The following is a 70,490-nucleotide window of genomic DNA, read 5'->3' on the forward strand; positions in this document are numbered from 1 at the left end:
CCAGCCCTTTTTTTTTTGGAATGGATTGTTTTCAAGAGAGGATCTTGCAAATTATTTGCCTGGGGCTGGCTTTGAGCCATAATCCTCCTGAGTAGCTAGGATTACGGGAGTGAGCCTCCCGGTTTTTTTCTCTTTACTTATTCTTTTCACTTTACCTATCTCTCACTTAAAATCTATTCTACTGGTGGTTTATTCTACCTCCTTTTATTATTCTTAACCTTCTATCCTCTTGCAATCCCTGACAATAGCACCCTTCTCCACAATAATTGAATTATATACCTATACTGGAGTGTTTTGTTTACCTGCAGTCCTCATACCTCACTCCCCATTGCCCCATCTTCCTTCATCCTTATTTCTATCCTCACCTCCCTCCCCTTAGTTTTACTATCCAATTTTTAACTCCTGGGCAAATAAGTTTTATTGTTCCAACTCCCTACTGTAACATGTAAGAATGCTAGTTCCCTTCATATAAAACGTGATTGGTTATATAGATAATGTTGACATGTGATTCTATTTACTCCCTGTAAATCTCTAGTTTGGTATTGAGTTGATGAATTTGTTATTGCTGAGTGACACCCTCAAAAGAGAAGGCAGGTGCAGCTAGCCACTTTAGGGCTCCCTGTTCTTGTAACTTAATATCTAAAAAGAGTTGATGGGAGGAGAGCCCTTACTCTGATTTTTCAGTTTACTTTCGAGTTCTAATTTTGAGTCTGGCCCTTTTTAACATTTTTTATTTTAATTGCCCTGTCCTGCCTCACTTTGATCATCGTATGACTCTTTGTCATACTCAGGATGTTCTGCTCAAAGATCATGTGATCATCTTACGCTCCACCTCCCTAGAGTGTCCAGAATTGCTCTGCGGGGTGGTCTCCAGTCAAGGAGCTTAAAGAATCAAACTCCCAGTCCAACTGCTGAGAAGGGAGCTGGGGAGGAGCCAGCACTCCTGACACTTGGTAGAATGTTAGGGACACCCCAAACTTCCCTCCACCCCCACTACCACCTCCAGCCCAGCTAGACAGGTCATCAGGTGGCCGATCCTAGAGCCCTCACTGGGGTGTCACGTCCCCTCCTCCGGAATCCCCATCACTGTCTCTCACATACACAGACTCCTGGGAGCCTACTGTTCCCACACTGTCCGGCAGAGGGAGCATCCTCCACGCTCATAAGAAGAGCAGGCCCCACTGTGACTTATGACAGCACGAGGCCTGCCAGTTTTGAGACTTACACAGGCAGGTGTGGCAGAGTCTCCAGGACTCACGGACCCACATTCCCACTCCCTCTCCATTCATTCACCACTGTGATCCTTGGTGGAATCGCAAAGCCTGTTTGGAGTGGGAAAGGAGACACTGAACACCCTAGTAGATGGCTCTGTGGAGCGTTTTGCTCCATCCTGAAGCAAATTATGGAGCATCAACAGGTGAGAAAGTGAGATGAAGGAAAGGATTGTTGTGAGTGAGGTAATATCACTATGGTGATCCAGTGGAACAGATACCTACCTACCTGGTGACTACACAAAATCAGTTCACTTTCTGAAGTTCATGAAATTGCTTTGTATAATTAATATACACATAGTCAGGAAGCCATGGTCTATGGACTAAATCAGACCTGTGGCCTGAGGAGGAGAGGAGGAGAAGGAGGAGGGGGAGGAAGAGGAGAAATAGGAAAAGGAAAGTCAGATGAAGCACACAAGGCTTAAAATATTTACTATGACTCTTTAAAGAAAATATTACTCCAGAACTAAGGATATAGCTCAGTGCTAGAGTGCTTGCCTAGCATGCTGGGTTCGATTCCCCAGCAACTCAAGAAAACAAAACGAAAAACTAAAAGTCTATTCCAGTTCCTGCTATTTATAGCAACAAACATTTGGTAAATTTATGTTTTAAAAAGTGGTTTTTTTTAATTAACGTACACCAGAAAAAGTAAAAATTTAACAAAATATATGCAGGATCCCTGTGAAAACTTCAACACACTTATGAAAGAAATCCAAGAAGATCCAAATAAATGCAGACATATACAATGCTCATGGATAAGAAAGCTCAATATTGTTAAGATGTTAATTCTTCTTAAATTAACCTATAGATTTAAAGAAAACTCAATCAAATTCCCATCAGGACCCTCAAGAGAAACAGACATGCTGATTATGAAATGTATGAAAATGCAAAGGTCATAAAGGAGCCAAGAATTATTTTAAAATAAAAATGGATGCAACTGGTGGAATGACAAGTGATAGAGCACCTGCCTAGAAAGCATAAGGCCCTGAGTTCAAACCCCAGTACTGCCAAATAAATAAATTAAAATGTCGAAGGATTCCCGTCATCCCTTTCAAGATATACTATAAAACTGCAGTAACCATGACAATGTGGTATTGGTCAAAAATTGGACAATTTAGCAACCATAAACACATTCCAACCCAGTGACTACGAAAATATTCGCTCAGCATCTTCCCAAGTAAAGAGCATACTCACAACACACCCAAAGAAGTCACACTCATGGCTTATCTGTCCCCTCTGATGGGTGCTAGGTAGGGAGGTAGGAAACCTGATGACCTTGGCTTGAATGTTGGTAAGGAATCAACATTCTAGATTTCTGATATTAACAGATTGACTTGCTACACACAGTATGATTTTACTGGCTTCCAAGCCTTGGAGCCCACAAAAATAACAGCCCTAGTCTGATTATCCAAGGCCATCCCTTCTCACCTTGTGAGAGGAGGGACGACACATAGTCCAGTTTTCCAGGACTGATCACCCCCATCTCTACAGACCCCAATAAAAACTTAACGTCTTGAGAGCTACAATGCAGTGCTCCTTCCTGAGTCTGCCCACCCTTCCGCTAAAGGGTGCGCTCTTGCTTTGATTTCACTTTTTAAAAAAAATATCATATTATTACTGAACCGGGGGTACATTGTGATATTTACAAAAGTGCTTACAATATATCTTAGTTAAATTCACTCCTTTCCATCATTCTCCTTTATCCCCCCGCTGCTTTCCCATTCTTAGAGTAGTTTCAACAAGTCTCAGTTTTTTCCATTTTCATACGAGTACACAATATTTCCACCATATTCACCTTGATCTCACTTTGCTTTGCATAAATGAACCCGCCCAACCCTCATAACAGCGTGGCACTCCCTGTGCTCAGCTGGCCCCTGCTCCTCTATGTCATAATAAACCTCTTGTTTCAACTACAATAAATTCTTTTACTGTCCCATGGCACCCAAATCCTCAACACCCGCTAAGATCTTTAGGTGATGTATAAGACATGGTGCTCCCCCTGAAGTTTTGAAGGGGGTATTATGGTCTGGAAATTTATAAAAGTCAAAGTCAATTATTACCCCTAATACTTCCAAGAGTGGATTAATTACTGGGTCATGCCATTTCAAATCTCACTTGAGCTGAAGGTGTGGCTCAAGGGGCAAAGCGCCATGAATTCAAATGCAGATAGTACCAAAAAACAAACAAAAAAATTAAAATCTTGTAAGAGGTGCTTACACTGCTTTTTCTGAAAAGCTCTGACTCCTTACTTGGGCCCATGAATTAACTAAAAGCAGGAGAAAAGTTTAGCATCCCTGTCTACATTTTGTATCTGTTTTTCTCTGAGCCATTCTCTCCTATAGTCAGTCACCTTGGGTTCTAGAAAGGACAGAGCTGATGGATACCATCTTTGCGACAAAGAACTGAAACTACCCCTAAGGAATGGTGGAAGCCAGACCTTCAACCTCTTCCCCAATAAGGACAAATTACCTATAATAATGAGGCTGCATACCGAAGCAAAGGTAATCATCTCATGGAACCAGATCGCCCCCTCAAGTGAAGATAGCGAGAACTTCTGTAACCCAACAGAACCAGAACTGAGATAAAAATCAATCAGGCCACACTTTGACCAGGTCTGCTTGACTATACATTCCTTTCTCCTCCTGCCCCAATTTTTTGTCTATTTTCATCTGTAGCTCATGTCTGCACCCTGAAGATGGCTGTTGTGGTTACTTTGCCTCTTCCCATGGTATGACCCAGGCTGTGTGATAAATCTTTCTCTACCTTCACCAGGTCTCTTTATTTGTCATATACAGGCAAGTTACTGAACCTGGCATATGAAACCAAGAGTTTGATCCTGGTGTCTAAAACTCCTGTTTTGATCTCACTGTTAAGTTATTTGGATTAAACATCCAGATGTTTTAAACAACTGGATTGGATGTTTTTCCAATTCTTTAATTGAATAAATAACACAAAAAAGACAGTAAAGGAATACAGAGAGCTGGGAGGTGTAGCTCAGTGGCAAAGCATTTGCCTAGCATGGGTGAAGCCCTGGATTCCAATCCCCAGAGCTGGGGGGAAAAAAATACAAAAGACACTATACTCTGTATACTCTGAAGCCATTTCACAAGTCAGGAAAATATGAAACTGTTTCAATAGCATATGATGGGGGTTGGGTGGGAGACCAAAGCCCAGAAGAAAGGAAAATTAAAAAGAAGAAAGGAAATTTAAAAGAAAATCCTCCTTGCAATGAGTGGGAACTTCAAAGCACTACACCCCTAATGGGCAAGAGTAAAAGAAAGTGAAGGAGCCTACAAGTTTAAATTCATTTTGAATTTAAAGAGGCTTAGTGACCTTGAGCACGCAAGTCTTGTAGCTCATAAACATATTTCTCAAGCAGCAGGGGTCCAAAGATTCCTCTCTCTTGAGAAAATGGCCTTCTTCAAATTCTACAAATACTCCTTCATCTATAACAGGGAGGGTGGGGGCATGGTGGTGCATGCCTGTAATTCCAACACTCTGGAGGCTGAGGCAGGAAGATAAGGAGTTGAAGGCCAGCCTGGGCTACATAGTCAGATTATGTTTCAATATACATGCAAGCAAAGACAACTAGGCATGCAAAAAAACAACTGTGACTTCATGAGCCAACAATAAGCAAAAATACCAAGCAATATAATAGATGCAGGTATGGGATGATCAGAAACATTGCAAAACAATCAAGCTTGTTAGCTATAATAAACATAGAAATTTAGTAACCGTAGAAACAGTGAAGTATTCTGATGTTACAAAAAGACAGGTCTGTGAGATCAGATTTGAAGTGCAGGTGGTGGAAAATGTAGTGCATCCAAGGGTTTGCCTATCAGACAAAGAGTCTCAGCCCTGCTCCTAATCCTGGTCCCTCTGTGCACAAACACCTCTCATGCTGCCTGTCGCACACAGGATAAAGTCCATGCTTGTGATGGGGGGAGGGGACTCATCATCAGCGTGGGGCGCTGTGGTCAGCCGGAAACTGTCAAGCTCTTGAGCTCGGAGACACCAATCCTATCCTCCGTCCCCCCAACCACTCTCACCTAGAATCCCTGAAGACCCCCCAGCGCCCCTCCTGGCCCTAAGTGAGACTCAGACACAGGTGACAGCAGTCATCCCTGGGAATCTTTTTTTTTTTGAGGGGAGGGGGTGTCTTTTTTTTTTTTTTCTTTTTGGTGCTGGGATCAAACAAGGGCCTCAACGCATGCTAGGCAAGCGCTCTACCATTGAGCTACATCCCAGCATTCCCTGGAAATCTTTATCGTGGGTGAATGGGCGAGAGGTCCCAGGGCAGACACGGTGACAGCACAGTCTTACCCTTGGGAATTTGCATGGTAGGAAGGTGGGGGCGGGGCGGGGGGGGTGTTCCAGGGCAGACACAGGTGACAGCACTGTCTTATCCCAGGGAATCTGCATGGTGGGTGGGTGGGTGGAGTCAGGGTCCCAGGGCAGGCACAGGTGAGAGTGCACTATTATCCCTGGGAAGCTGCATGGTGGGTGGGTGTCCACGGTCGGGTCCCGCAGGCTGTGGTCACCGAGCGCCCGCGCGCAGCGGCTCCACCCGCAGCCACAGCCCGCCCTCTGCGCGCAGGATCAGCTCAGGCTTCCTGCGCGGCTCCGCGTGGTCGGGCAGCACGCGGAAGCGCAGCAGCGTCAGCGCCAGCGCCACCTTCATCTCGCTCATGGCGAACGTCTGTCCGATGCAGTTCCTAAGGGCGGGTGGGGAGATGACTGCTTGGAACCCCACACGGGCCCCAGGGTACCGACCCTGGCCAGGGAACGCGCCCCATCTGGCCAGCCGGAGGGGCAGCAAGGACCTAATGTGCTGGGATCCGGTGTTGGCGCCCATGTCCCCATGGACCCAGACCCCAGACCCCAATTCAGAGCAGGAGGCTAGGAGGGACTCTGAGCGCCCCACGGACCGCTCTGGTCTTATCCAGCCCCATCCTCCAAACCTATACCGGAACCTGCGCTGGTAAGGCAGGAAGGACACCGGGGACACTGACCATCCCATCCCCCACCCCCCCTTGTCTGGGTCAGCCCAGACCCCCGCCCCATCACTGCACCCTTTCCTCACCTGGGCCCTGCCGAGAAGGGTATAAAAGCCAGAGGTGACCTCTTCTGGGGGTTTTCTGGGTCGAAGCGGAAGGGGTCATAGACCTGGAGCAAGGCAAGGACGTTGGATGGGGTCTCAACACACCCAGCCACCACCACCACCAGCAGAAAAGATAGAAGTGGCTGCAGTAGAGGGACAGCGTCTGATTTCCCTCCCCCCCTACCCCACCCGGGAGGTCCTTGGGAAAGAGAAGGAGCGGGCAGCACCTCAGGTTGCGGCCAGACTGAAGGGTTATGATGAATCCCGAAGATGCTGATGGCACAGATGTTCCCTGTTGGATAGGAAGAAACAGAACAAGATCTGCACTGCCCTATGCGACCACCGTCCTGCCCAGGAGTCTCCTCCCGCTGACACTCAGGCACCTTTGGGGATGACCCGGCCATCTGGGAGCATCACGTCCTGCGTGCAGCAGCGGGAGATGACGGTGACCGGCGGATGCAGCCGCAGACTCTCCTTGATGCACATGGTCAGGAAGGGCAACTGGGCCAGGTCGTCCCTAAGGAAACCCCCAGCCCTTAACAAATATGCAGGGAGCAAAAGCTGATTCTCCTGCCTCACTGTCACCCCATGAGGCTCTCTGATCCTTACACCTATAGCAAAATTAATTCCATATAGACCAAAGCTTCAAGCATTAGAAAACAAATTACAAAAAAAACTAGAAGAAAATCTGGCATTTTTTTAGAAATATTTCTGAGCAAAACACAACTCTCAAAAGGCATCACTGGGCTGGACGTGTAGCTCAGGTGGTAGAGCACCTGCCCAGCAAGTTGAGGCCTTGAGTTCAAACTCCAGTACTACCAATAACAACAAAAAAGTATCATTACAAGTGTTCATATGTTTGCATGGAAAAGCTTTAAAATTATAAAAATGAGCTAAAAAGGCAGAAACAAATATAGTTAATGGCTTATAAGGTTATTTGAGTAAATAAGATACACTGTAGGGTGGGATGATCTATTATTATAAAAGTATCAATTCATAAGGTTCCAAGGGGCTCATGCCTGTAATCCTAGCTACTCAGGAGACAGAGATCAGGATGATCACTAGTTGAAGCCAGGCCAGACAAATAGTTTGGAGACCTTACCTCGAAAAAACCCATTACAAGTTGGGGGGAGAGGGAGGGGGTGGAGTGGGTGGTAAGGGAGGGGGTGGGGGCAGGGGGGAGAAATGAACCAAGCCTTGTATGCACATATGAATAAGAAAAGAAAAAAAAAACCCATCACAAAAAATGGGAGTTGGTGGAGTGGCTTAAGGCGTAGGCCCTGAGTTCAAATCCCAGTATTAAAAAAAAAAAACCTAGAAAGAATTGATGGTACTGGGATTTGAACCCAGGGCCCCCCTTCAAATCCCAGCACCATCAATTTTTTTTCCTTTGGTGGTAGTGGTGTTGGGGGTGGATCCCATGGCCTTGCACATGCTAGGCAAGCACCCTACCACTGAGCTACACCTCAAGCCTCAATTCTTTCTCAGTTAATCAACATATTCAATGCAACCCCCCCAAAAAAAGAAAGAAAATCTAGCTGATTTTTGTTTTGGTTGTTGATGGTGGTTGTTTTGGATTTTGTGGGGTTTTTTGTGCTCAGGAGAGAACCCAAGGCCTTAAACATTCTAGGCAAGTATTCTACCACTGAGCTGCACCTCTACTCTGAGAACCTTATTCTAACTGGACCAATTAAAGTTAGCTAAAAGCTAGATCAATTTAAAAAATAAAATACTGAAGCAGTGGAACCGAATTTACCAGTTATTAAGAGCTATTAAAGGACTGGAAAAACCGGTAGAGTGGCTCAAGTGGTGGGATGCCTGCCTAACAATCATAAGGTAAGGTCAAACCCCAGTACCGCCAAAAAAAAAAAAGACCCCCCCCCAAAAAAAATCTATGATACTGCACAGATAGGACAGGAAAGCAGACACACAGAACAGATTAAGAGTCTTCAGAGTCAGGCACACAAACAGGTGAACACACACTTCTGTACAGAGGCTCCACATATTCTTGGGAAATGGATGGATGGTTCTGTGGAAGGTAACATGAAATTGGCAATGTGAAAACAAAAAAGAACTGAATGCTTGTCTACTCAATAGATAAGGCAGAGTGTCCCCGAATATCTGAAAGCTTAAAAGTATAAATTTGGGCTGGGCCCTGGTGGCTCACACTTGTAATCCTAGCTACTTGGGAGACTAAAATAGGGAGAAATGAGGTTGGAGGCTAGCCCAGGAAATAATTCGAGACCCCCCCCCATCTTCAAAATAACCAGAGCAAAAATAGACTGGAGGTGTGGCTCAAGCAGTAGAGCACCAGCTTTGCAAATACAACTCCTCCCTTCAGCAGCCTGATTAAGAAAAAAAGAAACTATTAAGCTCAAAGAAGAGAACATAAAGAGATATTTTTGTGACCTAGCCGTAGAAATATTTTCGTGTGTGGGAGTGGGGTTTGAGCTCAAGGGTTCATGCTTACAAAGCAGGAGCTCTACTGCTTGAGCCACACCTCCAGTCCATTTTGCTCTGGTTATTTGGGAGGTGGGTCTCCAGAACTATTTGTCCAGGTTAGCCTTGAACCACCATCCTCCTGACTTCAGCATCCCACATAGTTAGGATTACAGGTGTGAGCCACCGGCACCTGGCAAGCAATGAGAATTCTTAAAACTTAAAAAGTAAAAATTGTAAGACAGGAGAAAAAGGTAAATATGCATGAGAATGAAGAGTTTCTATGTAATCAGATACCATGGATCAAATTAATATTCAGATGAGAGGTTTGGAGATATCTAAAATTAATATATAGATCTAGAACAATATCTAGAATATATAAGGAATTCCTGAAAATCAACACACGGAAGGACAGGTGACAAGAGAAGAGCAGACAAAGGATACAATCCAGGAATTCACAGAAGTCAAACACAAAAGATTTAAGAAGAAACACCTAGGGCTGGAGGTGTAGATCAAGTGGTAGAGCGCTTGCCTGGCAAGTGTGAGGCCCTGAATTCAGACCCCATATGGCAGAGAGAGAGGGAGAGAGAGAGAGAGAAAGAGAGAGAGAGAGGTGAGGTGTAGAGACAAGGTTATCAGGGATATGGAAATTTTTTAGCAGCAGGATGTCATATCTATTTGAGGCAAGAATTAACAAATTGAAGAGGACTAAAGGTTAGCTGAGGTGTGACGAGGTAGAGGGGACTCATGGGTTGCTAGTGGGGATATAGACAGGTTGCTATTTTGGGGGACAACTTCCAGGACATGGTCAAGGAAAAAGGATGTGTGTTTATAGCCCAGCAAGCTGACACCCACATACAAATCTCAAAGAGGGACTAGTGGAGTGGCTCAAGTGGTAAAATGCCTAATTAGTAAGTGTAAGGCCCTGAGTTCAAATCCCAGAGAGAGAGAGACAGGGAGACAGAAAGAGAGGGAGAGAGAGAATGTTTTCAATCTGGTCAACCTGATTGTAGAACTCAAATGGAAAAATAAGGACTCAAGAAAAATTGTAGCCAGGCACCAGTAGCTCATGGCTGTAATCCTAGCTACTCAGGAGGCAGAGATCAGGAGGATAGCGGTTCGAAGCCAGCCCCAGGCAATTAATTCCGCGAGACCCTATCTCAAAAATACCTAACACAAAAAAGGGGCTGGTGGAATGGCTCAAGGTGTAGGCCCTGAGTTCAAATCCCAGTACCACAAAAAAAATTATAAAAAAAAAAGACAAATACAAAATATTAAATTCTGTTGGGACCATTTGGGTAAAAAGTAGATTCCTACCTTAGTACTTATAGCAACATAAATTTCAAAGAATTAAATAAAATATTAAATAAATACAATATTTAAAAAATAAACTCACTAGAGTAAAACAAAAGGAAGGTTTTACATTTTAATATTAGACTATGAAAGACTATTCTAAATATTAATTTAAATAAACAAAAACAGGAGCTATAAAACAATTAGCTAGGCACAATGGCTCACACCTGTCATCTTAGCTACATGGGAAGCATAAAGGGGAAGACCACAGTCCAGGCTGGCCTAGTCATAAATGTGAGACCCTGTTCAAAAAATAACTGAAGCAAAAGGACTTGGGGGCATTGGTCAAGTGGCACCTGCCTGGCAAGTGCAAGGCCCTGAGTTCAAACTCCAATACCTCAAAAAGGAAGGAAGGAGGGAAAGAAGGAAGGAAGGAAGGAAGGAAGAAACAATAGATGTGACTAAAAATAGATGAACCAAGCTGAACAATAAAGTCAAGGACAACTTGGAGAGGAATACTGCATGACAGAAAAAAAACTAATTTTTATCATAAGTAAACAGTTCTTGTAAATCAATAAGGAAAAAACCTAGATGATCTCAAGGTAGAAAAGACTAACGCAAACTGAGATGTCACAGAAAAAGAACTCTGCAAGCCTGATCAACAGATGAACACAGTGTTCAAAATCATCAGTGATGTTCATTAACATAGTACACCTATCAGACTGGCAAGAGTTTTAAAGTTCCTTAATGCCCACTCTTGGTGAAGATGCAAGGAATCAGGCGCTCCCAAATTCTGTGCATAGGTGGGGATTTTCCAAGAGCTATTAAATTGTAAATCTCAAATGGCCTTTGATTCAGCCATCTGAGCTTCATGTGGGAGAGGGAGGCCACTTGAGCCATTCAGCTTAATATGACCAGTCCACATTGAATTAAAATGTTTTAATATCACTTTATATTCATAAATATATACAAGCGTAACTAACTGGTATATAATTTAATTTTTTTTGTTGGGCTTTGCACCTGCAAAGCAGACTCTCTACCACTTGAGCCACACCTCCAGTCCATTTTGCTCTGGTTAGTTTGGAGATGGGGTCTTGAGAACTATTTCCCTGGGCTGGCCTCAAACTGCCATCCTCCCTATCTCAGTCTCCCAAGTAGCTAGGATTACAGGTGTGAGCCAGCAGGACCCAGCAAAATTTTTTAATTTAAAAAAAATTTAGAGGAGAAATCTAATTTACTCCTGTTTCATTGTGTGAAAAAGAAAAAAGAAACTCCTTCCTATGATTGATTTTACAATTCAAAGTTAATTTTCCAAAGCCTTATTAAAAACAAAAAAAACTACAGGGCAGTGGCAGAGCACTTGCCTAGCATCCACTAAGTCCTGGGTTCCATCCCCATCAACACACACACACACACACACACACACACACAGCAAAGACCAACGTTCTGATGTCAGTGTGGAGACCTCAGTATCTACTCCTGGTTGTACAAAGACTGAAAGAGAGAAAAGCAAGGGAATAGAGTATGAACAGAGAACATAAGCAGAGATTGAATACTTCCTGAAAGGACACAGGAAGTCACCAAAAGGCAGAGGGGAATTGGCACTCTTTGGTTACAAATTCATCATAACCCTTTCATATTGTTCAAATTTGTAACAAGCGCATACTTTTCTGAAGGTGGGGGAATCACAAAAACATTTCTCCAATTCACAGAACTGTGTTGTGCTAAACCTTCAAGTTGAGGGTGTTACCTCTGACATTTTTCTTCAATCCAACATGTCCTCTCTACCCCTCAGTCTAGCCAGGACTTTGTCCCTTGGACACACCAGGTCCCCAGCTCACCCGCTCCAGTCTATCCCTATAGCCACAGAGAGACATTTCTGATTTTTTTTTTGGTGGTACTGGGGTTTGAACTTAGTGCCTACACTTTGAGCCACTTCACTAGCCCTTTTTTGTGAAGGGTTTTTTTTTCAGATGGGATCTCTTGAACTATTAGCCTGGGCTGGCTTCCAACCGAGATCCTCCTGATCTCTGCCTCCTTAGTAGCTAGGATTACAGGTGTGAGCCACAAGCACCCAGCTTGATTTTTTTTTTTTTGCAGTGCTGGGGATGGAATCCAGGGTCTCACACATGCTAGGCAAGTGCATTACCACTGAGCTACAATCCCAGTCCCAACAAAGAGATATTTCTCACACCTAGATCTGACCTCTCCCTCCCCATGCTCACACTTCTCCCTCTATCTTGTTATGAATCTTTCTTTAAGAAAGCACTTGCTACTGGGTGCAGTAGACTACATCTGTAACCCCATCTACTTGGGAGGCAAAGGTTGGGCTGATTGCAGGTCAAGGCCAGCCAGGGCAAAAAGTTAGTGAGATCCCACAAACTGGGTGTGGTAGTTCCCATCTATAATCCCAGTTGCACAGAAGGCATAGGTAGGAGGATCACAATCCAAGGCAGGCCCAAGTAAAAAACAAAAGACCCTATCTGAAAAATAACCTAAAAAAGCAAAAAGGGCTGGGGACATGGCTCAAGTGGTAGAGCACCTGCCTAGAAAGTGGAAGGCCCTGAGTTCAAACCCCAATACCGCCAAAAAAAAGAAGAAGGAAAGAAAGAGCTTGCTGTCTAACCCAAGGAGTGTAGTTAGCTGCCAGTCTCCAGCTATAGAGTTTTCACTGCAGCACTCAAACCATATTTTCCCAGACAGCACCAGCTAATAACTAAGCATGGTTATCCACAAGTTTCTGACCATCTCTGCCCAATGTCTGGCTCTGTATGACAGCATCCCTGCCCACTTTTATCTTTCATCTAACATCAGTTTTCAAAGGACTTGAACTGTTACACCTTTGGTTAAAACCCAAAAGCTTAACATGGTTTCCTAAGCTTTGCAAACAGGGCTTCCATTACTAGCTCCAGCCTCACTGGAGCCTCTCTGTTCATAGTGTGCTTTTTTTTGTAGTGGTGGTGGCACTGGGGTTTGAACTCAGGGCCTTGTACTTGCTAGTCACTTAGGCCATGACCCCAGTCCCACACTGTGCATTTTGCAAGGATTCAGACAATATTACATCACCTGCCCTTAAACATACCAGGCTGTCTCATTCTTACTTTCATCCTGGCCTTTGTGTAGCTGTCTTCTTGACCTGAAATGCTCTTGTAACTCTCATTCACTGTTCCACTACCCATCCCTGCCTCCTTTTCCTTCTGCCCCAGCTTTGCCCAAGTAGGATTAAAATGAAATGGAAACTCATGCATGTGCTAAGCACCTATAATCCTAGCTACTCAGGAGGCAGAGATCAGGAGGATCGCGGTACAAAGCCAGCCCAGGCAAATAGTTCAAGAGACCCTATCTCAAAAAACTCTTCACAAAAAAAGAGCTAGTGGAGTGGCTCAAGGTGTAGGTCCTTAGTTCAAGCCCCAGTACCTCAAAAACAAAAAAGAAAGAAAGGAAAGAAGGAAGGAAGGAAGGAAGGAAGGAAGGAAGGAAGGAAGGAAGGAAGGAAGGAAGGAAGGAAGGAAAGAAAGAAAGAAAGAAAGAAAGAAAGAAAGAAAGAAAGAAAGAAAGAAAGAAAGAAAGAAAGAAAGAAAGAAAGAAAGAAAGAAAATAAGTCATGCATGATGGCACATGCCTGTAATCCTAGCTACTCTGAAGGCTGAGGCAGGAGGATTGCTTAAGCCTGGGAGTTCAGTACCTGTTTGGGAGATATACAGAGACACTGTTTCTAGTTAATTGATTAATTAACTTTGCAATGGAACCAGAATGGAAAAATGAGACCTGCTGAAACTATTCCAGGAATGAGAGGAAAGGAGTAAAGGAGAGTGATGGAGGGCATGACTCAACTTTTGTAAATGTCACAATATACCCCCAGCACAACAATAATGTGATAATTAAAACATAAAATGGAACCAGATATGAAGTTGGGAAAAGGGAGGTGGTGTGGATGTGTTTCCCAAATGAAGAGCTAGGTGATTTCTGCTTTCTGAGGTCTTTGTGAATCCTTGAATAGATTACAAGATGGGATTTAAAGGGAAAGGTAAAAATTAAGGAAACTGAAGTTTGGTTGGTTGGTTGGTTGGTTGGGGTGTGATGCAACTTTAAGCAGAAAGGAAAAGTAGAGGCTGGAGGTGTGGCTCAGTGGTACAGTGCTTGCTTAGCCTGCACAATGCCCTGAGTTCCATCCCCCAGCTCTGCAAAGAGGGGAGGATCGTTGATTTACTGAATCCTTGCGGGGCGGTTTCTGCTCTACTTATATTGTCCATTTCTCCAAGCAGCCCTATGGGGTAGAGAATCCTTCTAATTCACAAGTGAAAAAAGATTCAGAGGTCTGATGAGGTGGTTCAAGCACTAGAGTGTCTGCCTAGCAATGAGTTGAAACCCCAGTACCACCAAAAGAGAAGGGATGGAGGGGTAGAGGAGAGAGACAGGTGGGTAGCAGGCCCTCCCTCTGACCTTCACTCCTATTGCCACCCAGCAATAATGGAAGAATCAGGTAAAAACAGTTCCCCTTTCTCCACCTAGGAGCAGAGCCAACAAGAGGGACTAGGGAACAAGTCACATGGACCTGCACTCACCATTCGATCTCTTTAGGGTCCCGGTCCCTCAGGAGCTCCTGCACCTCCCGCCGACAGCGCTCCTGGTATTCTGGGTGCCTCGCTAGGTTGTACAGGACCCAGGAGAGACCACTGGCTGTGGTGTCATGGCCTGAGAGGCAACCAGATAGGTATGGGTTCCTGGGCTACTTCAGCACCACGGAGGATGGACAGCTCCCAGGCATTCAGGACCCCAGGCAGGATGGGGAAAAGGGAGGTAGAGCAGAATGAGGTGATCTGGAGCCCATGCACCACGTCCCTGGTGTGAGAGGCCTCTGCCGCATCTCTAGTTCCACACTGGGACTAGAGCCACACAGGGGATGTGGCTCAGTGGTAGAGTGACCCTCACCTCCAAACATGAAAGTGTCAGCCTCTGATCGTATGTCCTCATCTGACAATTCCTTCCCATTTTCATCCTGCAGCCAAAAAGCAAGACTTTCAAATCACACCCGGTCTAAGGGCACCTGAGCCTAACCTGAAACAAGGCTTTGAAGTCCCATTATGCAAACAGGATCCCTCCCTTATCATCTCCACAGCCTGCCCCACAGGTTTCCTGTCTGGTTTCCAGCCTCTTGTTTGAAGATTGCCTTCAACAGAGTCACCTCTAAAATTTATCTCCAACTTGTCCCTCCCTTCTTCAAACACTTTCTATGACTCCCCACTTCCTTCTGGATCAAGTCCAACCTCTTCTATTTGACATCAAACATCAAGATCCTGAATTCAGACCCCAGAGAAGCCCACCTTGGCCAGTAGGAGCACATCGATGAAGTCCAAAGTCTTAGACTTGGCCTTGGCCTTGAGGAACTCATCAACACCCTGACTAGTGAGGGTATGGCGCCGCTCCTGGATGATGGCATCTGTGAAGTCATGCACCAGCTTGCAGGCCTTACGGAAGCGCCACCCATCAGAAGTGAGGTGATACAGGAAGTTCATGTGCAGAAAGATCTGCTGGTACCGTTTCACTATGAGGGCACTGAGCTCCAAGATGGCAGCAATATATTCACTGGGATTCCTTCAGGGCCAGACCAGGGAAAAGAAGCAAATTCTTAGCACCCATGAGACCCTGGAGCAACTCCCAGCTAGGATCCAAGGACCACGTTCCATCCAGAAAAGCTGCCAAGACATCTCTCTTTTCCTCCCACACGCATGAACTGCCTCATGTCCCATACCCAGGAAGAGCTTGGCCTACATCCTCATCTCGCTTTCATTCACCCTCTGGTCTTGCCTGTTCTTCCTCGGTTTCTTGCAAATTAGACCCAATTACTCTACCAAGTTCAGATTTCCTTCTCTCCAAGTCTCCTTGCATCCTGTGTCTACCTGATAGTCTACTGAGTTGAACAGCCAAGCTCAGCTCTCACCTGATTCTTATCTGCTCCCTGGGGACCTCAATAAACTTCACCTGCTTTTTCTGACTTTTCAATGATCTAGTCACTGTCTACTCCTCTGTGGTTGTTAATCTTGATTGTCAACTCGGTTGTATGAGAGACAGCTAAGAGATTAGTAAAGTACACCTCTGGGTGTGTCTAAGAGGGGCATTTCCAGGGAGGATTAACTAAAGGGAGGGAGAACATCCACCATTGATCTTGGTAACAGCATGCCATAGGCTGGGGCCCAGGATAGACTAAAAGGGGAAGAAGGAAGAAGCCTGAAAGCTTCTCAGTCTCTGTCTCGCTCTCTGTTTCTCTGTCTCTGTCTCTCTGTTTCTCTCTCTCTCTCTCTCTCTCTCTCTCTCTCTCTCTCTCTCTTCCTCCATTCCTTCCTCCCTCTCTCCCCCTCTCTTCCTTCCTCCTCTTCCTCCTCTTCCTCCTCCCTCCTCTTCTCTCTCTCTCTCTCTCTCTCTCTCTCTCTCTCTCTCTTTCTCCTTGCTGGACACCAGGAGGTGAGCTGCTCTTCTCTAACATACCCTGCCTCCCTCCCTCCCAGCCATGATCGGCAGAAATTGCTGAAAACATAAACCAAAATAAATCTTTCCTCCCTTAAGATGTTTTGTCACAATGAAAAAATTCTGGCTAATACCCTCCAGCCTCATTTCTAAGGTGCCTCTTCACTGCCTGCCACACATACCCTGCTCTTCCATGTCCCCTTGCCTTTATCTAAATAATTCCCCCACCCTAGAATGACTAGCCACTCTTTCTCCCTTCTCTGTCATTCATTGTCAGTTCTAACACATTTATTCCAGACGGCCCCTGATTTGTGTGTACAGTCTTCTCTTCTCCTTTGGGTTCATAGCTCAGGTTCCCAGGACCTGGGCAGAAACTCACTCCTGACAGTTGCTGTCGAAGCTAAAGACACATTTCTGTAGACTGTCCAAGGTCATGAGGCTGATGTGCTCAAACATGTCCAGATGGGAATTGCCTTCTGACACCAGGCGCTGCCACTTGGCCTGGTCAGAAAAAGGGACAGAACTGGAGTTGAGCCTTGACTGTCTGAGCCCTTCCCCAACTCCACCACTAGAATGGACTCCCTGGAACCAGTTTCATAGTCCTCTGCCCTAGGCATCCAACCCCTGGTATAAGCAGTCTTGGCTGGAAATGGAAGCTGTTACTATAACAGATGAAGGTCCAAGGCTGGGAGTCAGGAGCTGTGAATTCAAGTCCATGTTGTGTGGGCTCTTAGCTCATTGCCCTCCCTAGATCTGAGATGTCAAGAGTTCAGCAACAGCAGGGTGCTGATGGCTCACGCTTGAAATTCTATCTATTCAGGAGGCAGATATCAGGAGGATCACTGTTTGAAGCCAAAATAATTTGAAGCAAAATAATTCATGAGATCCTATCTCAAAAAAAAAAAAACCCATCACTAAAAAGGGTAGGTGGAGTGGCTCAAGGTATAGGCCCTGAGTTCAAACCCCAGTAGTGCAAAAAAAAAAATTAGCAACAGTTAAGTTGACCTGCTTGGTGTCCAATAAAATCAGGTTTGAATGCCTCAATGCCTGCTCCACCACCCATGTTCACGTACTGCTCAGTAAACTTGGACAAGCTCCCTAACCTCTTGCCCTCAGACTCATCATCCCGAATGTGGCAGTCAACTAGCGGAGTGGCTCAAGCACTAAGAGCAAGAGCAAGATCTTGAGTTCAAACCCCAATACCACCACCACCAAATAAAAAGAAAGGTAAACAGAATGTTTACCTCTCTAGCTCGGAGAGGCATGAAATTACCTTACGGGATTGGCATGTTTCTTCTGCATATAGTAAGTGCTCTGTGTCAGTTATCAATATCATCCTCATTTGCATAGTGGTGGATGATTGCAGAAATAGCTCCATTTCTTCATCCCTCCTTTATTCTCAACACATTGTAACTTCTTCCATTAGGGGTGGAGACTGTTTTTCCCTCTCTTGAATCTCAGCTGAGCTGGGCACTTATAAATTGACAGTAAAAATAATGGTATGCTAGTTCTCTCTCTCTCTCTCTCTCTCTCTCTCTCTCTCTCTCACTGGGGTTTGAACTCAGGGCTTTGCACTTGCAAAACAGGAGCTCTAGTGCCTGAGCCACATCTCCAGTCCATTTTGCTCTGGTTATTTTGAAGATCGGGTCTGGAGAACTATTTGCCCAAGCTGGCCTCAAACCATGATCGCCCTGATCTCAACCTCTCAAAGTAGCTAGGATTACAGACGTTAGCCACTGGTGCTCAGCTTCTGCTTGCTTTCTTAGAACCTAGTCTCTGCCATGCTAGCAAGCCCAGACTACTCTCAGAGAGAGCTCATATATAATCTTCATTATTACTGTGTTGAGTTTCCAAGGCTTCTGTGAGGGAGACAAGAAACATCTGAGCACCTACTATGTGCCAGGTGAATGACTCCGTATCCTCTTGACTACCTTTTAAGCACAGATGATGATTCCCGTTTTGCAGATGAGAAAACTAAAGCTCAGAGAGGAAAAGCAATAGCCCTGAAGCCACCCAGTAGACCCAGGACTGCAGACAAGATATTGTTTGAAGCTACTCCCTGTTTTGCAAAGCTCCAGTGGGAACCAGGGTTCAAGGCACTCACATGCATGATGTTCACACTCTTGTTGAAAATCTTCACATAGGGCTTCAGGATGTTGAAGTGGAAGGCTGGTGTTAGCAAGCGACGATGACGGCTCCACTTGTCACCAGCACTCAGCAAGAGCCCATCCCCTGGTAGAGCAGCCATGGGCAGTAGGCAAGGGCAGCACCTTCCCCTGGCCCCTAAGACTGTCCCCAACCCCCTTTACCTGCAGGTACTCACCCAGCCAGGGTCTCAGGAAGCCATAGAGAGTCATTTCCTTGGGTGCAACTGTAGCTGAGATGAAGGAGAACCATCAGAGGCCATGGACTGGGATAGGGTATAGGGACTCCCAGCCAGAAGTCCACACTCCCCTTCCAAGTCCAGCATAGCAGGAGGGGAGCCAAGGACAGAGGAAGTAGGGAGGAGAGGGGAGTCCAAGGGTACCAGACCAGGCTATAGCAGCAGACAGAGCCAAGGCATAGCCTGACATAGCACAACATGCATCAACACACCTTGACATGACTCCTACATGATCCAACATGTCTGCCCTACCCAAGCATAGCCAAGCACTGTATGACACACAGGGACCTAGGTCACCCTGTCATCTTAGTGTTCCCTGACATCTCCTGTCACACCTTGGGACTCATATGTAGATAGATAGACAACACATGGACACAATAGGTGTCATCATGACCTATCATGGACACAATACACATGATCTTTCCTGACGTGGTCTGACATGAACCTGAGACAGTGCAACATGACTTAAGTGTACCCTACAGAGAAGCCCCAAAAGGATTTAAATATGATCCCGTTCGTGTTTTAGATATAACCCAGAATTGACCAAGAATCCACCATATCTTCCTCCACTCCATACTAAATGTTAAGTTTTTAGCATCAAGGGCTTCTCTAGCCTTAAAGAAACCAAAAGATATTACCTCCAACCCAGGTACTGAGCTCCATCCACCCAAAGAGCTGCCACCATCCCCTCCAGTCACTAGAGCAGCCCCACAGTCAGCCAGACACAGCTGACCCATCTGGGGTCTGGTGGATCTCCCCTCACAGAATTCTGAACATCCTCTCCCTCCCATGTCCCTTCTATCTAGGTGGCTGGGGCAGATAAGAGTGCACTGAACTAAAGAGAGGCCTTGACAGGCTACACAACCTTGAGAAGTGCCTCCCTGAGCCCGTTTCCTCACCAGGAACTGCCTAGCTCAAGAATGCTGCTAGGTGGACATCTGTGATGTCTGTCTTTCTGACACCCTTCCTCCTTTTTTAGGAGCCAGCAACTTGCACCTCTCCCAATCCCAACCCAGTAGTTGGGAGGGTGGACTGAGTCTCAGCAATCAAGTAATTAGATGGAGAACTAGTCCTGTCTCCCAAAGCAAGCAAACTTAAGGGCATCCCAGAACTCCTCTTTGAAGTACAATTTTCTTTGGGTGTTTAGTCATCTTTACCAATATGAGAGTAAAGCCATCACCAAGAGAAACAGAACTAGGAGATGAAGAGTCATGATGGCATTGAGGACCTGGATCTAGTTGTACCTGAAGACCTCCTGAAGGGAACTGGAGTCCCTTTTTTGCTTAGATCACACTGGGTTGAGTTTCTATCACTCAAAGCTAAAAGGGACTTTAGCGATCAGGGAGAACCAGGGACCCACCCAGAGCCTCTCATAAGGTTAGTGGCAAAGTCATGGTCTCTATTGGCTATTTCCCTTTCCCCTGCTCAGCCTGGCTTGCCCAGGGTGGGTGGGAAGGGATAGAAGAAGAAACAAGGGAAAAGTAAAGCATTGGGACCCTGGGAGAGATACCTGGGGCCTGAAGCAAGGGAGCAACGAACTTAGGGTGGACAAGGCGCAGGACGGGGTAGAGTGGCCCAACCCACCAGAGGTGGACATCACGGAAGTAGTGGCCCAGCTCCTCCACCAGTCGCATGCCTTCCTCGTTGCTCTGCGTCTGGAGAAGGAGGAGACAGAGCAGTCCTGGCAGGTGGAGGTTACCACCGCACCTCTCTGCCCACCACACACCCCTTTCCCCTTCTACATGGATTGCTCATCTGGGCCTCTTGCTGAGTCAACTTCTGTTGGTCCATGTCTGTCTCCTTCTGTATCTGTGTCTATCGATGTGCATCTCTCTCTGACCCCTCATTCTCTTCATCTTTCTGTTTCTTGCTCTAAATAGGTATATGAATGGATAGATGGATGGATGGATAGATAGACAGATAGGTAGATAGAATAAGATAGAGATGAATGTGCAGATTATCGGTAGATGAGTATGATAGATTATAGGTAGAGAGATAAAGATATATGAATATACAAGTGATTAATAGGTGTGATACATAATAGATAGAAATGGCAGATAAGATAGAGATGATAAGTTAATGACAGAGATAAGTCAGAGATAAGTGTATGTGTGTGTAATTGTGTACATATTTCTTTACTCCCTGTTTATCTGTCCTCTTTGTGTCTTTTTATCTCCCTCACTTGCCTCTGTCTCTGTGTCTCTCTCCCCAATATCTTACCATTCACCCCCACTCAGAGTGAACTCACAGCTAATTCCACTCCATCCAACTCTCTCCCATGTCCCCAGCCCCAGCACAGCTTCCAGCCAATAGCTTTCACCAGTTTCCTCTCCAGCTTTGCAGCAAACCAACTTGAAGGCATCCCCAACCTTAGTTCCCAGATCAGGAGAGATGAGAACTCAGAAGTCACTTCAAGAGGGAAGTGACTCCAACCCTGTTTTGGACCCCCCCAGGGTAAGGAGGTAACTGGGAAAGGAGATAAGAGAGAGGAGGAGTTAGGACCCAGAGAATTCCATTTGAAAAGATCAGGGGAAGGAGGAGCTGAGCTCTCCATGGGGAGCCTGGGGAAGACCAAGTGAGGGTGTCATCCTGGAACCAAGAAAAGAGGCTCCTGATAAGATGGGACAGTCAGCATACTAGGTCACTGCTGGGAGGTGGATGAGATGGGGCCAGGATTTAGGGACTTGAAAGTTACAGGTGATGGGGTGAAAAACAAGCAGGGAAAAGGAAGCAATAAATGAAAACGAGTCTTTGTCCACGGTGGGATGGTAGAGAAAGCAAATGGAAGGTTTGGTGCATAATTGGAGGTGGGTATGTGGGAATTTCCTGTCTGTATAGTGTTGTGACTTTCTCCAGCATCATTGTGGGAAAAACATGGGTGCTTGAGTTCATTCCAGGCAAAGGTTTTCCAAAAAAATCTATGAAGGAAAAACCCAACTGGCAAGAGACTTCAGACCATGAGTCATGATGAGAATCTGAGTTAGCTGTGGTCAAGGAAGAGGGATGGGAAAGAAGTTACTGAGCTGGACTGTACAGAGAATGGAAGTCCTGAGGGGATCTAAGATGGCAGGAGGTGAACAAGGACACTGGAAGGAGAGAGGGTGGTGGCAAAAGAATGCAACACTTGAATCAATGGACTTGGCATGTGGCATCAAGTTGAAAGTATGACAACAGGAAGCCAACACATCATGGAGCAAAGGCCTCTGGGAATGAAGCTAGGATGGTGAGTGAGGAGCCTCTCCCAGGAAGTGTAGCCATTACGGCACAAGCCAGGATACCCCCCCCCACTTCTGAAAATTGATCAGGCTGTGGGTGGAGCTCAGTGGTAGAGCACTTGCCTAGTATGCACGAGACACTGGGTTGGATTCCCAGCTCTGCAAAGAAAAAGATAGTGGTCACATTTTATGGAAATCGGGCAATGGGGTGACTGATACATCTTGAGGGTGGAGGGCAAGATAAGAAAACTGTCTGAGGAACTGGAGAACAGTGACACTGCCCACACCTCTGCATTGCCCCACAGTGCCCCTGTGAGTTGGGGGAGGGATTGCTGCTCATTCCTGCAGGGAAATGGCAGCCCAGAGAGATGCAGACCAACAGAGATGGGTCAGGCCAGGAGAAGACCCTGTGCAGTGCTCCCCTCCTCCGAAGGCCTCAAATCCAAGTGTAGAAACTATGAACTAGTGGGGGAGTTCACGCTCTGCGCAGCCCACCCTAAGAGCCCACCAATTAGGACAGGGATGCTCTAATGAGAGGAAGTCAGGCAGGAATGTGATCCCAACCAGACTTGGAAATGGGAAATAGAAAGGTTTTCGAGCAGGGGGTGGACAGAGAAGAGAAGGATGGATCTAGTAAGGGAAAGGGTATCTCCTTGGCTTCCCCCACTTCTCTGCTATCCTAAACCCCAGCTCAACCCCGGTCCCTGAAACCCACTCCCAACCCCCAGGGGAGCTACCCTGACACACCAACCTGCTCTGTTGTCACACCTACCATTCCTAGGTGACCCCAAAACCAGTTCCTTCTGGGGGGCTGAGGGAAACATCGAAGGCGGCCGCAGTTGTCATAGAAGGCGTAGGCCCGGGCCAGAATTCGGGCCAGGATCCAGGAGGCCCCAACCAGCAACAGGTACAACCATGGAGAGGCAGCCTCCAGCCCCAGGCCCAGCCAGGACAGGCTCAGCTGTGGCATCCTGCAAAGCAGATGGACAGAGGGTGAGTGCCTGAGACCCAAGAGAGGGACAGGTACTCCAGAGACACTGGTAGGGGACTGGGACTCTGAGTGCTGGGGGAGGAAGGACAGAAAATGGGAGGGAGACCAGAGCAATCAGGCGAAGATGAGTGAAGGTGGGGAAGAGAGAGAGAGAGAGAGTGAAAGGAGTCTAAAATGGTGTCTGAATCACAGGGGAGTTGCCAGGGACTGTTGCGCAGAAACCACCAGTCTATCGGGCCAGCTGGCTCCCTAGAGCCACTCTGGCCTTGAGCGATGCCCTTCCCATTCCAGGCCAGGCCCCTCCAGTCCCACCTCCCCCAGCCTGGCACCTTCCCCTAGGAGAAGCTCATCCCCCACAACCTCCTCTCCCTCCTCTGGGACTTCCTTGTCACTGGCTCCTGACCTGGAGGAGGATGTGGGAGGCCGGCCTAGGTTGGGCCAGCCAATCCCCAAGGGCTGGCAGCCTCCTCCCTGCCTGGGCAGGCAGCCAAGGCATTGGGCAAGAAGGGGGGGATCAGGGGCGGGGCTGGCACAGTGCAGAAAGGAATCTACTTGGGGTCACTGGCACAGGCAGGCAATGGATCCTCAGAATTCAGCACTTTCAGCTCCAATGAGAGGCAAAGGTTACTCTAAGCCCCCAAGTTTACAGCCACTCCTGCACTTCCAAGGCTAAGGGATGGCAAGTAAAAGCTTGAACTTGGGAGTTCTCGAGACAGGACAAGACTTGTTCCAAGATCCTCTCCAACTTGGACTGGACGTTCTTCATGTGCCATTCCTCCTGCCGACTTAGGAGGCTCTGAGATGCGAGCCTTTGCCCACCAGCTGCTCAGCCTGGCAAGGGTTCAAGTCCTGCTTCCACGCAGCCCAAGGACTGGGCTGAGACCTTAGTTGCTGAAGGACTGGAAGTATGGCTCAAGTAGTAGAGCCTGCCTAGCACAAGGCCCAGAGTTCAAACTCCAGTATCAAGAAAAAGAGAGAGAGAGAGAGAGAGAGAGAGAGAGAGAGAGAGAGAGATAAAGAATCCAGCCATGCTGAAATTATCTGGGTTAGATTCTGGAGATAGAGCCCAGTTGCAAAGACACACCTGGAGGCAGGGTCAGACTCAAGTCAGAGGTCAGATGACTGATGGGAAGCATGGGGGAAGGAGAAGGCTAAGTAGACCCATGAGCAGAGGGGTCCAGGTGGGAAGAACAGAGCCAGGTGACCCAAAGAGGAGTCTTTGTTATGCCCATGGGCAACACCAGCCCTCTCTGGGCTCAGTCTTCCCTTCTGAGAAATGGGTTATTGTCCTTAAAAGGTGGGGGCACATTTTGTCCAGAAACTATCCTGAATTCCCCAGTATGGTGGTCTTGGGCGCCTCTGTAGTCTCCTCATGGTCAGGCTCCCAAACTGGGGTGAATTTGAAGGATGGACCTGACAAGTGAAAGAACTGGAGTGGAGATTCTCCCTCCAAATGATAAAATGTTGGGGAGGAGATACCCAATATTTCTTCAAGTCTTAACTGATCCAACTTCTGGTCCTAGACGACCTTGGAACCCTCAGCAACTTGTGTGCACTGCCTCCAGATTCTCCTCCTTCCCTGCTGGGGCAGATCTACCTGCTGGTCCATCCAGACAGTGACCAGCCACAGTTCCCTAAAGAAGGGACCACCTGCTTATCCCCCCTCACCATCCCTTCCCTGGTCTTCCCAGGCAGGCCAGCATGAGTGCCTTGCAGTGCCTGCAGCAGCTCAAGTTGGAGGCTAGTGCGGACAGAATCAAGGTCTCTCAAGCATTTGAAACACAGAATGCCCCTGGGATGAAGTCCTGCTGGCTGGTGTTCCCCTCAATCAGAAGAAACTGGTTCTGGAAAACCAGATCCTTGTCCTTTACTTTGAAGACTGTAGGGGAAAAGTTCCTTGAGGAGTGCCACCTCCATGTCTCAAGAAAACACTTCTCTCCAGGCATGGTGGCTCAAGCTTGCAATCTTAGCTGCTCAGGAAGTGGAGATCTGGAGAATCATGGTTCGAGGCCAGCCTAGGCAAAAAAGTTCTCAAGACCCCATTTCAACCAATAAAAATCTGGGCATGATGGTGCACCCCTGTCATCCCAGCTGCTAGGGAAGAGTAAAATAGGAGAATTGCACTCCCAGGCTGGCCCCAGACAGAAAGGGAGACCCTATCACAAAAATAACCAAGGCAAAAAGGGCTGGGGGCATGGCTCAAGTGGTAGAGCACCTGCCTAGCAAGTGTGAGGCCCTGAGTTCAAACCTCAGTACCACCAAAAAAATTTTTTTGAGGAAGAGCTATGGCAGAGCATGAGAAGTATCTATAGTTAAACAATGCTGGTCAGAGTTTGGACTGGTTGATCATTATCTGGTCAAGATAAGCAAATCATTGTTGGCTGGCATGGGCTCTGTCCTCAGGAGGCTCTGTTCTTCCTTTCCTTGGGGGCAGTTTTCTCCTCCCTTGTCACAAAGATGCTACTGACTATTCTTATCTTTCCTGGATTCCAAGCTGGCTCTGAAGTGAATAGCTCAGAGCAAAGACAGATACAAAATGGAAGCAGGGACGCCAACCAAGCTTTTCTCCTGCTTTAGTTAATTTTGCAGGCCACATAAGGAGTCAATTTTTTTTTTTTTGAGCACAAGAAGTTTCTGGTACCTGTTAGTAGCTGACCAGTTCCATCTGGGGAGAAGCAGAAGGGAGGAGAAAACGGTGATGTAATAATTTGCTTCAGCCACACAGCAAAGTAATTAAACATGATGACACAAGTGAAATTGAGTCCTAGCACATAGTAGGTGCTCATTAAATACTTAGGGGAAAAATAACTTTTTTGGTGGTGCTAAGGTTTGAACTTAGGGCCTCATGATTGCTAGGTAGGTGCTCTATCACTTGAGCCACTCCACCAGCCTGAAAAATAACTTGTAGTCATGGGGTGGCTACTCAAATTGGGGACCTTGGACTGGCAGCACTAGCATTATCAATAGCACCTTGAAAATGCAGAAACTCAGAACCTCAGCCAGACCCTCAGAGGTGATGGCTATAAATTCTTTGTCAGTGTCCCCAACAAGAGGAGGAGTTATGGGCTGGGTGTGGTAGCTCATGCCTGTAATCCCAGCTACTCAGGAGGTGATCTTCTCCTTGAATATGGAGTGACCTAGGACTACTGAATTAACAGTACACAGCAGAGATGATGGCATGCCACCTTTGTTGTGAGAAAATCAGAGTGCTGGAAAGTGACAGAGGGACTTAGTAAGGTTGGAGGAATTCCCTAACAAATGACGTTTGAGCAAAAACCTGAATAAGATGGAGAAGTGAGTTGTGTATAAGAACCACTTTCTGAAGCCATGCCTGGAACACCCAGACCTAGCACAGGACTGGAGGACACACACATGTTCGTTCTCACTTCCGTCTTCAAATGTACTTAGAAAACCAAGCCCTGAAGGAGGCCAGGAAAGCAGGAGCCAGCAGCACTGGAGCCCCTGGTGGTGAAGAAATCTACCTCACAGGTTTCATTCAATGTGCTCTAGAATGAGCTACCCCCTCCCAAGCCTCTGAGGTCATTTTTTCAAGGGCAGAAAGTCAAGAGAGACTTTAGAAATGTTCAAATGATATACAACAGCTAGGAGCCATCTCTGGGACCTGGATTTTTTTTTTTTTTGGCAGTACTGGGGTTTGAACTCAGGGCCTACACTTGAGCCACTCCACCAGCCCTTTTTTGTGTTGGGTAGATAGGATCTCACAAACTATTTGCCTGGGCTGGCTTCTAACTGAAATCCTCTTAATCTCTGCTTCCTGATTAGCTAATATTATAGGTGTAAGCCACCAGCTCCTGGAAAATTATGGTCACTATTTTTTTTCTTTTGTGGCACTGAGGTTTGAACTCAGGGCCTCACACTTGCTAGGTGGGCACTCTTACCACTTGAGCCACTCCACCAACCCCTCCTCCTTTATGCTTCTCTCTCTCTCTCTCTCTCTCTCTCTTTCTCTCTCTCCCTTTCCCTCCCTCCTTTTTTTTTGTTGGTACTGGGGTTTGAACTCAGGGCCTTCACCTTGAGCCACTCTACCAGCCCTTTTTTGTGATGAGGTTTTCTGAGATAGCTCTCGAAAACTATTTGCCCTGGCTGGTATCGAACTGTGATCCCGAGATCCTCCTGATCTCTGCCTCCTAAGTAGCTAAGGTTACAGGCATGAGCCACTGGCACCTGGCTCTCCCTCCCTCCTTTCTTTCTCCTTTCTTTTTCTCTCTCTGTATGTTAGATGACAATTACTTACAAAATGCTTGACCACCATCCAGCATCCCAAGCCACAGAAGGGAGACCTAAAGAGGGGTCCCGTAGGGAAGTGTAGAGTCATAAAAGTAGTCATTTGTCTCCCTTCCTTACCCATGTAGAAGATTAAATATAGTGTCAAACTCTGCTACCACTCCCACTGAGAGGTGGTGATGGTTAGTTTTTTGTGTCAACTTACTTATCTAGGTATTGCTGTGAAAGGGTTTTTGTAGATATAGTTAACATCTATAAACTATTGACTTTATTTACTTATTTACTGGGGGGTTGTTTTGCTTTGTTTTGGTTTTGGTTTTGGTTTTGGAGACAGGGTCTTGTTATGTAGCACAGACTAGACCAGAACTCGTAATCTTTCTACCTTAATCTCCCAAGAGCTGGGATTACAGGTGTGATCACCATGCCCATCTCAATTGACACTGAATAAGAGATAACCCTTGATGATGTGAATGGCTGTCATTCTATCAGTTGAAAAGCTCTAAGAGTGAAAACTGGCTTTCTCAGAAAAGAAGAAATAATGCCTCAGGGCTGTAGTCTCAACTTCTACCTGAGTGTCAGCCTGCCACCTGCTAGTCTACAAATTTTGGATTTGCCAAGCCCATAAGTGAATGAGCCAATTCCTTAAAATAAATCCCTTAAGACATGCCAGGCATGTTGGCACATGCCTATAATCACAGTATTTGGGAGCCTAAGGCAGAATTGCAAGTTCTAGGCCAGCCTGGGCTATATAACATAAATGTATGATACATATCGTGAGATAAAAATATATGAATAGACATATTCTGTCATTGTGACAAAATACCTGAGATAAACAACTTATAAGGAGTTAAACGTTCATTTGGTGGGGGGAGGTGCTGCCAGTGGCAATCCTAACTACTCAGGAGGCAGAGATCAGGAGGATCACAGTTCGAAGCCAGCCTATGGCAAATAGTTCACAAGACCCTATCTCGAAAAAACCCATCACTTAAAAGGGCTGATGGAGTAGCTCAAGGTGTAGGCCCTGAGTTCAAGCCCCAGCACAGAAAAAAAAGAAAGAAAAAAAAAAAGGAATCCCAAACAGTCCAGTGGAGAGGCTCTACCTGAGAAGTATTGAGAACCCCAGGCCATTGCCAGCCATGGAAGCAAGCCATCTCCTTCAGCCTCCAAGAACTAGAGAAAGTCACCCCTGCTGAGCCCTACCCCAAGCCTTCATTTCTACAGTGACAAACAAATTCCTACACTTACAACTTGCTAAACATGAGCCCAGTACAGGGAGGGAGGGGAACAGAGGATGAAGAGAAGGAACAAGAGAGAGAGAGAGAGAGGAGAGATAACTTACATACAACACTCCCGGCACACTGGCGATATTACCATGGAACCCAGCTATGAGCCTTAGGTCTCTCTGCTCTCTGGTCCATGTATCCATGATGCTCTCTGTATTTCCATGATAAAGAGAAAACTCTCAGGGGAGAATCAAGTGAGGGATTTGGGGTCAGCCAATGGTCAAAGCCAAGCTCTGCCACTCACCAGGTGTGTTTTCTTGAGCAAGCAACTTTTCCTCTCTGAGCCTCACATTCCTCCTGAGTAATAAGGTCACAAGAATAGCCCTACAGGGATTGGAGAATCCAACCAACCTATGGATCTTAATTTGGTTTCCACAGAAGCAGATGAAGTGCAAATACTTTATTTGGAGGTGACCCTAAGAAAAGAACTCAATAGCCAGTTGCGTCTTTGGGAGGTGGTCCCAGGAAACACCAGCAGGACGGTGGGAAGTGAAGTGGAAGGGGAGGCAGAAGAGAAAGGGGGCTGGATGAAGGAAGTTTGCACTGTGGGCCAGCCTGGCTCAGTCCTCCTGAGGGCTCTGGGACACAGACAGCCCTGCACACGTGTGTCACAGTCATTCCTCCCAGAGCAAGGGAGCCGAGGTATTTATCCATCCATAGCTACCCCTCAGTGCCAGGGCTGCTTCAGAGGGCTCTGTTTTTCCAGAATGTCCTACCTGCACCTCAGGGGTCAGGCCTGGGGGACAGGGGCAGGGGATAAAAACAGTGGCTCCAGCCATGGGCACAGCCCAGGGTGGCCAGTTACAGCAACTCAGTAAGTGAAATTCCTCTTCTTTGCTCTCAACACACGCAGCCAGGTATGCACACATTAACATACACACATGCACACGCATGTACATGCAGACACACGCGTGTGTACACACATTTACATACGTGCAAGCCTGCATGCACATACATTTATATGTGTGCACACATGCACACAGTCACACACTACCAGGAACGTAGTGCAGGGGGGAGGGGAGGGAGGATGTAGATGGGGTACACTCACCCACAAGCATTGAATCCTTGGGAGAAGAGCCCCTGAGAGCCTGTTGTCTCCTAACCGTCCAGCAGAGGGAGCTTCTTTCACACGTAAGCGAGGAACAAGCCCACACACACCCGCCCCCAGCAGCTAGCCGGGTTTTAAGAATTACACAGGCAGGTGTGGCAGGTTGCCACACGGGGACTTTGTACCTTTGGTCCTTCCGCTCCCATTTGTTCACCCTCACGGTCCTTAGCAGAAATTCAATGTGCTTTGCAAGCATGGTGAAAGATCCACGTGACAAGACAAAGCCCAAGTACAGAGAGGGGTTGTCACATGCTTGCAGAGCCAGCGACAGAACTCACAAATGTTGGTTCCCAAGATCAAGAGATTTGTTTCTTTGTTTGTTTCTTGTGTTGTTGTTGGGTTGCTTGGTTGCTTTGTTTTGGTAATACTGGGGTTTGAACTTAGGGCCTCTTGAGCCACGCCCCCAGCCCTTTATGCTTTTGTCACTTTTCAGGTAGGGTCTGGTGTTTATGCCCTTCTGATCTGGACAGCGATCCTCCTACCTGTGGCCTCCCGCGTAACTAGGATTACAATCACAAGCCATCATGCCTGGCAAGACCAAGTTTTTGTTTTGTTTTGTTTTGTTGCTGGAGGGTGACAGGGTTGCATCTGGCAGGGAAGGAAGGAGTAGGAGGTGTTTGTCCAATGATGTGCTCTTGGGGACCCTCACTAAGGACTAGGGTATGGAAACTGCAACTTCAATAAAAGCCTGGTATCTCCGAAAGGACACAAGACCTCAAGTTCCTCGGACCAAAACACGACACTAGGGGACGCCCCCAAGGCACACCTCCCTCAGGGGCCTCTCATCTCAGCCTGGCCCCAGCAGAGAAGGACGCAGGATCCTTACTGAGGCCCCAAAGTTTTAAGATATTGTTAAGATTTTGAGTGAGTTGCTTCCCTGTTAAATGAGATAATAAAAAGTGGTCCCATCAATCAGCGTGAGGCTTAAATGAGAATATATGGCAGGACCACACAGGAAGCATTCAATCCATTTTGAATCTCATTATTGTCAAATTAACTTTGAAGACCTCTCTTCTCCCCCAGGACTCCCTAAGCCCCGTCCCCTTGAGCGCACTCACATTTCCAACTCCTCCCCGGCTGCAGACACACTGACATTCTGATCTCAACTCCTTCCCCCGATCCCCACCCCAAGAAAAGACCAGTTTACTCCACCCTGCAGTGCCCATGTCAACTGACGACAATTCCATGCTTCCAGGGGATCAAACCGAGAGTCCTCACTTTCTCCTGGATCCCAAATTTGATCAGTCAACCGGATATCACTCCTTTCGTGAAACAGTCATTCTAGGAATCCAATCGCCACCATCGTCTCTCAGCTACTGCAATGTAGATACCGCCCCCCCCCCCGATTTTCCCAGTCCCATTCTTGCCTCCCACAGTCTCTATTCTGACATTCCAATAAATCCTGACAAATGGTGTCCATCCTCTGGTTGGAACCCTCCATGGCTCCCATCTCTCTTACAAGAAAGGTTAAAAATCCTTACAGTGGTCTCCAAGGCCCTTAGCGAACTTATTTATTTCTTTACTTATTTATCAGGTAACATATGTTTCCTCTAGGTGTCAAGTGCGCAATGGCTCAAACTGAGCCTGGCTTTCAGAAGATGCTCAATGAATACGGTGTCGGACTGGTGGAGTGGCTCAAGTGGTAGAGCACCTGTCTAGCAAGTGTGAGGCCCTGAATTCAAACCCCAGTGCCACAAATAAATAAATAAATATTGCGTTAATATTATTATGGTTGACATTATCATGGCCTCGTCTTTTATATTCTCTACGTCAGAGGTGATCGAACTGTCTATTCCCCTCAAAGATCTAAGCCATCATCCTTACAACTTCAGTCTCCCCAGCTAGATACTCAAATCCAGTCCCTTCCTGCCTGGACCTCAACCCTTCTTCCCCAGGACCTCAACCTGCAGTGTATTCCACCTCCCTGCCAGTCCCAGATCTAATCATGTCCTGCCCTGCCCCTGCTCAGACACCTTCCAAGACTCCCTACTGCTTTCCATATAAAGCTTGCCCTCCCATCCCCTGCCCACCACCCTTCCTCAACTCTTCTCCTACCCTCTAGATCCAACTACCTTGGCCCCTCTGAATTTTTAGAACAAACCATGATCTCTCTTAACTCCCAGCATTTGCAGAAGCTATTATTACTGCCTGGAATTCTTTTCCCTTCCCTGTCACCCACTCTTATTCTTTAGACTAGAGAAATTCTCCCTGACATTCTCCCCCACACCCCCATACTCCTGTGATATTCACCCAACACCACCAGGGGCTTCACCTCTGAAGCACTTGCCACGGATTGTAAGTAATCACTTATGTGTGGAATTACTTGTTATAACATCTGTCTCCCACTCTCTGCGAGGGCAGGAATTGGGCTTGACTGTGCTCCTGACCCCATGTCAGTAGACATTAAATTAATGCGCAATCTATCGACAAATAGAGCTAATGTACAAACTCTCCCCCAAAAATCTGAGTTTATGTCCTAGGACAAAGGGTTTCCCAGCCTCCTAGCCCACACACAGTCGCTTCCCAGCTGTCCAGAACCCTTCCTTTCTATTCTGGACTCCAGGGTGGCTGGGCTAGGAGGTGGAGAAAGGTAGGGAATGTCTCAGTCCCTTTGCTTTTATTCTTAAAAAATCAGAATACTCTGCAGTGGGCCTTTGAGCAAGGAAGGCAGGAAGGGGCTTCCGAGGGTCCAGATTTATAAAACAAAAGGAAACAGCCCAAGTTCTGGGATGTCGCCTGAGCAGTCCACCAGTACGAGTTGAAGATGTGCTGTCGGAGTTAGGGCTCCGACCTCAGGCTCCTGCTTCCAGAGTCCTCAATTTAGAAACCAGCCTGGGTCCAGCCAGAGTCCAGGAGGTGAGTCTTCAGACCGCTCTGTGGACGGAGTCTGCTAACCTGAGTCCCCAGCGGCGTGGCCTGAGGACAGTCCTCGATATCTTGAGGGCGGGGCCTGAGCCCGGGGGGGAGGGGTCGAGCCTGCTCCCTCAAACAGGAGAGCAAATGCGGGAACTCAGGGGGCGGGATCAAACCATCAGGGTCGGGGCCTTGCCTTGAGGGGCGTGGCCAGCACTCTAGGTTGCTGAAGGGCGGAGCCTGATCCTCCAGGAACAGAGCCTGGACTTCGAGAGGCGTGGCCTGCGTCCAAGGGGATCTTGGGGGCGGGGCTTGTTTCCTAGGGGGCGGGGGCCTGGCCCTGTGGGCGGGGCCTGGCGCGCGGGAGCTCAGGCCCGCGGAGGCAGCGGCTCCACGTTGAGCCAGATGCCACTCTCGGTGCGAAGGATGAGCTCCGGCTTCCGCCGCACCTTGCGTGTTCGGTCGACACTCAGGCGGAAACGCAGCAAAGTCAGCGCCACCGCCACCCGCATCTCAGCCATGGCGAAGCTCTGTCCGATGCAATTCCTGAAGAAAAGGCTAAAGTGAGGTCCTGAGAGTCGCGAAATAAATGTGACTTCGAGGGTTCGAATCCTGGTGCAGCCTCCTACTTGCTGTGCATCCCGGGGGAATAACCTCCCTCTCTGAGCTTCAGGTCTCTCACCTGTAAGTTGGGGACAGTGGCATCCTAGAGCTGTGGGAAGTATGTTGAGTCCAGAACTCGGGGTCTGGCACACACTAAGTGCGCCCTGCATTTAAGGATGATTTGAGGGGTGCAGAGAGGATTTAGGTTGTTAGAAATTACACGTGGTCTCTGTGATGGGCACGCCCTTGACCTTCCACCTGCTCTGTTCCCTGAACACATGGCTTGGACTGGGGAAAATAGAGGCGTTACCTGGGTCCTGCCGAGAAGGGTATGTAGGCCAGCGGGGAGCGCTGCTGTGGATTGTCGGGGTCAAAGCGGTAAGGGTTGTACACCTAGACAGGAACAGCCTTGGGGTGAGTCTAGGGAGCTTTGCCCTCCCTCGGCCTCTTGGACTTAGCAGCTGGAGAGAAAGCGCCTTTGCTCCCTTCTACCCCCGACTCACTGCAGTCCAGCCATGCCTGCCTCCTTCCTCCGTAGGCCTGCCAGGCTCATGCCTTCCTACCTCAGGGCCTTTGCACTTGCTGTTTCCTTTGCTTGGAACACACTTCTCCCTGCTCTTCACACCCTTCAGGTCTCAGCTCAAACATTTTTTTCCTGGCAAGGGCCTTTCCTGAACACCTGAGCTAATGGGTCTCCTCCCCCCATGCACTAATTTTTATTTCTTTGGGGCATTTATCAGTCCTCAGAATCATCTTGTTTATTTGCTTATTGGAAAAGGGAGGTCTCACTGCCCTGGGGCTCCCTCTTCTGGGGAGGAGAGAAGAAGAAGGGCTGGGGCAGGAGTTCACCTTGGAGTCAGGCCACACTGTGGGGTTGTAGTGGGTCCCATAGATGCTGATCAGGCAGATGATTCCTGTGGGGACGGATGGCGTCAGTGGGTTAGAGAGAGGCAAGTCTTTCTCTGGAGACATCCCCCTCCCCAACTCTCCCTGGAGCCATGGCATTCTTGCGAGCCATCTGCCACAATTTCCTATCCATCCTTCCCTGGAAAAGCCTGCTGTCTGATTTCTCCCCATGCCTCTCCTTAAGAAGCCCCCACAGCCACCCACTCACAAATGTGGCATTATTCCTCACCTCAACCATCTGCCTTGGTTCCCTACTGCCATCAGAATGGAGTTCAAATGCCTGCACCTGACATTCAAGGCCTTTTACAATCTATATTCTGAGGCTTGGCTCCATAAACATGCTTGCTCTTTCATCTTCAACTTCTAAGACTGGCCTCCGCCATTGCTTCCTCCAGGAAGTCCTCCTGGCATTCCTCCACAGGATGAAGCCATCCCTCCATATTTTGGGCTTCTGCAGTTCTTGTCTCCTCCTTTAGCTCCCATCTGACCCCATGTGGCTGGAAATGTCTGTGCCCTGCTGTGTCTCCCCACAAACTGGGTGATACTCAAGGTATGGGCCTGGAAATGAGGACTCTTAAGATTCCCAGCTCACCCAAAACCAAGCTTAGACTCCATAACATTGCTGTCAATCAAAAGAAAGCAACCCTCCCAGAGCCACCCCTACCTCACTGACTCCTTTCTTTCTACCTGGGCACACTCACCTCTCTTTCCCCCACATGCAACTTTGTTTCCCGCATCACCCTGAAAACAACAGGCATACAGAGAGGTTCCCCATTTGGAGTAACCGTGCTCCTGGGTCAGGCATTGCCAGGCCCCTGTGGCCACAGAACAGCCACGCCTCCTGTGGTGGGGCACAAAACAGGCACCTTTGGGGATGATGCGCCCATCTGGGAGCTTGATGTCCTCCGTGCAGCGGCGAGAGATGAGGGTGACAGGCGGGAACTGGCGCAGGCTCTCCTTGATGCACATGGTGGTGAAAGGCAGCTGAGTCAGGTCGTCCCTGGAGGGAGTAAAACAGTGACTTCCCCAGAGACATGGACACACACACACACACACACCAGCGGCAGCAGCAGCAGCAGGGCAGCAAACCAGTCCAGGGGTTCAGAACTGCCCCTGGACTGACACTGTCATTTGCAATAGTTCCAGATAGGTATCAGAAAACTCAGGATGCAAAATATCCCACCAGGGCTGGGGGCGTGGCTCAAGTGGTAGAGTTCCTGTCTAGCAAGTGGGAGGCCCTGAGTTCAAACGCTAGTACCACATAGACAGAGAGAGAGAGAGAGAGAGAGAGAGAGAGAGAGAGAAACAGTGAGCAATCAGAATAACTAACCAGTAGGGCCCAGCATTAGTTCTATGATTAATGAATTCTGTGGCACCCAGGGGAGGTGCCAGGACACCAGAGGACCTCAGAGAAACAAGTGTTCTAGGTCATATGGGTCCATTTCAGTGGTTTTTTTAATTTTATTTTTGAGACGGTCTCATTATACAGCCCAAGCTGCCCTCGAACTTTCAAGTGCTGGGATTGCAGTTGTGTCACCAACTTGCCTCTGCCTCCCAAGTGCTGGGATTGCAGTTGTGTCACCACGTCCAGCTACTTCATAAGTGTTAAATTGTATACTGTTGCCAGGTGCCGGTGGCTTACTCCTATAATCCTAGCTACTCGGGAAGCAGAGATCAGGAGGATCGTGGTTTAAAGCCAGCCAGGGCAAACAGTTTGCAAGACCCTATCTTGAAAAAAACCCATCACAAAAAAAAGAGCTGGTGGAATGGCTCAAGGTGTAGGCCCTGGGTTCAAACCCCCATACTGAAAAAAAACATCGTACACTGTTCTGAGTAACAGATAGAATCTCAAGCCATCTCACTTTGTCCCTCCTGGGATCTGAGTCACCTCTTTGCCCAGTGTATCCACGGTGTATATGCTACTCACCGATTAGGCACTTAGTAGCCATCACAGTGCTTGCATATAAAGCTCAGTACTATCTATGGAGGCGGGGGAGGTCTTAGAAAGTGTCTTTCAAGGATAAGGGAGTCTCCTGTAGTATTATTTGCTTATTTTTTCCTTTGGAATTCAGGACCTCAAATTGGATTAATTATAACTCATTGGCTCATGAGCTAGATCAGTTTCTTTAAATCATCAAGTTATCTTTTTTTTAAAAAAGTGCATGTTGCTACCATAAAGGGCACAGCCTCCTTGACATAAAGGTACACTATATATAAATACCACTGGGAGTCAGGTGCCGGTGGCTCACACCTGTAATCCTAACTATTTGGGAGGCTGAGATGGGGAGGATCAAGGCTTGAGGCCAACCTGGGCAAATAGTTTGCAAGACTTCATCTCCAAAATAACCAAAGCAAAATGAACTTTAGGTGTGGGTCAAGCAGTAGAGTACCTGCTCTGCAAGTATGAAGTCCTAAATTCAAACCTCAGTCCCATCAAACATATATACTACTGAGAAATGAGAAGAAAAATTAAACTGTGATTAGACACCATCTTCTGTTGGGTTCTCCAAACCTGAGACATCATCTCCTTTTGTTAAAAAGGCAGATTAGCAAGGTGTTTCAGGATGTATGTAGTGGTACCCTGAGGTCATAATGCAAAAGGTTGAAGGTTGGAGGAGTGGCTCAAGTGGCAGACTGCCTGCCTAGCAAGTGTGAGGCCCTGAGCTCAAACCCCAGTACCATTAAAAAAAAAAATGGAACTTTCTCACTGTGCTACTTAATGCTGTGTTTTCTTTGCATCAGTCAGAATCATCCCTGCACAGCACACATCTGAGAAAGTCTAGAATCTTAATTCTTCACTTCTGTGTATTAAAATTGTACACCTGTATCCTTTGCCTGCATGTCTGCAGTGCCTTCTGCTAGTATGTGTCCTGCCCCATTCATATTATGTCTTTTTTTTTTTGGTAGGACTGGGGTTTGAACTCAGGGCTTCAACTTGTAAAGCAGGCACTCCACTACTTAAGCCACATCTCCAGTCCTTATGTTGGGGTTTTTATGCTTCTGAAATCTATGTTGAGAAGAACATGCCCCAGGTACCTTCTGATCAAAAGACAGGGAGGAGACATATGGAAGAAACCTGAACCCAGCCCACAGTTTGGAAGCAATCCCACTCAACTTAGCCCAGCCCAACAACCACAAGAGTAATGTGCAGACCAGAGCAATAAATAAATGCCTGCTGCAAACCACTAAGTTCTGGGGATGTTTGTTATGCAGCATGATTCTAACAATTGCTGCTGATATAGGCAATAGGCATCAAGACCATCCCCCTTACAGATGAAGAAATTGAAGTTCAAAAAGCTTAAGTGGCTTGTCTAAAGTCACACAATCATGAAATGGTAAAGCAGAGATTCATGCTCAAAGCTCTGGCCCCGACCCGCTTCCTTCAGCCTCCGACCACCCGCACTGACCACTCCAGTTCCTCCAGCTCCCGGCCTCTCATGACTTCCTGGATCTCTTCCCGGCACTTCTCCTGGTATTCAGGGTACTTTGCCAAGTTGAACAGCACCCACGACAGCCCACTCGATGTTGTGTCATGACCTGCAGGCATGCAGTGACCAGGCAAGCAGTTGTAAACACTTGAGTGTCCCCCACATGGACAATTGTGCCCCTTCCCATCCTCCTTCAGCCTCACCCCATGTTCTCACCCTCAAACATGAAGGTGTCTGCCTCAGCACGGATGTCCTCGTTGGACAGTTCCTTTCCCTCTTCATCCTGGAACAGGCAGTTGAGGACTTTCAGCCTACTTAGTCCCACCCCCTAAATTTTAAGGACTCCCCCAAAGTCAGGTCTGTCTGCCCCTCTCTTTTTTTTGTTGCTGCTGGGTGTGGTGGCTCACACCTGTAATCCCAGTTACTTAGGAGGCAGAGATCAGGAGGATCACAGTTAAAGGCCAATCCAAGCAAAAGTTTCTCTGAGATCCCATTCTTTTTGTGTGTGTGGTACTGGGGTTGGAACTCGAGGCCTACACCTCGAGCCACTCCATCAGCCCTTTCTGTGATTGGTTTTTTTCAAGATAAGTTCTCGTGGAACTATTTGCTCAAGCCAGTTTTGAACCTCGATCCTCCTGGGTAGTTAGGATTACTGGCATAAGCCACTGGCACCCAGTCTGAGATCCCATCTTAAGCAATAAAAGCTGGGCATGGTGGCGCATCTGTCATCACAGCTACTTGGGAAATGTAAATAGGACGATTGTGATCCAGGCCACCCAGGCCTAAAAGTGAGACTCTGTTTGAAAAATAGCCAAAGCAAAAAGAGCTGGCCATGTGGCTTTAGTGGAAGTGCCTCTGCCTAGCAGGCACAAGACCCTGAGTTTGAACTCTAGATCTGCCAAAAACAAAGTCCATTAAGAGGCACTACCAAAGGGCTAGGGGTGCAGCTCAGTGGTAGAGCATTGCTAGCAGGCATGAAGCCCTGGTTTCCTCATTATCACAAACAAAATAAAATAAATATAAATAAAATTACATAGTATTTGATTGAACCTACAAACACCCTCTTGTAGACTTTAAAAGTCTAGGAGACTTAGAATACTTAATACAGTCAGGTATGGTGCTTCACACCTGTAATTCCAGTACTGGAGAGGTGGAGGCAAGAGGATCATGAGTTCAAGGCCAGCCTGGGCTGCATAGATCCTGAATCAAAAAAAAGAACAAATACCTAATACAATCTAAGTACTATTGCTATGGACACAGTTGTTACACTATATAAAGGAATGATGAGAAGAAAAACGTCTGTACATGTTCAATACAGAAAGAATTTTTTTCCAAACGTGTCAATCTGAGGATGGTTGAATCTGCAGATGAGGAACCTGCAGGTACAGAGGGAAGACCGACTGTCTACATTCAAGTGCACAAGGCACCTTCTGCTCGATCGACACATGCTAGGCCATTAAACTACCTCAGATCATTTAAAAGGATCGGGATACTTTGTTACAGCGACTCAGCTAACTCATACAGTCTTAACACACCTGCATCTGACTCCTTCCTAGATCGAGGTGAGCTCCTGCTTTCGTGTACCAGTTGGTGCAATTCCCCGGATGGCCGCTAGGGGCCCCGCCTCACCTTGGCCAGGAGCAGCACATCAATGAAATCCAAGGTCTTGCCCTGCTTGGCCTTCAGCCAGGCCTCAGCACCCTGATGGCGCAGCGACTGCCGCCGCTCCTGAATGACCTCGGTGGTGAAGCGGTGCACGGTGTCGCAGGCCTGGCGGAAGCGCCGCCCGTCGGCTGTGAGGTAGTAGATGAAATCCAGGTGGTGATGTACACGATACTGGCGCCTGACAACCAGTGCACTCAGTTCAATGATGGCTGATAAATAATCACTCATCTTCCTGGCAGGAAGAAGAAGAGCCATGAGTGTAGGGCTATCCACCTGTCTGGCCCATCCAGATGCACACGGCTTGGCTAAGATAAACCTCTTAAGATAAGATCCCTTAATTTATTTATGGGGGGAAGGGAGTGCTAGGGATGCAACCCAGGACCTCGTGCATGCTAGGCAAGCACTGTATCACTGAGCCACACCCCTGGCTTCACAATGGATAGTCAATGAATGAAGGAACCAGGGTGATGTGTTCATTCAACAAATATTAACAGGCCTAAGGGGAGGAGAACTGTCATATATTCCATTTTATCCTTAAAGCATCTCTTAGACAGCAAGATGTGTCATCTTTGTTCAACAAACAAGGAAACTGACACTCAGAAAGTGGGAATGGAAGCCTGGCATTGGTGAGGCATGCCTGCTCAGGAGGGTAAGACAAGAAATCACAAATTCAAAGCCAGCCTGGCTCAAGTGGTATGGCACCTGTCTAGCAAGTGGGAAGCCCTGAGTTCAAACCTCAGTACTGCCAAATTTTGCTACATAGCAAGACTCTCTCAAAAAATAAAAATAAAAAAGGCAAGGTGTGGTGATTCATGTCTATAATCCCAGCTACTTGGGAGGCTGAGATCGGGAGGATTGCAGTTTGAGGCCAACCTAAGCAGAAAGTTCACAAAATGAACTTTCAATCATTTCATGATTTTTCACAATCATTAAAAATCTGGGCACAGTAGCAAGCTAGCATCCTAGCTACAAGGGAAGCTTAAATAGAATAATTGCCATCCAGGCTGGCCCTGGCAAAAAAGTGAGACCCTATCTGAAAAATAACTAAAGCAAAAAAGGGCTTACAGCATGACTTAATAGCACAGCATCTGACTGGCAAGTTTGAGGCCCTGAATTCAAGTCCTAGTACCACAAAAAAAAAAAAAGAAAAGAAATAATGTGGACACTTTCCAAACACTGCATGCTCTTTGTGCAGGAATGTGGGAAAGTAGCCATTGACTCATTTAATTCTCATGCAATGATTATGGAGAAAGAATTATGATGTCCAATTTTTGGAAAGGGAAACTGAGGCTCGGAGAGGTGATATCATTTCTCTTGGAGCCACCTGGCCCATTGGTGGCTGAGCACCTGGGGCCCAGGTTCCCCTTCTCCTCCCAGAACCTTGCCTCTGGAGCAGCTGGCTCCATGTTCCCCAGGGAGGTCACACTCACTCCTGGCAGTTGCTGTTGTGACTGAACACGCATTTCTGAAGACTGTCTAGGGTCATGAGGCTGACATGCTCAAACATGTCAAAGGCCACAGAGCCCTCTGCCAGATGCTGTCTCCATTTAGCCTGGAAGAGAGACACAGGGCAGGTGGGTATGGAGACTGCAGGCACAGGTACCTGGCTACATCCCAGCAAGTGAGGCCTCCTGACATTTCATGATCACCCAGAAGTTGGAGCCTGGACCAGTGTCCACTCCCCAGCACTCAGCCCCAGGACTCACATGCATTACATCGGTGCATTGGTTAAAGATCTTCATGTAAGGCTTCAGGATGTCAAAGTGGAAGGCGGGTGTCAGCAGGCGGCGGTGTTGGGTCCACTTATCACCTTTGCTAAGCAAAAGCCCATCCCCTGGGACCGGAAGACTGAGGTTAGGGGCCTCTCCTGTTCCTCTGAAACCCTCCAGGAAGACTTAGGCTCTGCCCTTCTGTTACCTGAATCCCCAGTCCCAGCCTACCCGTTGGCACTCACCTAGCCAAGGCTTCAGGAAGCTGTAGAAAAGATCGTCCTTGGGAGCAATAGCAGCTGTGTAGAAAAAAGAGGCAGTGATATACCAGAAAACCCTATTGTCATCACATGATGTCGCTCACCTCCAAACCTGTAGCAAGGTTAAGTTTTTCCATAGGAATGGAATTATCTACTGGTCCTCCCCTCCTTTTCTGTCAGCCCAGGCTGGCCAAATTATACCTCCTGTGCTCCCCACCTCCAGCCTCACCTTCCCTATCTGTCTGTCATGCTTGCCCACGGGGGATCTTATCTGTGACATCTGCCAGAGTCTCTCCCAGCTCTCACACCTGTCACCCTCAAAGAGCAGTGATCCAGCCCATTTTCAAAGCCCCGTGTGCAGACCTCTCTCAAGATGGACACCTCTGTCCTCCAGCCTCCTCCCACTCAACACCACTGAGCAATGTCACAGAGCTTTTCTCAGCTTCTCTCAAAGACCATGTCCCTTTCTGCTCCAAGTCTTTCTAGCAGAAAGCTGCCCCAGCACTTCACCCTCAGCTTTGGGTCTCAGTGTGGATGCTGCTCCCCCAGTCCCACCATCACACTGGGTTGTTTGCATCTAGTTATGACACTTTGCAGGAGAGACCATGGTGATCATTGACATTTGGTGCAAAAGAAAGTTAGATGGGCACCTGTGGCTCATGCCTGTGATCCTAGCTACTCAGGAGGCAGAGATCAGGAGGATCATGGTTCAAAGCCAGCCCCAGGCAAATAGTTCCTGAGAGCCTGTCTCAAAAAAGGGCTGGTGGAATGGCTCAAGGTGTAGACCCTGAGTTCAAACCCAGTGCCACAAAAAAAAGAGAAAGTTTTATTCAATGAATGAATGAATCAATCAAAGGATGACTGAGTGAAAGAATAAATTAATGGATGGATGGATGGATGGATGGATGGATGGATGGATGGATGGACAGCTTTGGGACTAAGTAGGGAAGAGCCCAAGAAGGAAGTGTCTGAAACACCAATGATGTCATCTATACCTGAATATGACTCAGCCACACTCCCCAGGAGTTGGCCAATTGGATTCATAGTCACCCTCCCATTCAATTCACCCCTCTGCTGCCTCTCTGTGCCCAACCCATGCTGAGTGAGGCTGGGGACCCAGAAATGGCTCAGCAACACACCCTGCCTGGGCAGGGTGGGAAAGGGAAGCAGAGGCACGTACCATGCAATTATCAAGAAGGTAGAAAGTGTGCCAGGTGCTAAAGGAGCCACAGAGGAAGAGCTACTGGAAGTTAGAGCAGGCTTCCTGGAGGATATGACATTGAGGAAGGTGGGAGTCAAGTCACTCCTCTCCTCTCTGGGCTTTGGGCTCCAGGCTGGGAGCTTCAGGGGTCTTTCTGATACCTAGATCTGGTCAATGGCTGTCCTCCTCAAGCACCTCCTATGGCTTCCTATTATCCTTAGGATAAGGTGTGTGTTCATTCATCATTTTTCAATCCAGCTCCTGCTTAACTCTCAGTCTCAGTTCCTACTTCCCCACACACATCACCTCCACTCCAGCCAGCCCAGGTCACCTGAATTGCCCTGGCACTTTCCCACACTGGCAGCTTTGGATTGACAGGTCCCTACATCTAGGACTCCTCATCTGGCAAACTCCTATGCATCCTTCAAAGCCCAGCTTTACTAACACTCCCTCCAGGAAGCCTTTTCCAAGCTTCTCCCCAGCTGAACCTTTGCTCCTCCCCGTCTCCAACTCTGACCCTTAATGCCAGGACAGTCTGTGTCCAGGCTCCCTCTCCCACCAGTTTCTCCCTCTAGAAAAAAAAAAAAAGGTAATGCCTACCCAGGAGGAAATCACAAGAGAAAAGCCCTCACAAGGTGCCCAGCATACAGCAACTCTTTCACACAGAGTCATATATCCCTATGATTGACAGCTTGGTGGAGGGTCAAACCCTAGCCCTGCCACTAACTAATTGTGTTAACTTAGACATGTTACCATCTTCTCACCTGCCAAAGGAGGAAATAAAATAACCTGGCCTTGTGGCATCCCTACGGGACTCAACAAGTGTGTTTCTGGCACATGGTAAATGCTCATTAAGTATGGGTGTACACCAATGAAAAATCAGCCAACTCCTGGTTACTTTGTTACTCTCATAATTGTTGCTTATTGGCATCAAAGAATGGTGAGGTGAATACCCAGGTCTCCTATCAGTAAAAAATGAATGCTCAGCCATGGGGGACAGTGGAAAGAAGGTTCTTTAGAATGTTAATTATAGGCTTGGTGTGTAGCTCAGTGGTAGGGAACTTGCCTAGCAGGTGAGAGGCCCTGGGTTCATTTCTGGGTGGGTGGATGAGCCATTTGGCATGACTCAAATGGTAGAGTCCTGAATTCAAATCCAACTGTCAGAGAGAGATACATATACAGAGTTTTTCTCTTGTGTGTCAATGTTCAGAGCTGCATATTCGTCACAACCAGAGGTAGATATAACTCAGTGGATAAAATGTCCACAAGTTGTGGTCTAGCCAGACAATGCAAAACTACTCAGCCATAAAAATAATCCTGCAGTCCTGATGCATGCCACAGTGGGGCTGAGCCTTGCAAACATGGTGCTGAGTGAGAGAAGCCAGACACAAAAGAATCCAGAGTATGTCAGTCTGTAGAGACAGACATACAGTAGAGGTTCCCAGGAGAGAAATGAGATGTGATTACACGGTGAACACCAGGTATTTTAAGGCATGATTAAAACACTGAAACTAGTGCTTGCACAACCTTGTGAGTACAGCAAATCCATTGATTGCTCACTTTATAATGGTGACTTGTATGCTGTGTTAATTTCACCTCAATTAAAACCAAATGTAAGATGGGCGTGGTGGCACAGGTTTATAATTCCAGCACTTGGGAGGCTGAGAGAGGAGGGACATAAGATCCAGGCAAGCATGAGCTACATAGGCACGACCCTGTCTCAAAAAACCATGGGGAGCGGGGCGGTGGGGGGAGGGATAAAGGAGAAAAGGAGAATGGTGGAGGGGAAGAAATCAAATATGAAACATTTAATATATTATAAGAACTTTTGTAAACGCTACAATGTGTTACTACCCAGCATGACAATTTTAAAAAATGGAAAAGTAGAAAAAAAAAAAAAAACCAGAAGAGACCTGGGCACCAGTGATTCGTGCTGTAATCCTAGGTACTTGGGAGGCTGAGTTTGGGAGGATCGCAGTTTGAGACCAGCCTACACAAATAGTTCTCCAGACCCTATCTCCAAAATAACCAGAGCAAAATGGACTGGAGGAGTGGCTCAAGTGGTAGAGAGCCTGCTTTGCCAGTGGGAAGCCCTGAGTTCAAACCCTCAGCCCTACCAAAATAAAAGGAAGAAGAAAAGAAGAGGAAAAACCTTTATTAGCACCTACCCAGATTATGTAATTTTGTTTGGGTCTGTGTGTGTGTGTTGCTGAGGTTCAAACCCAGGGCCTTGTGCATGCCAGGCCTGCACCCCACTGCTGAGCTATGCTCCCAGACCTCACATCATTGAGTCCTGTTGTCTGTCTCCATTTTACAGATCAGAAACTGAGTCCCAGAGGAACTAAATCAAATGCAAGCATCATTACACACCCAGAATGTGCCAAAGCCAGGATTTGAGCCCAGTCCCCTGGATCCTGGCCAGGGGCTAGGGCCTAGATTCTGCCTTAGTTCAAAGTGGGGTCATTGTCCCTGTACAGATGAAGTGATGGGGGGTGAGAGTAACTGGGGAAGAGAGAGATAGCATGCCTTCCTCTCTCAAAACTCCTGGTGGCAGCCTTGAGGACAGTCTCCAGATCTATGTTTGTAAGGCCCAAGCTGGGGTCTGAGAGTCTAATTCCTGGAGTTCTTTCTTTCTCATCCTGCACTTTCTTGAATGTGCCCTGTTGGCTGTGGAGAGGCCCAGCTCCTTGCAAAGCCTTACAGGGAATCTAGCACCCCATTTCTGAGGAAGACAGAGCTGGATACAGATTCACCTGCTCCTAAGGGATTAGGATTCAGCATGGGAAAGTCCAGAAGAAAGAGCTGTGCTCGGTCTGCAGAGCCAGAGAAGGCTTCCTGGAGGCGGGGCTTGTAGGAACTGGGTGTTGAAGGATGAGTAAGCGCTCACCCCTTGGGATAGGTGTGGACTATGGAAAGGAAGAGCAAGCCTTCCACATCTCCTGTCCTGCCAGTGGAGATCAGTCCAGCTGATGAAAGCAGGCTGGGCTACCAAAAGCCCTGGTCATGGTAGGAATGCCACGACACAAACAATGGAAGTATTATGACCTGGAATGACACCTTTTTTTAACAAAACTGTAGGTGAACAAATGCCTACCTGAATGTACTTGGATCTGACTTCCAAGTAGGTGGAAAGTTCCTGGGATTCTTAGACCTTGTCCATGTTGCTCTCATAACCTGCCTCACTATTCCTAGTTGGTGAACTCCTATTCATCCCTCAAAGCCCTACTGAAATGTCTCTTCCTCTTGAATGCCCACCCGCCTACAACAACAGGTGGATTTTAGGACTTGAGGGTACCACTCATCACTGAGAGGCTCAGTCTGCTTACCTGAGGCACCCACCACAGGCTTGATGTAATCAGGGTGTACTAGAACCAAGAGAGGCAGGACAGGTCCAACCCACACCAGGATCACATGATGTATGTTATCTAGCACCTTCTTCTCATCCTGAAGGCCGGTCTCATTCGGAAGAAACTGCAGGGGAAAGGGAGGGGCAGTGAGGATATGCCCAGCCCCAGTTTCCCCTGCCCCACTCCCCTGCCCCGTCTCCTCCCTAGAGACAAGCCCAGAAGTCTGAAGGACCCTAGGAAGTCAGAAGCATCTTATTGAGCCCCTACCTCCTTATCTGAGAAATGGGGAACAATGGACCCTCTCTTGGAGGGCAGCCAGAGGATTAAGGAAAGAAAGAACCCCAGCACGGGGCCTGACATAGGCTCGCCATGACTCAAGTGGTAGAGACCCCACCTAGCAAGCTGAATTCAATCCACAGTTCTGCTTTAAAAGAAAAGACATAAAGTTAGTAACCAGACAGGTGTGTGGCACACCTGTAATCCTAGCTACTCTACAGGTGGATGTAGGAGGATCGAGAGTTCAAAGCCAGCCAAGTAAAGCTATTAGGCATAACTAATTGAGAGGCATCACAGTTTGAAGCCTGACCCAAGCAAATGGTTTGTAAGACCCTATCTTGAAAATATTCAACACAAATAGGGCTGGCGGAGTGGCTCAAGGGGTAGAGTGCCTGTTGTAGCGAGTGCTAGGCCCTGAGTTCAAACCCCAGTTCTGCCAAAAAAAAGCATTTGGAAAGAAAATCTAAAAATGATAATGGCTGGGGCTGCTGGGCCCTGGTGGCTCATGCCTGTAATCCTAGCTACTCTGGAGACAGAGATCAGAAGGATAACGGATCTAAGCCAGCCCAGGCAAATAGTTCAAGAGACCCTATCCACCCCCAAAAAAACTCACACAAAGGGGCTGGTGAGGTGGCTCAAGGTGTAGGCCCTAAGTTCCAACCTCACTACAGAAAAAAAGGGGAGGGCTGGGGGGGGCATGTAACTCAAGTGGCGAGTGCTTGCTTAACATGTATAGCCCTGGGTTGAAACCCTAGCGTTGAAAAAAAAGAAAAAGAAAAAGAAAAAAAGCTGAGGTCACTGCTATTATTGTACCCATTTGATTTTGCTTAGAAAAGTCAAATGAGCCAGGTGTTGGTGGCTGACACCGATAATCCTAGCTACTTGGGAGGCTGAGATAGGGAGGACCTCCGTTCTAGGCCAGCCTGAGGAAATACCTTGTGAAACCCTATCTCTAAAAATAACCATCTGCTTTGCAAGAGCAAAGTCCTGAGTTCAAACCCCAGTCCCACGAAAAAAAAAGAAAAAAAGTCAAATGGCCTACCTGAGGTTACAAGTGTGTGTCTGGGTTTGGGTTCCCCAGAAGTAGGTCCTGTGCTGAGAGTTCTAGGGCAAATAGTTTATTTGGGAGATGGTCCCCCAAATGTGAACAGGGGTACAGGGAAGTAGGGCAGGAGGGAAGGCAACCAGGAGAGGATAACTTGTCAAGGGTGGTAGGACACCCCAAGAGTGGGGCACCCAACTTCCCAGCAGCCCTCCTGAGGGGAGGTAGCTGCGGCAGTGATCTGCCGAGGCCCGTCCATCTCCTAGACATTCATTCCCAAGCTCTCTGATGGAAGCCTCTAGAAGGCTGGTGGTAGCAGTCAGAAATTGGGTATCCCACCCACAAACGGGAGAAGAATATGGGCAGGTGTGGCATCCTAGGCTACAGTGGCAAAGCCAGAATCAGAACCCAGGCCCCAAGTTCTAATTCTTCCACTTTTTGCTGTTATAGTTTGTTTTGGCACACACCTCTAATCCCAGCTACTGTCGGAGGTAGAGACAGAAGGATCAAGATCCAAGGCCAGCCCTAGGCAAAAAACTCCAAACCCTACCTAGTTCAAATAACTAAAGCAAAAATAGCTGAAGGGAAGATGGAGGGGGGACTCCCAGCACCTCAAAAAGCAGACAAAACCATTCTTTGAGCTATGAAGTAGAAAGTCAGCTCTGCCTCCTTCCATCTGTGTGACTTTGAGCAATCTGCCTGCCCTCTCTGATCTTCAGTCTCTACTCACAACCTCAGCCAGATTCTCCAAAGCCGGCCAGCCCACTCAGCACCCTTATGGAAACCCCAAAACCTGTCCATCCCTGCCCAACCACACTCACCATGCCCAAGTGGCCCAGCAGCCAGTTGCGCCTGGGCGGCTGTGGGAAGCAGCGCAGGCGACGGCAGGTGACATGGAAGTGCCAGCAGAGTCCGAGAAACTGCAGCAGCAGGCGGAAGAGGAAGAAGAGCAGGGAGAGGAGTAGGGCTGACACGGTGTAGATGCGGAATGCTGTCTTTTCCAGCCCAAGGAGGTGCAGCAGGTGGTCGGTGATGGGTAGCATCCTAGGGACACACGGGGGGTCAGTGCAAGTGGGAACCACCCTCCAGCCCCTCATGGGCCATGCACTCTAGGATCCGAGGGGTCCATCTTCATCCCCAGCCTTGACTTTTACAGGGAACTCCCCTCTACCTCTCTGCCATAGGGTTTTCTCTTCCTATGCACAGCTGACAGAGTTCTGGGACACTCAGAACCCTCCCAAAGGAGTAGCTTTTGGGCCGGCAGAGTGGCTCAAGCAGTAACAGTCCAGGTTTGGCAAGTGTGAGGCCCTGAGTTCAAACCCCAATGCTGCCAAAAAAAAAAAAAAAAAGGAGCAACTTTCAACCAATGAGTGATGTACATTGGTGCATCAATATCCTGACTTCCCTCCCTCTGTCTCACTTCTAGCCTCTTTTTCTTCTTTATTTTTTTTCAATTGAAGTCAGATTCACAAAACACAACATTAGTCATTTTAAACTGAGCAATTTACACAATGAAATATTATTCAACCATTAAAAAGATGATGTTCCAGCTAGGTTCAGTGGCTCGAATCTATAATTCTAGCTACTCAGGAGGTGGTAATCAGGAGGCTCTCAGCTTCAGGTCAACCAGGGCAAAAAGTTAGCAAGACCCCCTCAATAAACAAGGCTCATATAGTGATCATGCCTATAATCCCATCTACACAGGAGGCACAGGTAGGAGGATCAGGTCTGAGGCTGGCGGTTCAAAAGCATGAGACCCTATCAAAAAATAACTAAGCTAGGTACCAGTGGCTCACACCTGTAATCCTAGCTACTCAGGAGGAAGAGATCAGGAGGATTGGGTTCAAAGCCAGCCCAGGCAAATAGTTCACAAGACCCTATCTCGAAAAAACCCATCACACAACAGTTGGCAGTAGTGGCTCAAGGAGTAGCCTAGCAAGCATGGGGCACTGAGTTCAACACCCGGTACCATTAAAAAAAAAAAGGTATGAAACTACCTAAAATTAAGCACAAGAAGCTCCAAATTCTGAGTCCCAGGAAGACACTTGGAACTGGTGATACTGATGCGCCACTGGGCTGGCTGCTTGTCACCTGGACAGCTCCAAGTGCCACACTCTACTGGAAGTATCCGGAGTATTTATTTTTTCAACAATGTGTCATGGTAGCAAATGCCTGGGAAGCCAGCTACTGATCACGAGGGTTCAGGTGCACTTTCTCTAGGTGCTTCCACCTGCCACACCTTCGCTAAGTGCTTTGCATGCATTTCCAGCAAGTCGGTCACTCAGTAAATACTTTCAGAGTCCCAGCTATGTCAGTGAGTCAGGTCTAGGCGTTGGGGACAGGATGGCGAACAGGACAGACATGGTCCTGGCTCTGAAGGGAGGAGACCACTTGCAGGCATGATGAAACATGATACAAAGTATCTAGTGAAGATGCAAAGGAAAGAAAGCAAAGAGTGGCATGTGAAACAATGTCCCCTCAAAGTTGCTACTTTCTAACACTTGGAACCTAGACTTTTTGCTTTTGGTTTTCTTTTGGGGGGGGGTGGAGGTAGGGAGGAGTGGTTTTTGCTTTTTGGTTTTTGTTTGTTTTGTGACAGGGTCTCACTTTGTAGCCCAGGATGGTCTCAAAACCCATATTCCTCCTGCCTCAGGTGGAGGATTCTGGAGGGGAAGGGGGAGCACCACCTCACCTGGCTCTCTGGAACCTATGAATGGGACCTCATATGGCAAAATCTTTGCAAGATGTGATCAAATTGAGGATCTTGAGGAAATGATGCTAGATTATCCAGCTGCGACTTAAATGTAAGAGAGAAAAAAAGAGACATTTCCTGTTCCCCATGCAGGAAATGGGAGCAAAAGCTCCCAAAAGTGCCCTTATAAGAAAGAAGTGTTAGCCAGGCGCTGGTGGCTCACGCCTGTAATCCTAGCTACTCAGGAGGCAGAGATCAGGAGGATAGCGGTTCAAAACCAGCTTTGGCAAATAACTCCGTGAGACCATATCTCGAAAAACCCTTCACAAAAATAGGGCTGGCGGAGTGGCTCAAGATGAAGGCTGGCGGAGTGGCTCAAGATGAGTTCAAAACCCAGTGCCAAAATAAATAAATAAAAATAAGAAAGAAGTGATGGTACCTACCTACAATCCCAGCACTGGAGAGGCTAAGGCAGGAGGATTGTGAGTTCAAGACCAGCCTGGGCTACATAGGAAAACTCTGTCTCTTAAAAACAAACAAACAACAACAAAAAAAAAGGGAGGGAGAGATACTAGGAGAGAGGAATAGAAGAAGAGAAGGAGGAAGGGAGGGAGAGCCATGTGTCATGTAGAAAGGCATGTGAAGATGGAGGCAGCGGTTGAAAGAGAAAAGGAATGGACCTATTTGTCCAAAATCCAAATAGGTCCAAAATCGGGACCTATTTGTCCTGGCCTAGACTTTAGCTTCTGGCCTCCAGAGCTGTGTAAGGGTAATTGTGTGTTGTTTGAAGTCAGCCAGTTTGTGGTCACTTGTTACAGCTGCCTCAGACCACTCATGTAGAATGAGAGGATGGAGACCAATTCTTTTACATGAAGTGGTTGCTTCCCAGGGCCTGTCTGGGGTCAGGTGTCTGGGGAGAGACCTGAGTGGAGCTCAGAACCTAGTAGAAGAGCATGGTGGTGCATACCTATAATCCCAATGATTTGGGAGATGGAGGCAGGAGGATCATGAGTTTGAGGCCATCCTGGGCAAACTTAGTGAGACCCTATCTCAAAAACAAATGAACAAAAGGACTGGGGGCATGGCTCAAGTGATGAAGCATGCAGAGGCCCTGGGTTCCAGCTCCAGTACTAAAAAAAAAGCACACACACCATGAACATCTGGGTTCTAATTCTGACTCCTTCAATGGCTGTTTGCTCTGGGCCTCAGTTTCCCCAGTGCAATTTTTCCTGCATATAGCCCAGTAGTGGGGCTGGGGAGGGAAGGGGTAGACCACCATATTGCCAGACCCAAGATTCAGCCAAATAGGGGGCCACATGTATCACCTCTTCCTGCCATGGCTCTCTGGTGAAATGCGGCTCCCATCTGAGCTACCATAATCAGCTCATGGGGAGGTCTGCCCCTCCCCATGCTCTAACACCCTCCATGGCTCCCTTCTCTCCACCTGGCATCCAAACACCTCAGGAGCTCACCCCTGTCCACGCTCCACCTCACCCTCAAAGATCCCCTTTCTCAGTCTGCTTTGGACCCCTCTTTGCTTATTCAGTTTACAAATGTTGGGTTGCTCGTACTTCCTGGGGACCTCATGTTCTCCCATGGCTTCAACATTCTCATCTCTGAGCCAATTTCTGTCTCTGTGTCCCCCTGGTAGACTCAACCACCTCCCAGATATCCCCTGAGGGCATCTCCCAGACCCCCAGATCCACCTCACTAATTATTGAGGTCCTGTCCTCTTGTCCTACACATCACTCATGTCCACCCATTCTTCTCCATCCCCATAATCCCAACCCACATCAGGCCATCCTGGTGGTAATCTTCTCCCACTGGGATCCAGAATTCCACCTTTGCTCCCCACCACCAGCAATCCATTCTACACAGAGAGGGTAAAACGGATAAAAATTAAATCAACTCTGCCAGAGGCCAGTGGCTCACGCCTGTAATCCTAGCTACTCAGGAGGCAGAGATCAGGAGGATCATGGTTCAAAGCCAGCCCAGGCAACTAGTTCTCAAGACCCTATCTCAAAAATTTATCACAAAAAAAGGCTGATGGAGTGACTCAAGGTGTAGGCCCTGAGTTCCAGCCCCAGTACTGCAAAATAAAATAAAATAAAATAAAAACTAAATGAACTCATGAACCTCCCTGCTCAAAATCCCCCCATGACACTTGGAATAAAATCCAGACACTTGGCATGGACCATGATACCCTTCAGGCCTGGCTCTCTCCTCTCTCTTCTTCACTCACCCATCTCTGACCCCTCTAGCTCACTCCAGCCACAGACCAAGCCAGTCCCTAGCTAGTAGCCTTTGCAAGGGCTGTTCCCTCCACTCTCACACCTTTTGTCCAGCTCCACCCACACCAGCTCTTCCTCATCCTCCAAATGCCACTCTGCCTCCACAATCAGTAAACACCCCTCCATCAGAAAATGACTGCAGGTGATGACTTTCACAATCGCTAGTTTCATCTTCCCAGTAGTTTTACCAAGAAGCTGGGAGACTGCTGAACTCCACCCCCACCAAGAAAAATCCCAGCTGAAATCCCAGCCAAGTAAATGTCTTCCTGAGGGACTGAAATGGAAGAACTTGGGACTGGAGTAAGCACAGGCCCTAGCTCTGGGCAACTGGTTGCCTTTAGGGAGGATACAAGAGTAAGGTTGGTAGGGGATGCTCTGAAGCCCTGGGTCCACTTCCCCTGAGTTCTATGTCAGGTGTGGGCTGAAGCCCTTCCAGGGGCAGACTCCTAGTTCTGCTCCTGAGGGAGAGAGAGACAGAGACAGAGACAGAGAAAGAATGCTGTGGTCCCAACTGGGACTGTCCCTGGGAGCTTCATAGTTCCCATCTAGAAGTCTGGCACTAGTGGCTCAGGCCTATAATCTTAACTGCTCAGCAGACAGAGATCAGTAGGATCACGGTTCGAAGCCAGCCTGGGCAAATAATTTGAGGCACTATCTCAAAAAAAAAAAAATCACAAAAGGTCTGGCTGAGTGGCTCAAGTGGTAGAGTGCCTGCCTGGCAAGCAAGAGGTCCTGAGTTCAAAATCCGGAACCACCACCACCAACAACAACAACAACAAAAGGGCTGGCAGAGTGGTCAAGTGGTAGAGCACTTGCCTAGCAAGTGTGAGGCCCTGAGTTCACATCACAGTACTCCCAAAAAAAAAAAAGGAGATTACTGGTGACTTGGGCCTGGGGGTGTGTGGAATGGGGTGTGATTGCTAATGGGGGAAACTAGGTAGAGATGGTGGTTATACATCATTGTTACATCCTCAGTGCCTCTGCATTATACACTTCAACATAGTTAATTTGGTACAGCACATGTTTAGCATGCATGAGGCCCCAGGGTCAATCCCCAACACCAAAAAGAAAAATTATATTAAAGTAAAATTAGTTAAAGTTAATTAAACTTTATTCTTAAGCAGTTTAAATTAAAACGAATTACGATAGCTCAATAAAGTGGAGACATGTTGGTGTGTTGGTAGCCCTTCCCTTTTCTTTTTCCTTTTTTTTTTTTTTTTAATGAGACTGGGGATTGAACTCAGGGCTTTATCCTTGCAAAGCAGGTGCTCTACCACTTGGACCACACCTCCAGTCCATTTTACTCTGGTTATTTTGAAGATGGGGGTCTCTGGAGCTATTTGCCCAGATTGGCCTTGAATTGTTATCTTCTCAATCTCCCTCCCACATAGCTAGGATTATAGGCATGAGCCACAGGCACCCAGCTTAGTTCTTCCCTTTCTGACTCTGTGAGCTGGTGACTTGTAAAAACTCAACAATCCAACTCTGGAATGCACACTCTTCTGTACATCTATTACACTTGAACTTGGAAAAATTACAAGCAAAATGAAAAATTGCTTGGGGATTGCATCATCCTTTAAAATCTTGAGCTTTGTCAGAGCCTGGTGGCTCATGCCTATAATCCTAGCTACTTAGAAGGCAGAGATGGGGAGGATCAAGGTTTGAGGCAAGCCAAGGCAAAAAGTTTGGAGAGCTCATCTCAAACAAAGGCTGGAGGCTGGCAGAGTGACTTGAGTGGTAGAGCTCCTGCATAGCAAGCAAAGGCCCTGAGTTCAATCTCAAGTACCATCAAAAAATAAAAAAAGGGATCTTTGACTTCAACAGGTCTGGGTTCAAATTATAGTTCTGCTTCTATGCAGATAAGCAGCCCAGGGTGTCCTAGTTCTGGTGCTCAGCCTCCATTCACCAGTCTGTGAAATTGGTTAATAATAACAGTGGGCAGGAGTGTAGGTAGTGGTAGAGCAAGTGTCAGGCCCCAATATCAAACTTTGGTACCATCAAAGAGGAAAAATTGAAAGGAAGGAAGGAAGGAAGGAAGGAAGGAAGGAAGGAAGGAAGCAAAGAAGGAAGGAAGGAAGGAAGGAAGGGAAGAAAAAGTAATCTTTTGCTGGGGCGTGGCTCAAGCAGCAGAGATCCTGCAATTGCAAGGCCCTGAGTTCAAACCCCAATAATAATAACAAAAATAACAGCAACAGCCATGAACAGTGGTGCACAGTGGGATCTGTAATCCCAGCACTCAGGAGGCTGAGACAGGGGAATCATGAGTTTGAGGTCAGTGAGAGAACTTGTTTCAAAATAAAAATGACAAACTGGAGGTGTGACTCAAGCTATCGAGCACCTGCCTAGCAAGCACGAAGCCCTGAGTTCAAACTCCAGTTGTTCCCTCACTCCCCAAAAAAGCCAATATCAAAATAAAACTTATCACAGTAATAATCACAGCAACAAGCCCTTTCTGCTAAGACCATGGAGAGGTTCAGTGAAACCAGGCATAAAGAGGATTTGTCATATTGTATACACACATTAGCCACAAGTACTATTATTAAAACTTACTACTTTATGGAAGCAAAGGCACTCAAAGCTGGTGCTCTTAGAATTCTTTGAGAATGTGACATGTCTGTTCCCTCTCTACATCAGTGCCCAGTGCCATCCCTGATGCCAGGCAAGGCACCCAGCAGCCCCACCCTGGAAGAGGTGGCCCTGCAAGCCTGTCCTGCTGGACCCGCCTTATCTAGCAAGGGAGGTGCCAGAGCTCAGCCCTGCAGCGCAGTCCACACCCAGGGAGCTCTGGTTTGTCAGGTTGGCCCGGCCAGCTGCTAGCTGGGGACTTGTTATACAAGGTGTGTGGGCTTCACAGATGAAATACAAGACAGGGACCCTGGTTGGTGCCAGGCACTATATGTATGTGCCTCTTCTTGAATGCCAGGTTTGGGCCCAGGTGTGGCATATAGGAGTACCCCAAAGCTGGTCCCATCACCCCACATCCCAGCCTCCCACTGTACTCTGTCTTATCTTGTAGTCAATGCAACCTGACTTCCACCCAGACTTATGGTACTCCACCTTACTCCCTTGATACCAAAGTGCTGCCTCATCAAAGACTCGTGTTGCCCCCAGAAGGTTTGAGATGAGAGATTTACAGGTCTGGGTTCTCTTCTAGGTTCTGGGGTTCTGAAAAAAGCTTTAGAGGGGGGCTGACAAAGTGACTCAAGTGGCAAGAGTGCCTGCCTAGCAAGTGTGAGACCCTGAATTCAAACCCCAGTGCGGCTAGTCCCACCAATGCTTTGAAGCCTTAAGCTTTCTCATCCCAAAGGGCATCCTAGCAGAAAAAAGAAGCCTAAAAACTACCAGTAATCTAGATCATTCCTGGGCTGTAATCATCTCGGATTAGCACCCCAGATATGACCACACTTGCACATGAGCCTTAGAAAGGAGTCTATATAGCTCTACTTCTTAGTTGTGTGGCCTCAGGCAGGTGCCTCAACCTCTCTGAGCCTCAATTTCTTCATCTGTAAGAAAGGAACCATATTTCCTCATGTCTGTGATGACATGCAGCACTTTTAAAGTGCACAGCTCACTGACAGGCACACAGTAACCCCTTGATCAAAAGTACCTTTTGTTGCTGTTGGTGTTACCAACACGTACATCCTTGTTACCTGGACATCTGGGACTTGGAGTACAGGACCCAACGTTTGTCAGGGAAGAGAGATGGGGATTCCATTATCTTAGTGTCTCCCGGGTCATCCAAAACCCTCTATGGATACCAACCCAGGTCACTGCCAAGACACCAGCTCTGAGTTAATGTTACAGCTTAGAAACCCAAGCTGGGCTATACAGACTTGTCGGAGACATCAGAAAGTGGCCCAGGATTTTTGGGGTCAGACAGGGCTTGTATGTTCCAATCGCAGCTCCCCCATTGGGTGTCTATGGGTATGTGCTTCCTCTTTCTAGCCCTCTGTTCCCTCACCTGTAAAAAGAAGAGGATGGGCAAGAGTTGGGGAGTTTCCTCCACATCCAGATAGGCTGGCAACTCAGGAAGGAGTTTGATATTTCCAACTCCAGCTGGGCTCAGCTCCAACACCCAGAAATAGGGGAGGGGTTTCAGGGAAAGGGGCCTTCACGTATTGGGTGATGAGTGATGTCCCATGAAGGCATTACACAAGGAGAGTGGGCACACTCACCAGGTGAGATACCCTGAGCTCATGTACCTCCAGCCTGCCCACATGGAGGGCAGAGGTGGCCTCATTTTGATCTCAGCCTCTTTCTACCTGTCTCTCTCCCATCTCCAGCCAGAGACTCTCCCAGTGGTCCAAAGGGGTGCGGGCCAGGCCCTTAGGACACCTGATGGTATCTTTTAGCATCATTGGGACTGATTGCAGGACCTCACTCAACCCTCACAGTCAACTTCACGGGTCTGGAAGGCGATTTTCTTTTCATAGAAGGGTACTGAGAGACTGTAGCTACCACGAATGGACAGAGAGGGCCTGATGGAGGCTGAACCACAGGCATAAAACCACATTGGCAGGACTATGGGTACTCCTTCAAGAGAAAAGCCAGGGACCCCAATCAGACCAAGGAGGTGTAACTGCGCAGAGCTTTGGCCTTTCTGGGGTGCGCCGGCGGGAGAAGACCCCTCTCTCCATCACAGACACTCAAAGAGGAGATGCACCCCGGACTCCTGGGCGCACACGGGATTAAAAAAAAGCGCCCAAATGCAGCAACCGTCGGGGATGCACCCACATCCTCAGAGGGTCCTGGACAGACAGTGGCGGTGGTCCGGAAAGCCGGCTGTGCCCTGCCCCGCCCACCGCCGAGCGCAGACCTTGGCACCGAGCCCCGCGCATCTCGGGTTACGGCGCGGACCGCGGCCGCGCTCAGGTTACCGACCCCGGCGCGCACTCACCTCGCGGGTCTCGGCCTCCAGCCTTTGGTCCCGATCTTCGGTCACAGGCAGCCTCGGCTTTAACAACGCGGTCCCGCTGCTCAGCCCTTTAACCCCGCCCGGCTGAAGTTTGAGCCCAGCCCTCTGGACACGCCCCTGGGACGCTCCTCCCCCCCAGAACACGCCCCCTTGGGCACGCCTCCCACATAAAATGCCTTGACCACGCCCCCGGGGTACGCCTCCTCCAGGACACGCCCCCGGACACGTCCGAGGACACGCCCCCCAGGCCCAGCCCGCCTTTGGGGCCGGAATGGAAGCGTGGTCCCCAGAGATGGAGAGAATTAGAGAGGTGAAAGGGAGAGAGACAAGCTATGAAGAAGAAAGTGACTGATGGAAAGATGGCGACAGGTACAGAGACACAAAGACTTGGACACCTAGAAGCACAAACTATGAAATTCTCCATCCCCACACCCCTGCTTGGCTCCCATTAGCCCTCAGTTCCAGTTCTGGACCTACACTAGCGCCCCTCAAGGCTCCCCACTTTAGGGTTGGCTCCCAGGTTTGGACAATCATCATCTCTGGGACCCTGTTATTCCCCAGAAGCCTCCTCTTGAGCCCCCAGAAATTCTCAGACTCCACAAGCCCTGGGGAACTGGCTTTTCTACTTTCTCTGTCCCCCACCCCCAGATGTCTGCAGCCAGCAGCAGCAGCTGACCTCCAGGAAAGCCTCCAGCCTCAACAAGCAGCCTGAGACTACTTTGTTCCCCAACCCCCAGCCACACACCTTGACCCTCTCTCCAGGATGTCCTTGCCCGGCCCATCTGCTGTAGATGACAGACAGACAGCTACGCCCTGGGATGTGAGGCAGATACCACACACAGTGGGTTAGTGGGCAGGCGGGCAGGGGACTTGGGAAAGTGATCAGACACAGAGAAGTGTAAGAAATTCCACTTGCCCCATCTTAGACTGATTTTAAAATCTCTCTTCATTTCAATAGCGCTTTCTCACCTGGTGTTCAGCCCCGGGAGGGTGGGGCCCGCGTGAACATATTTTGAGATTAAGGAAAAGAGATACAAATAATTGACATTTTGTTGCTTGCAGGACTCTAAAGGGAGGCCAGGGAAGGCTACATGAAGGATGTGATATTTGAGCTGGGACTGCAGGAGAGGGTTAGATTTCAACATGTGGAGAGGGGGGTGAGGCTCAGGCACAGAGAAACTACAAGGTGTGGTTTGGCAGGTGGCTTTCCCTGACCTGGGGTGTGAAAAGTGAGGAGGCTGAAGGAGTTCAAGGACTAACTGTGAGGGACTTTGAATGCCAGCCAGAATGGATGGGCAATGGGGAGCCACGAGTGGTGCTTGAGTGGGGGAAGAACCCCCTGTTGGTTGATTGGTTTTAAAGCACATTGAAGCTCATTGAATTGTTTCAAGGATATGGAATTAGTTTTGTTGCTAGCAAAGAGGAATTCTTTGAAGGACACTGGAGAATATAGAAATTTATAAGGGCAGATATATATATATATATATAGAGAGAGAGAGAGAGAGAGAGAGAGAGAGAGACAGAGAGAGAGAGAGAGACAGAGAGAGACAGAGAGAGAGAGAGAGAGAGAGAGAGAGAGAGAGAGAGAGAGAGATCCTTCCAATGACTTAAGGAGAGCAGGGGTCAAAAGTAGGGTAACTGAGACCTTAGAGAGAACTGGATCTAAGGCCCAAGAAATCAGCCACATTGGTTACTGGCTGGATGTGAGGCTTTTGGAAACAGGAGAGAAAAGGGCATCCAGACAGTTTTTCTGTTCTCAGAGAGATGGAGACAAGGAAACGAACAAGTCAAAGGGTCTGGGGGAGAGGAGGCATTGACAGTGGTTTTCTGGCCATGTGGCCTTAGCTTCCATTCTCCTACAGAAGAAATGGAGGCTATAGCTGAAATGGATCATGAGACAAGAGGTCTCTGCAAGATGTTCAACTCCACACCTAGCACAGTGCACAGGCTGTACAAAAATAAGCTCTTTGAATTTTGGGGTTGATTTGGGCTAGTCTAGGGGTTTTCACCCAGAACAGATTTGAGCAATGTCCAGAGATACTTTTAGTTGTCACATTGGAGAAAGAGGGTGGAGGTCAAAGTCACTGTTCAACATCCTACAACACAAAGGATGCCTACACTTCAGAGAAAGAGTGGCCCGAGTGTCAACCTCAGGGTTATGACTGGAAAACCCTGGGCTTGTTACCTTCACTCTAAAATGATCATGCTGTGTTGAGGGAGACTACCAGGATGAAGCTGGCCATAATGTGAGGGCATCCATGAGAAGGACATCTGTGAGTCATCCTTATTGGGAAGATGGTGGACGCCATGGGAGTTGGTGAGTGAGGTCACTCATGGAGGGAGGTGAATGGACAGAGAAGAGGATGAAAGTATAGGTGACTGAGAATTTAGAGTGAGGTCAGGCAGAGGCTCAGAGCTGGAGGTGGAGATTATTTATCCAGAGGTGGTGATAATTTATCCAGAGGTTGAAGACTCTGGGCCCTATGCAGCTGTCTGGTCAGCAGGTCACAAGGCTCTAGTATCAGTAGGCCGAGGTCAGAGTAACATAGGAGAAAGCAGAGGCGGTGACCAGACTCTGGAGATGATGCAAAAAAGCCATGTGGACATGGCAGAGACAAAACAGGTCATCTGTCTGCAAAGGACTTTTCCTCGAACTCCTGAAGCTGACAGACAACTTTCTGGGGCAGAGTTATAAAAAAGGGAGATCTCATGCAATTGCTGAGGGAAATAACTTGGCAGGTCTTCAAAAATTACACCTAGGGGCTGGATATGGTGGCTCACATCTATAATCCTAACTACTCAGGAGATAGAAACTGAGAGGATCTCTGTTCTAGGTCAGCCAGGGTAAAAAAATTCTCAAGACCGTCATCTCAACTGGTAAGTCAGGTGTGGTGGTACATGTCTGTAGTCCCACTTATATGGGATACATAGGAAGGAGGATTGTGGTCCAACACCAGCTCCAGGCAAAAACACAAGACTCTATATGAAAAGAAAAAGGGGGGGGGGCTGGAGGCATAGCTCAAGTCATAGAGTGCCTACCTAGCAAGTGCAAGCCCCTGAATTCAAACACCAGTACCACAACAACACAACAAAATTAAACATAAAATTACCATGCGACCCAGAAATTCCATTCCTAGGTGTAGACCCAAAATAATTGAAAACAGATACACATATTCACACATATACTTGTCAAGGAATGCCCATAGCAACACTATGCATGATTGCTAAGAAGAGAAAAAAATCCAAGTGTCTGCAAATGGATGGATGGAAGTGGTCCATCTGTACAGTGGAATTGATTAAATCATCAAAAATAGTGAAATTCTTTTTTTTGTTTGTTTTGGTGGGACTGGGATTTGAACTCAGAGCTTCCTGCTTGCAAAGCAGGAGCTCTACTGCTCAAGTTATGCCTCCAGTCCATTTTGCTCTGGTTATTTTGGAGATGAGGTCTGGAGAACTATTAGCCTGGGCTGGCCTCAAACCTTGATCCTCTCAATCTCAGCCTCCCAAGGAGCTAGGATGGCTTGCAGGTGCAAGTCATCAGCACCCAAGTAAGAATGAAATTCCCTCCCTCCTTCCTTTCCTTCCTTCCTTCCTTCTCTCTTTCTTTCTCTCTCCCCCTCCCCTTCTCCCTTCCTCCTTTCCTTCCTCCTTCCTTCCCTCCCCCCTCCTTTCTCTCATTTCATTTTTGGTTTTTAAAGACAGGGTCTCACTATGTAGCCCAATCTAGCCTACAGCTCACAATCCTCCTGCCTCCACTTCCCTAGGCCTGGGACTACAGATGTTACCATAACTGGCTCACCTCATACTTTTTAAAAGAAGAATCTATACTTGGGTGTATCTCAGTGGTAGAACACTTGCCTAGTGTGTGTGAGGCCCTGGGTGGAGGAGGAAGAGGAGGAGGAGGAGGAGAAGGAGGAGAAGGAGAGAAGGAGGAGGAGGAGATTCTGATATTCTGGCAGAAAACAACAGATGGAACTCACTCAAGTGAGGTCCTTTGAAGACAGTGTGATAAAAACACTATTATCAAAGCAATAGTGTAGCACCCTGGTGGTTAGATACAGTTAGTCACAGGACTTGGGGACTTGGGTTTAAGCAGTTACTGAAATCTGAGCCAGACAAGGCTATGTGGAGAAAGGACTGCCTTGCAGGAGCTGTGCCCCAGGGAAATATCCAACTTACATGAACCACACAGGAAAAGAGATGAGGTATGAATTCTCTAACCTCATTCTCCTCCCTACCTCCAATACCTGCTGTGGCTTCCTAGTGCTTGAACCCAAGCAGAAGCTACAAGGCAAATGAGCCCACTGAGTGGTCCATATGGGTCAATCTCATGGGCCAGAGAGCAGGGGGTACAGGGGGTGGAGACAGGACAAAAGGTAGCAGATTTGAAGCAAAGAGAGCAGTGCAGAGGTGAGGATGAATGAGTGGGCAACAGCCCTTTTCAAATCAAGCTCTCCACTCTCCTCACCATCCACACACGCCTCTTGGGACCAAACCCACAGAGACCACCTCTGAGCCTTTGCACATGCTGTTCCCCCTGCTTGAAATTCTTTTCCCATTACCCGCTCAGCTAACTCCCATTTGTCCTTCGGATCTCGTCTTGACAACCATTTTCTCTGAGGGCTCAGCATCCTCAGCCCCAGGAAAATTGTTCTTGGAACCTTTTTTGGGGGGGGGAGATTAGGGTTTGAACTCCAGGGACTCACACTTGCAAAGCAAGCACTCTACTGCTTGAGCCACACCTTCAGTCCATTTGGCTCTGGTTATTTTGGAGATGGGGGGGGTCTCACAAAATATTTAACCATGTTGGCCTTGAACCTTGATCCTCGCTACCTAATCCAAGTGGCTAGGATTACAGACACGAGCCACCAGTGCCCAGCAAACCATTTGCTTATGTCTGTCTGGATGGATGGTAGTCAGGTCACTACACAAGTGCATGTTTTTTTTTTTCTCATTCATTCCTGCCTTGCCCCAGTCCCAGCTGGCATTCAGCAGCTATTCATTCACCAAACGGTAATTTCCCACAAAGGCATTGTTCTACAGAACAAATGCATAGTCAAAAATGGCATATTCTACGTGAAGTGTGTGGTAGGTGAAAACCCAACACAGTAAAGAGATGAAGAAGAGCTCTCTGAGGAGGTTTGAGCAAAGACTTTAAGGAAAAGAGGAAAAAAGCATTCCAGGCAGAGGAAATAACTTGTGCAAAGGCCATGAGGTTAAAGAACCATGCCTTAAAGAACATCCCAGAGACAAGTGTACCTATAGCAAGTGAGTGACAGGGAGAGAGGGAGGAGAGGAGGGTGGGGAGGTGACAGGACAGATTGTGTGGGATCTGGTGGCCTACTGGGAGGACTTAGGTTATTATTCGGAAGACAGTGGGAGTCACAGAGGGTTGTAAACAGAAGAGGAAAATGGTGTAACTTGGGTTTAAACAGGCTCCCTCTGACTGCAATATTAAAGACAGACTGAAGGAGGAGGCTGAGAGTTGGGAAAGGGGGTGAAATTTGGGGTTTATGATGAAAGTGGAACAGATAGGATTTGCTGACAGATTTGTTGTACGGGTGAGAAAAAAAGAATCATCAGGACCATAAGGTTTTGGGCACTGTTTAGGCTGGAGTTTTCCACGAGTGAATACCAGAGAAGGAGGTTAGTTAGGAGGACCAGAGAAAAAGGCCAACAGGAAGAAAGGGGTGCAGAGAGGAAGAAGGGAGTATTTAGCTGGGTGCCAGTGGCTCGTGCCTGTAATCTTAGCTCTTTGGGAGTTTAAGATTGGGAGGATCTTGGTTAGAGGTCGGCCTGGGTAAATAGTTCATGAGACCCCATCTCCAAAATAACCAGAGCAAAATGGACTGGAGGTGTGGCCCAAGCAGAAGAGGGCCTGCTTTGCAAGTGCAAAGCCCTGAATTCAAATCCCAGTCCCCCCAAAAAAACAAAAAGAAGGGAGTATTTTAAAGCGTCAATAGTAACAAAGGCCCAGGTGGGAGCCGGGGTAATGACACACAGCCATGATCCCAGCACTCAGAAGGTGGAGGCAAGAGATTATGGGTTCCCGGCCAGCCTGGGCAAAGGGAGAAAGAGGGGTGCAGGTGGAGGGAGAACAGGTCTTTGTTCTCAGAACCGAGAATTGTGTTCCCCTCTGAACAGAGAATCGTGTTCCCCTAGAAAGGAGGCTTGTGGGTGAAGGGGTGCTGCCAGGGAGGGGGTAGAAAGCTGGGGGCACCCAGGGGAGGAAGGACCTTTCTTCTACCTTAGGGACAGGGAAAGGGAGGGTGATGCCTTTCCCGTCTGAGCCAGAAATCCTAATAATCCAGTCTCTCCAGAAGCAGTGTGGGGGGCGCACTGGGACCTCCTCCTCTCTGGCCTTTGCCTGGAGTGACCCAGGCTCTCCCCTCCTCCACACACACCTGCCTCTATTTCCCCATAGTCTGCTGGGATTAATCTCCACCTCCTTTTACCAGAGCTCAGGGACACAGGATTTGTGGAGCAGGTAAATGACACTGCTAAACCATGCCACCCTGCCTTCCCTCCTTCACTTCTCTCACTGCAACTGCTCCCACCCCTCAGCCAATTAAATGCTCTCCTGTCCCTCGGCCAATCAAATTCCAAGCTCCTGTTTCTCATTCCATTAGACTCCACCCCCTGCCTACTCAGTCCATTGAGCCCTGTTGCCCCATCTCTCAGCCAATCAGACTCTTCCCTCCTTCCCGTCAGTCAAGCACTTCTCTCAGCCAACTAGAAACCATTTCCCTGCTCCTTAGCCAATTAAACTACTCTCCTAACTCTCAGCTGACCATATTCCCCTACAGCCCAGCCAATCAGGCTTTGCCCGTTTGTCTACCTAACCAACTACTTCCACTTTCTGGTTCCTTAACCAATCAGGTTAGGCCCTGTCCCTACCTCAGCCTATCAGAAACACCCTTCATGACCCTCAACCAATAAGAATGTTCCCTTAACTCCTGTCATCTTAGCACTGGGTGACAGATGCAGGAGAATCCTAAATTCTAAGGCGTGAGATGCCATCTCAAAAAGGAGTGATTTTTTTTTTTTTTTTTTTTTTTGCGGGGCGGTACTGGGGTTTGAAATCACAGCCATATGCTTGTTAGGAAGGCGCTCTAACACGTAAGCCATTCCTCCAGCCCTTTTTTGTGTTGCGTATTTTCTGGATAGAATCTCACGATTTACCTGGACTGGCTTAAAACATTGATCCTCCAGATCTCTGCATCCTGAATAGCCAGGATTGCAGGTGTGAGCCACCGGGGCCCTCAAAAAGAAATGAAAAGAACAGAAAATAAGAAATAAAAAAGGATGCCCCTTTAGGAGAAGCTGGTGGGTATCTAGGCCTGACTCTGTTACTTACCAGCTCTGTGGCTTGCATGTGACTCTTTGCATCTCTGAGAGTCACTCTTCTCAACTGTTTAATGGGAGTGATCCCCTTTCTTAACCTCTTAAAGTAGTCTTTTCTACTTTAAGACTGATGGGTGTGAAATGTGTGTTAACATCTCTTATTTTTCTTACGGGTTTTTTTTTTTTTTTTCAGTACTGGGGCTTGAACTCAGGGCCTTCACCTTGAAACACTCTGCCAGCCCTTTTTGTGATGAGTATTTTTGAGATAGGGTCTCATGGAACTATTTGCCTGGGCTGGCTTCTAACTGCAATCCTCCTAATCTCTGCCTCCTGAGCAGCTAGGATTACAAGCGTGAGACACCAGCACCCAGCTAATTCATTCTATTTTTAAAATCACATGCAACCAGCACATAAATTCATTTTCCAGACAAGACTGGGAGCCATATTTTTCACCAGATTTGTTTAGAGGAAGAAGTGGGTTAAGGACTTTGTTTTATAAGTGGAGGCCCAGAGAAGGGCAGTGACCTGTCTGCCAGGGTCACACAGCCTGGTGAGTACAAAGTCAAGACTTGAACTAGGAAATCTGAGGAGTGTCCCTAGACTCTGATGCTAAGCTTGGGAAAAGACCTTCATCTTCATGAGTCAATTCAGGAGGTAAGAAAACCAGTGTTTAGTAATAAATTCAAGGGTCAGTCACTGAAAAGACACTTCTGGAACACCGGTCTCGGCCCTGGGGAAGGAGCAAGAATCAAGCAAGACAGGTCCTTGTCCTCTGTTGAGTTCACATCCAATCAGGAAAGGCAGCAATAAACAAGAAAATGAGTGAGGTAATGTCAGATAAGGATCTGACTAAGTAGGATGATATCACAGGGAAGACTGGGAGCCTAGTTTAGGTCAAGGTGGCCAGGGAAGTCTTCTAAGGATGAAGTGACATTTGAGCCATCCTTGAACAAAGGGAAAACATGAATGTGGCTATTCCAGGCAAAATGAACAGCAGGTGCAAAGGCCCTGGGGCTGGAATGTGCCCTTGCTCAAGGAGCCACAGGCCAGTGGCCTGAACAAGAAATCAGAGGGCTCAGTAGAAGCCAGATCCCCAAGGTTCTTGTGGAATGCCCTTGTGTGCCAGACAGAAATGAGAGACAAAAAGGAAGAACGCCCCAAAATAAAGGAACCAGCAGGAGCCAGTGACTGGAGGCAAAGAAGTACCTGGCATGTTGCCCAATCTGGGGAGGCAACTGAAGTCACTTTACCTATGGTTGTGAGGATACAAGCAGAATAGCAGAGGGGAGAGTGAGTGGGTTGACGCAATGATGTCATTGCCACCTTCATGGGGGAACCAGTTGTTGTTGCTCATACTTGCAAGCCAGGAAGGCTGACTAGCAGCAAATTTCATCCCAAAAGGACCTGAATTTGAAATCTCCCCTCACTCGCTGGCTTCTAGAAGCGTTAAGAGGGTTCTAGAAACTTCTCAAAAACGCAGGCAGGGGTTGGTGGACTGGCTCAAATGGTAGAGCTCCTCCCTAGCAAGAGTGAGACCCTGAGTTCAAACCCCAGTACCACCAAAAAAAAAAAAAAAAGAAAAAAAAGTCAAAGTTACCATATGACCAGGAAGAACCACCACACTCCAAGATACAGACCCCTAAAGAATTGAAGGCAAATTCAGCCATGGTGGTGCCCACCTGTAATCCCAGAGGCAAAGGATCCCAAATTTAAAGCCATCCTGGACTACATAGTAAGACCCTGTCTCAAAAAAAAATTTTTATTTCAGGAGAATGAAAAGGCAAGGCACAAATTTGGAGAAAAAAATTTATAATAAAATTTTATTAGGATATATTCATTATATGGGGGGATTTGTAGTGACATTTCCAATTAGATTTATATTGTATATTATTTACATTGCCCTCATCGTCTCTCCCCCTCAACCTCCTCCCTACTGGGAGAAAAATTTTAAAATTTAAAAGTACTGAAAGAAGCACATGTGCACAAGCCCGGCTCTGGTGGCTCACGCCTGTAATCCTAGCTAGTCAGGAGGCTGAGATCAGGAGGATTGTGGTTCAAAGCCAGCCCAGGCAAATAGTTCCACAAGACTCTATTCAAAAACCCATCACACCTTGAAAGGTAATAAGCTAGACTAACGTGTGTCTGGGACTGAGGATGGGAAGGATCTGGGAGCATCCAAGGATGCAGGGCTTCTTTTGGCAGGGGAGGTGATGAAAATGTTCTAAAATCAATTGTAACTGTGGTTATACAACTCTAAGTACTCTAAAAGCCATGGAATTGTACACTTTTTGTTTTTTGGTTTTTTTTAGTGCTGGGGATTGAACAAGGGCTTTGAGCATGCTAGGCAAAATGCTCTACCACTGAGCTCCACCCCCAGTCTGAATTGCACCCTTGAGCGAATTACATAGTATGTGGATTGTGTCTCAATAAAGCCATTTTGTCTTTTTAAAGGTAATTAGTTCAAGTATGAAAGCAGCTCACAATGATGGCTTTGAGTCATCCAGGCACCACTTAAGTACATACAAGACAGGAGTGGCTATCTGCCTGCCTCTTAGGTGAGGGCTTGTGTATGACCACTACTCTTCTTTGTAAAAAAAAAAAAAAATTAAAAACCCATCACAAAAAAGTGCTGATGGAGTGGCTGAAGATGTAGAACCTGAGTTCAAGCTCCAGTAAAAGTACATGTACACAAATGTCCATAGTAGTACTATTTACAATATGCAACACCTCAATGGCTTTCCAATTATGGATACACAAAATGTCATATATACACACAAGAGAATATTACAGAGCCATAAAAAAAGGAGCGAAGGACTCGGTATGTGTGGCTAAGCCTTGAAAGCATGATGCTAAGTGAAAGAAGTCAGACACAAAAAGCCACACAGCATATATTTCCATTTATATGAAATGTCCTGAACACGCCAATCTCCAGACACTGATGCAGATTAGTAGCTGTTAGAGCTTGGTGGGAGGAGAAACAGGGAGCAATTGCTTCATCAGAACAGGGTTTCCGTTTGGGGTGATGACAATGTTTTGGAGCCAGATAGAGATGGTGGTTGCACAACACGGCAGATGTCCCGAATGTGTCTGAATTGTTTACTTCAAAATGACTGTGAATTGGTGACTCCAGCCTGGAATTCTAGGTACTTGGGAGGCTGAAATTGGGAGGATCCAGGTTTGAGACCATCCCGGGCAAATAGTTTGCAAGACCCTCATCTCAAAAATAACCAGAGCAAAATGGATTGGAAATGTGGCTCAAGAGGTAGAGTGCCTGTTTTGCAAGCCCAAAGCCCTGAACTCAAACCCCGAACCCACCAAGAAACATGACTGTGGACTTTACTTAGTAAATAAAATAACAGATAACTGGTAAGAAGTGAGTGGATATGTTTTCATCTTGATTCTGTGACCTATTATTATTATTCCCATTTTTTAGAGATGGAGTCATTGAGGCACAGAGAAGAGCAGTGCTTGTCCAGGGAGTCGGGAAGCCCAGAGTGGACCTGGGAGTTCCTTGACCTTAAGTAGATTCTTCTCTTCTGGCCAGGAAGTCAAGTAGGTGACAGATGCCCACAGCAATGTCGCACCTCGGACACAGGTGACTCAGAGAGAGGGCAAAGAGCAAAACACAGGATATTGGCCACCTTGGTCTGGTATGTGGCCAAGAAGAGCCCAGCCAGGGAAACCCAGAGCTAAGGGATGTCCCTTCCTTCAGGGGCAAAAACCTTCTTGAGTTCTGACTGCTCCATGTCACTCCTATGTCGAGGGCCCGACTCAGCCCTAAGACCAGACGTCAAGGAGCTCACAGTTGAGATTAACAAGTTAGACACAGACACTCCCAACCTTTCGGGGTCAGGACAGAGCCAGAGAAAGGAGCCTGACACAGAGAGCCAAGAGAGGAAACCAGGCCAAATAAAAAGCTTGAAAAGTATTTTACACACATATTTTACTATTGCAATACAAATTAATAGAAGCCCTGAGGAGGAAAAACTGCTTGTATCTGGCAAGCTTATCTATGCACGTGTCCACTTACAGGAATATATTCCAATAAGTCACTTGCAAAAATAAGAAAAAAAATGTACACATCAGGCACAGTGGTTCACGTCTGTGATCCCAGCTACTCAGGAGGGAGAGATTGGAGGATTGTGGTTTGAGGCCAGCCTGGGCAAAAAAGTTAGCAAAACCCTATCTCAAAAGCAAGCCAGGCTGGGTGCCAATAATTCACACCTATAATCTGAGCTGCTACGGAGGTAGAGATCAGGAGAATCACAGTTGGAAGCCAGCCCTGGGCAAAAAGTTATCAAGACCGTATCTCAAAAATACCCAACGCACAAAAGGGCTGGCAGAATGGTTCAAGAGGTAGAGTGCTTGCTCAGCAAGCCTGAGGCCCTGAGTTCAAATTCCAGTACCACAAAAGAAGCAAGTCAGGCACGGTGGTGCACTTCTGTAATCCCCAGCTATGCAGGAGGTGGAGCTAGCAGGACTGTGGTCCAAGACTAGTCCAGGCAAAAAGTGGACTATCTAAAAAATAACTGAAGCAAAAAGGGCTGGGGAAGTGTGCCAGGGGGTAGAGCACCTGCCTAGCAAGTGCTAGGAGTCCAAACTCCAGAGCCTCCAAAAAAAAAAAAAAAAGGAAGAAGAAGAAGAAAAAATATATATATAAACAAAGTTTTCATAACACTAAAGTATCAAAAAAGAAAAAAGAAAGACAGAAGGGGCTGAGCATGGTGGTTCACACCTATAATTCCAGCAGAGAATTGTGAATTTGAGGCCAGCCTTGGCTACATAGGGAGACCCTGTCTCAAAACAATGGGAGTGGTTGTGGAAATGTGCCTTACAGTGGTAAAGCACTTGCCTAGCAAGCATGAGGCCCTGAGTTCAAACCTCAGCACTGTCAAAGGAAAGGAAAAGGAAAAGGGAAGGGAAGGGAATGAGGGCAACCCAATAATTCCATTTTTGGGTATGAACTCAAAATAATAGAAGGCAAAGTCTTAAGACATCTGTACACTCACGGTCATAACAGCGTTACTCACAATTGTGAAAATGTGGAAGTAGCCCAAACTTCCATTGGATAAATGAATAGACACAGTGGAATATTATTCAGCCCTCAAAAGGAAGGAAATTCTGACACCTGCTACAACACAGATGAACTGTGAAGATATACTGTCAAGTAAAAAAACAAACAGTCACAAAAGGACAAAACGGTATTGTTCCATTTTTCTGAGGTCTGTGGAGAGATCACATTCATAGAGACAAAGTACAATGGTGGGTGCCCAAGGCTGGGGAGGAGACTGAGGGTATAAATGGTTAATGGGACAGAGTTTCAGTTGGAGGAGATGGAATAGCTGTGTCATGGATGGTGGTGAGAGCTGTACACAATGTGAATATCCTTAATCCACTGTACTATACCATTAAAAAAATGTTTAAAGCCGGGTACCAGTGGCTCACACCTATAATCCTAGCTACCTGGAAGGCTGAGATCGGGAGAATCAAGGTTCGAGGCCAGCCTGGGCGAATAGTTCATGAGACCCCCATCTCCAAAATAACCAGAGCAAAATGGACTGGAGGTGTGGCTCAAGCTTTAGAGAGCCTGCTTTGCAGCACAAAGCCCTGAGTTCAAACTCCAGTCCCATCACCAAAAAAAAAAGTATAAAATGGTAAGTTTTATGTTCTGGATATTTTACCACAATAAAAAATAATGTGGCATTTCCTCATCTAAATGATGCAGTAACTCTAAGTCACATTAGTTACAGAACTATTTCGGTGATCTTTTTAATGGGGGAAATGAATAGAAGAGTGAGACAAATTTTGCAATAATAGCAGATTAATAATTATTACTATAACAACACTCATTTTATTATTTGAGCTGTTTTGTAATTGCACATTTTCTGGTTTAGACAATTAGAATTTTTTTTGAGACAAGTTCTCCCTCCGTAGCCTAAGCTGGACTTGAATTTGAGATCCTCCTGCCTCAGACCTCCTGAGTGCTGGGATTACAGGTGTATGTGACCATGCCCTGCTACATAAGTAAATGAAAAACTTTTCGCTGGGCGCTGGTGGCTCATACCCGTAATCCTAGCTACTCAGGAGGCAGAGATCAGAAGGATCGAGGTTCAAAGCCATCCCAGGCAAATAGTTCCATGAGACCCTATCTTGAAAAAAACCCA

At 47.5% G+C, this 70,490-nt stretch overlaps 2 protein-coding genes across 8 annotated transcripts; both read right to left on the reverse strand.

Annotated features, from left to right (window-relative positions):
- Window positions 1–1,871: 1,871 nt before the first annotated feature.
- Window positions 1,872–29,965, reverse strand: LOC109687418 (cytochrome P450 4F6-like). 7 transcript variants are annotated; one of them, XM_074053861.1, is made up of 15 exons: window positions 29,735–29,965; window positions 28,931–29,010; window positions 28,743–28,837; window positions 22,940–23,138; window positions 20,463–20,607; window positions 18,893–18,946; window positions 18,674–18,801; window positions 16,949–17,070; window positions 15,429–15,699; window positions 15,037–15,103; window positions 14,670–14,799; window positions 6,756–6,889; window positions 6,600–6,664; window positions 6,355–6,437; window positions 1,872–5,986 (listed from the first exon to the last, which is right to left on the reverse strand). In XM_074053861.1, exons 3-15 carry the CDS (start codon window positions 28,775–28,777, stop codon window positions 5,809–5,811), a joined length of 1,611 nt encoding a protein of 536 aa, XP_073909962.1. In that variant the 5' UTR covers window positions 28,778–28,837; window positions 28,931–29,010; window positions 29,735–29,965; the 3' UTR covers window positions 1,872–5,808. The 7 variants fall into 7 exon arrangements, with proteins under 7 accessions (XP_073909962.1, XP_073909967.1, XP_073909963.1 ...); XM_074053866.1 differs by lacking the exons at window positions 28,743–28,837; window positions 28,931–29,010; XM_074053862.1 differs by lacking the exons at window positions 28,931–29,010; window positions 29,735–29,965 and having other exon boundaries at window positions 28,743–28,911.
- A 1,322-nt stretch (window positions 29,966–31,287) lies between these two features.
- Cyp4f22 (cytochrome P450 family 4 subfamily F member 22) lies at window positions 31,288–57,062 on the reverse strand. Its single transcript, XM_020165300.2, has 13 exons — window positions 56,965–57,062; window positions 47,906–48,128; window positions 45,746–45,890; window positions 41,204–41,257; window positions 40,956–41,083; window positions 40,680–40,801; window positions 39,214–39,481; window positions 37,801–37,867; window positions 37,564–37,693; window positions 35,023–35,156; window positions 34,100–34,164; window positions 33,561–33,643; window positions 31,288–33,193 (listed from the first exon to the last, which is right to left on the reverse strand). The coding sequence occupies exons 2-13, from the start codon at window positions 48,125–48,127 to the stop codon at window positions 33,016–33,018; spliced, it is 1,596 nt and encodes a 531-aa protein (XP_020020889.2). The 5' UTR covers window position 48,128; window positions 56,965–57,062; the 3' UTR covers window positions 31,288–33,015.
- Window positions 57,063–70,490: the final 13,428 nt, after the last annotated feature.

Source organism: Castor canadensis, chromosome 14 (genome assembly GCF_047511655.1).
Source record: "Castor canadensis chromosome 14, mCasCan1.hap1v2, whole genome shotgun sequence".
In the NCBI taxonomy this organism is placed as follows: domain Eukaryota; kingdom Metazoa; phylum Chordata; class Mammalia; order Rodentia; family Castoridae; genus Castor; species Castor canadensis.

Bases quoted from the DNA above. Each gene is read 5' to 3' on its own strand.
- LOC109687418 (XM_074053861.1), bottom strand. From the start codon at position 28,777: ATGGTAATATCGCCAGTGTGCCGGGAGTGTTGTAT. The intron at 17,071-18,673 runs GTGAGTGCCTTG...TTTTCTGACCAG, and splicing joins AGAGTGTGAACATCATGCAT to GCCAAGTGGCAGCGCCTGGT. The intron at 6,665-6,755 runs GTGCCTGAGTGT...CCTATCCAACAG, and splicing joins TGGCCGGGTCATCCCCAAAG to GGAACATCTGTGCCATCAGC.
- Cyp4f22 (XM_020165300.2), bottom strand. From the start codon at position 48,127: ATGCTACCCATCACCGACCACCTGCTGCACCTCCTTGGGCTGGAAAAG. The intron at 37,868-39,213 runs GTGAGGCGGGGC...TGCCTGTTCCAG, and splicing joins ATGTGCTGCTCCTGGCCAAG to GATGAAGAGGGAAAGGAACT. The intron at 33,194-33,560 runs GTAACGCCTCTA...CCTTTTCTTCAG, and splicing joins CCCTTCTCGGCAGGACCCAG to GAATTGCATCGGACAGAGCT.